The following is a 72,089-nucleotide window of genomic DNA, read 5'->3' as shown; positions in this document are numbered from 1 at the left end:
ACACAGTTGTAGAAATGTTGTATAGTATGGAAAAAAAAACAACTCCACAGAGGACAGCTGGATAGCTCTGAGGTAGGCCGCAGCATATTTTCAGAACTGCCCCCAGGTAGTAGCTGGCTTCTCGGAGCCAATGCTGACGGTGAGTGTTTGAACTGGGGGGAAGACTCAGTCGCGCTCTTGAGTCCTGCCAATGATAGGTCACTGTGTGGCTTACTTCGCTGGGTGGGGCAAGCCGCAGGCTGCCGTCAGCAGAGTGTAAAGATGGTCGGCCAGTTTTCAGTGCTACCTGGTGGCAGGAAGTCTTTGTGCCAGTCTGCCTCAGAGCTCACTTCAAGCTTCCCGTGGGTCTGATGTAGGATGCTGTGGTAAGATACTTGCACCAAACTCCTGTCGTGTAAACCAGTAGCATATCTGACCTGTAACTTTGGATTCAGAATAGACTTTGACTGCTACCACTTTTTGTTATTTGGCTCAGGATGTTTGGTGCCACCAGACTGATTTTAGGATTACCAAATCCCTCCTTGAATATCAAATTGTTCACATTGATTATTAAGTTAGTAGAATAAAAAAGAGCTTAGCTTACAGGAGAGAAAGGGAAATGTAGACATCTTTATTTAAAAAATATAGTGAAATTAAATGTATTATAGTCGTGATTATATACATATGAAATTCAAGCTCTGCATTTAACCAATCCCTAGCATATTGAGAGCAGTGGGCTGGGTTTAGTGTCTTGCTCAGGTATACTTCGGCACAGGACATGTAGCAGCCAAGGATGAAACCGCCGCCCTCGCGGTTACCGGACGACCCCCTCTACCCAATGAGCCACGGTATTTATAATCACACAGTTGTAGAAATGTTGTATAGTATGGAAAAAAAACAACTCCATAGAGGACAGCTGGATAGCTCTGAGGTAGGCCGCAGCATATTTTCAGAACTGCCCCCAGGTAGTAGCTGGCTTCTCGGAGCCAATGCTGACGGTGAGTGTTTGAACTGGGGGGAAGACTCAGTCGCGCTCTTGAGTCCTGCCAATGATAGGTCACTGTGTGGCTTACTTCGCTGGGTGGGGCAAGCCGCAGGCTGCCGTCAGCAGAGTGTAAAGATGGTCGGCCAGTTTTCAGTGCTACCTGGGGGCAGCAAGTCTTTGTGCCAGTCTGCCTCAGAGCTCACTTCAAGCTTCCCGTGGGTCTGATGTAGGATGCTGTGGTAAGATACTTGCACCAAACTCCTGTCGTGTAAACCAGTAGCATATCTGACCTGTAACTTTGGATTCAGAATAGACTTTGACTGCTACCACTTTTTGTTATTTGGCTCAGGATGTTTGGTGCCACCAGACTGATTTTAGGATTACCAAATCCCTCCTTGAATATCAAATTGTTCACATTGATTATTAACTTAGTAGAATAAAAAAGAGCTTAGCTTACAGGAGAGAAAGGGAAATGTAGACATCTTTATTTAAAAAATATAGTGAAATTAAATGTATTATAGTCGTCATTATATACATATGAAATTCAAGCTCTGCATTTAACCAATCCCTAGCATATTGAGAGCAGTGGGCTGGGTTTAGTGTCTTGCTCAGGTATACTTCGGCACAGGACATGTAGCAGCCAAGGATGAAACCGCCGCCCTCGCGGTTACCGGACGACCCCCTCTACCCAATGAGCCACGGTATTTATAATCACACAGTTGTAGAAATGTTGTATAGTATGGAAAAAAAACAACTCCATAGAGGACAGCTGGATAGCTCTGAGGTAGGCCGCAGCATATTTTCAGAACTGCCCCCAGGTAGTAGCTGGCTTCTCGGAGCCAATGCTGACGGTGAGTGTTTGAACTGGGGGCAAGACTCAGTCGCGCTCTTGAGTCCTGCCAATGATAGGTCACTGTGTGGCTTACTTCGCTGGGTGGGGCAAGCCGCAGGCTGCCGTCAGCAGAGTGTAAAGATGGTCGGCCAGTTTTCAGTGCTACCTGGGGGCAGGAAGTCTTTGTGCCAGTCTGCCTCAGAGCTCACTTAAAGCTTCCCGTGGGTCTGATGTAGGATCCTGTGGTAAGATACTTGCACCAAACTCCTGTCGTGTAAACCAGTAGCATATCTGACCTGTAACTTTGGATTCAGAATAGACTTTGACTGCTACCACTTTTTGTTATTTGGCTCAGGATGTTTGGTGCCACCAGACTGATTTTAGGATTACCAATACCCTCCTTGAATATCAAATTGTTCACATTGATTATTAACTTAGTAGAATAAAAAAGAGCTTAGCTTACAGAAGAGAAAGGGAAATGTAGACATCTTTATTTAAAAAATATAGTGAAATTAAATGTATTATAGTCGTCCTTATATACATATGAAATTCAAGCTCTGCATTTAACCAATCCCTAGCATATTGGGAGCAGTGGGCTGGGTTTAGTGTCTTGCTCAGGTATACTTCGGCACAGGACATGTAGCAGCCAAGGATGAAACCGCCGCCCTCGCGGTTACCGGACGACCCCCTCTACCCAATGAGCCACGGTATTTATAATCACACAGTTGTAGAAATGTTGTATAGTATGGAAAAAAAACAACTCCATAGAGGACAGCTGGATAGCTCTGAGGTAGGCCGCAGCATATTTTCAGAACTGCCCCCAGGTAGTAGCTGGCTTCTCGGAGCCAATGCTGACGGTGAGTGTTTGAACTGGGGGGAAGACTCAGTCGCGCTCTTGAGTCCTGCCAATGATAGGTCACTGTGTGGCTTACTTCGCTGGGTGGGGCAAGCCGCAGGCTGCCGTCAGCAGAGTGTAAAGATGGTCGGCCAGTTTTTAGTGCTACCTGGGGGCAGGAAGTCTTTGTGCCAGTCTGCCTCAGAGCTCACTTCAAGCTTCCCGTGGGTCTGATGTAGGATGCTGTGGTAAGATACTTGCACCAAACTCCTGTCGTGTAAACCAGTAGCATATCTGACCTGTAACTTTGGATTCAGAATAGACTTTGACTGCTACCACTTTTTGTTATTTGGCTCAGGATGTTTGGTGCCACCAGACTGATTTTAGGATTACCAAATCCCTCCTTGAATATCAAATTGTTCACATTGATTATTAACTTAGTAGAATAAAAAAGAGCTTAGCTTACAGGAGAGAAAGGGAAATGTAGACATCTTTATTTAAAAAATATAGTGAAATTAAATGTATTATAGTCGTCCTTATATACATATGAAATTCAAGCTCTGCATTTAACCAATCCCTAGCATATTGGGAGCAGTGGGCTGGGTTTAGTGTCTTGCTCAGGTATACTTCGGCACAGGACATGTAGCAGCCAAGGATGAAACCGCCGCCCTTGCGGTTACCGGACGACCCCCTCTACCCAATGAGCCACGGTATTTATAATCACACAGTTGTAGAAATGTTGTATAGTATGGAAAAAAAACAACTCCACAGAGGACAGCTGGATAGCTCTGTGGTAGGCCGCAGCATATTTTCAGAACTGCCCCCAGGTAGTAGCTGGCTTCTCGGAGCCAATGCTGACGGTGAGTGTTTGAACTGGGGGGAAGACTCAGTCGCGCTCTTGAGTCCTGCCAATGATAGGTCACTGTGTGGCTTACTTCGCTGGGTGGGGCAAGCCGCAGGCTGCCGTCAGCAGAGTGTAAAGATGGTCGGCCAGTTTTCAGTGCTACCTGGGGGCAGGAAGTCTTTGTGCCAGTCTGCCTCAGAGCTCACTTAAAGCTTCCCGTGGGTCTGATGTAGGATGCTGTGGTAAGATACTTGCACCAAACTCCTGTCGTGTAAACCAGTAGCATATCTGACCTGTAACTTTGGATTCAGAATAGACTTTGACTGCTACCACTTTTTGTTATTTGGCTCAGGATGTTTGGTGCCACCAGACTGATTTTAGGATTACCAATACCCTCCTTGAATATCAAATTGTTCACATTGATTATTAACTTAGTAGAATAAAAAAGAGCTTAGCTTACAGAAGAGAAAGGGAAATGTAGACATCTTTATTTAAAAAATATAGTGAAATTAAATGTATTATAGTCGTCCTTATATACATATGAAATTCAAGCTCTGCATTTAACCAATCCCTAGCATATTGGGAGCAGTGGGCTGGGTTTAGTGTCTTGCTCAGGTATACTTCGGCACAGGACATGTAGCAGCCAAGGATGAAACCGCCGCCCTTGCGGTTACCGGACGACCCCCTCTACCCAATGAGCCACGGTATTTATAATCACACAGTTGTAGAAATGTTGTATAGTATGGAAAAAAAAACAACTCCACAGAGGACAGCTGGATAGCTCTGAGGTAGGCCGCAGCATATTTTCAGAACTGCCCCCAGGTAGTAGCTGGCTTCTCGGAGCCAATGCTGACGGTGAGTGTTTGAACTGGGGGGAAGACTCAGTCGCGCTCTTGAGTCCTGCCAATGATAGGTCACTGTGTGGCTTACTTCGCTGGGTGGGGCAAGCCGCAGGCTGCCGTCAGCAGAGTGTAAAGATGGTCGGCCAGTTTTCAGTGCTACCTGGTGGCAGGAAGTCTTTGTGCCAGTCTGCCTCAGAGCTCACTTCAAGCTTCCCGTGGGTCTGATGTAGGATGCTGTGGTAAGATACTTGCACCAAACTCCTGTCGTGTAAACCAGTAGCATATCTGACCTGTAACTTTGGATTCAGAATAGACTTTGACTGCTACCACTTTTTGTTATTTGGCTCAGGATGTTTGGTGCCACCAGACTGATTTTAGGATTACCAAATCCCTCCTTGAATATCAAATTGTTCACATTGATTATTAAGTTAGTAGAATAAAAAAGAGCTTAGCTTACAGGAGAGAAAGGGAAATGTAGACATCTTTATTTAAAAAATATAGTGAAATTAAATGTATTATAGTCGTCATTATATACATATGAAATTCAAGCTCTGCATTTAACCAATCCCTAGCATATTGAGAGCAGTGGGCTGGGTTTAGTGTCTTGCTCAGGTATACTTCGGCACAGGACATGTAGCAGCCAAGGATGAAACCGCCGCCCTCGCGGTTACCGGACGACCCCCTCTACCCAATGAGCCACGGTATTTATAATCACACAGTTGTAGAAATGTTGTATAGTATGGAAAAAAAACAACTCCATAGAGGACAGCTGGATAGCTCTGAGGTAGGCCGCAGCATATTTTCAGAACTGCCCCCAGGTAGTAGCTGGCTTCTCGGAGCCAATGCTGACGGTGAGTGTTTGAACTGGGGGGAAGACTCAGTCGCGCTCTTGAGTCCTGCCAATGATAGGTCACTGTGTGGCTTACTTCGCTGGGTGGGGCAAGCCGCAGGCTGCCGTCAGCAGAGTGTAAAGATGGTCGGCCAGTTTTCAGTGCTACCTGGGGGCAGCAAGTCTTTGTGCCAGTCTGCCTCAGAGCTCACTTCAAGCTTCCCGTGGGTCTGATGTAGGATGCTGTGGTAAGATACTTGCACCAAACTCCTGTCGTGTAAACCAGTAGCATATCTGACCTGTAACTTTGGATTCAGAATAGACTTTGACTGCTACCACTTTTTGTTATTTGGCTCAGGATGTTTGGTGCCACCAGACTGATTTTAGGATTACCAAATCCCTCCTTGAATATCAAATTGTTCACATTGATTATTAACTTAGTAGAATAAAAAAGAGCTTAGCTTACAGGAGAGAAAGGGAAATGTAGACATCTTTATTTAAAAAATATAGTGAAATTAAATGTATTATAGTCGTCATTATATACATATGAAATTCAAGCTCTGCATTTAACCAATCCCTAGCATATTGAGAGCAGTGGGCTGGGTTTAGTGTCTTGCTCAGGTATACTTCGGCACAGGACATGTAGCAGCCAAGGATGAAACCGCCGCCCTCGCGGTTACCGGACGACCCCCTCTACCCAATGAGCCACGGTATTTATAATCACACAGTTGTAGAAATGTTGTATAGTATGGAAAAAAAACAACTCCATAGAGGACAGCTGGATAGCTCTGAGGTAGGCCGCAGCATATTTTCAGAACTGCCCCCAGGTAGTAGCTGGCTTCTCGGAGCCAATGCTGACGGTGAGTGTTTGAACTGGGGGCAAGACTCAGTCGCGCTCTTGAGTCCTGCCAATGATAGGTCACTGTGTGGCTTACTTCGCTGGGTGGGGCAAGCCGCAGGCTGCCGTCAGCAGAGTGTAAAGATGGTCGGCCAGTTTTCAGTGCTACCTGGGGGCAGGAAGTCTTTGTGCCAGTCTGCCTCAGAGCTCACTTAAAGCTTCCCGTGGGTCTGATGTAGGATCCTGTGGTAAGATACTTGCACCAAACTCCTGTCGTGTAAACCAGTAGCATATCTGACCTGTAACTTTGGATTCAGAATAGACTTTGACTGCTACCACTTTTTGTTATTTGGCTCAGGATGTTTGGTGCCACCAGACTGATTTTAGGATTACCAATACCCTCCTTGAATATCAAATTGTTCACATTGATTATTAACTTAGTAGAATAAAAAAGAGCTTAGCTTACAGAAGAGAAAGGGAAATGTAGACATCTTTATTTAAAAAATATAGTGAAATTAAATGTATTATAGTCGTCCTTATATACATATGAAATTCAAGCTCTGCATTTAACCAATCCCTAGCATATTGGGAGCAGTGGGCTGGGTTTAGTGTCTTGCTCAGGTATACTTCGGCACAGGACATGTAGCAGCCAAGGATGAAACCGCCGCCCTCGCGGTTACCGGACGACCCCCTCTACCCAATGAGCCACGGTATTTATAATCACACAGTTGTAGAAATGTTGTATAGTATGGAAAAAAAACAACTCCATAGAGGACAGCTGGATAGCTCTGAGGTAGGCCGCAGCATATTTTCAGAACTGCCCCCAGGTAGTAGCTGGCTTCTCGGAGCCAATGCTGACGGTGAGTGTTTGAACTGGGGGGAAGACTCAGTCGCGCTCTTGAGTCCTGCCAATGATAGGTCACTGTGTGGCTTACTTCGCTGGGTGGGGCAAGCCGCAGGCTGCCGTCAGCAGAGTGTAAAGATGGTCGGCCAGTTTTCAGTGCTACCTGGGGGCAGCAAGTCTTTGTGCCAGTCTGCCTCAGAGCTCACTTCAAGCTTCCCGTGGGTCTGATGTAGGATGCTGTGGTAAGATACTTGCACCAAACTCCTGTCGTGTAAACCAGTAGCATATCTGACCTGTAACTTTGGATTCAGAATAGACTTTGACTGCTACCACTTTTTGTTATTTGGCTCAGGATGTTTGGTGCCACCAGACTGATTTTAGGATTACCAATACCCTCCTTGAATATCAAATTGTTCACATTGATTATTAACTTAGTAGAATAAAAAAGAGCTTAGCTTACAGAAGAGAAAGGGAAATGTAGACATCTTTATTTAAAAAATATAGTGAAATTAAATGTATTATAGTCGTCCTTATATACATATGAAATTCAAGCTCTGCATTTAACCAATCCCTAGCATATTGGGAGCAGTGGGCTGGGTTTAGTGTCTTGCTCAGGTATACTTCGGCACAGGACATGTAGCAGCCAAGGATGAAACCGCCGCCCTTGCGGTTACCGGACGACCCCCTCTACCCAATGAGCCACGGTATTTATAATCACACAGTTGTAGAAATGTTGTATAGTATGGAAAAAAAACAACTCCACAGAGGACAGCTGGATAGCTCTGAGGTAGGCCGCAGCATATTTTCAGAACTGCCCCCAGGTAGTAGCTGGCTTCTCGGAGCCAATGCTGACGGTGAGTGTTTGAACTGGGGGGAAGACTCAATCGCGCTCTTGAGTCCTGCCAATGATAGGTCACTGTGTGGCTTACTTCGCTGGGTGGGGCAAGCCGCAGGCTGCCGTCAGCAGAGTGTAAAGATGGTCGGCCAGTTTTCAGTGCTACCTGGTGGCAGGAAGTCTTTGTGCCAGTCTGCCTCAGAGCTCACTTCAAGCTTCCCGTGGGTCTGATGTAGGATGCTGTGGTAAGATACTTGCACCAAACTCCTGTCGTGTAAACCAGTAGCATATCTGACCTGTAACTTTGGATTCAGAATAGACTTTGACTGCTACCACTTTTTGTTATTTGGCTCAGGATGTTTGGTGCCACCAGACTGATTTTAGGATTACCAAATCCCTCCTTGAATATCAAATTGTTCACATTGATTATTAACTTAGTAGAATAAAAAAGAGCTTAGCTTACAGGAGAGAAAGGGAAATGTAGACATCTTTATTTAAAAAATATAGTGAAATTAAATGTATTATAGTCGTCATTATATACATATGAAATTCAAGCTCTGCATTTAACCAATCCCTAGCATATTGAGAGCAGTGGGCTGGGTTTAGTGTCTTGCTCAGGTATACTTCGGCACAGGACATGTAGCAGCCAAGGATGAAACCGCCGCCCTCGCGGTTACCGGACGACCCCCTCTACCCAATGAGCCACGGTATTTATAATCACACAGTTGTAGAAATGTTGTATAGTATGGAAAAAAAACAACTCCATAGAGGACAGCTGGATAGCTCTGAGGTAGGCCGCAGCATATTTTCAGAACTGCCCCCAGGTAGTAGCTGGCTTCTCGGAGCCAATGCTGACGGTGAGTGTTTGAACTGGGGGGAAGACTCAGTCGCGCTCTTGAGTCCTGCCAATGATAGGTCACTGTGTGGCTTACTTCGCTGGGTGGGGCAAGCCGCAGGCTGCCGTCAGCAGAGTGTAAAGATGGTCGGCCAGTTTTCAGTGCTACCTGGGGGCAGGAAGTCTTTGCGCCAGTCTGCCTCAGAGCTCACTTCAAGCTTCCCGTGGGTCTGATGTAGGATGCTGTGGTAAGATACTTGCACCAAACTCCTGTCGTGCAAACCAGTAGCATATCTGACCTGTAACTTTGGATTCAGAATAGACTTTGACTGCTACCACTTTTTGTTATTTGGCTCAGGATGTTTGGTGCCACCAGACTGATTTTAGGATTACCAATACCCTCCTTGAATATCAAATTGTTCACATTGATTATTAACTTAGTAGAATAAAAAAGAGCTTAGCTTACAGGAGAGAAAGGGAAATGTAGACATCTTTATTTAAAAAATATAATGAAATTAAATGTATTATAGTCGTCATTATATACATATGAAGTTCAAGCTCTAAATTTAACCAATCCCTAGCATATTGGGAGCAGTGGGCTGGGTTTAGTGTCTTGCTCAGGTATACTTCGGCACAGGACATGTAGCAGCCAAGGATGAAACCGCCGCCCTTGCGGTTACCGGACGACCCCCTCTACCCAATGAGCCACGGTATTTATAATCACACAGTTGTAGAAATGTTGTATAGTATGGAAAAAAAACAACTCCACAGAGGACAGCTGGATAGCTCTGTGGTAGGCCGCAGCATATTTTCAGAACTGCCCCCAGGTAGTAGCTGGCTTCTCGGAGCCAATGCTGACAGTGAGTGTTTGAACTGGGGGGAAGACTCAGTCGCGCTCTTGAGTCCTGCCAATGATAGGTCACTGTGTGGCTTACTTCGCTGGGTGGGGCAAGCCGCAGGCTGCTGTCAGCAGAGTGTAAAGATGGTCGGCCAGTTTTCAGTGCTACCTGGGGGCAGGAAGTCTTTGTGCCAGTCTGCCTCAGAGCTCACTTCAAGCTTCCCGTGGGTCTGATGTAGGATGCTGTGGTAAGATACTTGCACCAAACTCCTGTCGTGTAAACCAGTAGCATATCTGACCTGTAACTTTGGATTCAGAATAGACTTTGACTGCTACCACTTTTTGTTATTTGGCTCAGGATGTTTGGTGCCACCAGACTGATTTTAGGATTACCAAATCCCTCCTTGAATATCAAATTGTTCACATTGATTATTAACTTAGTAGAATAAAAAAGAGCTTAGCTTACAGGAGAGAAAGGGAAATGTAGACATCTTTATTTAAAAAATATAGTGAAATTAAATGTATTATAGTCGTCATTATATACATATGAAATTCAAGCTCTGCATTTAACCAATCCCTAGCATATTGAGAGCAGTGGGCTGGGTTTAGTGTCTTGCTCAGGTATACTTCGGCACAGGACATGTAGCAGCCAAGGATGAAACCGCCGCCCTCGCGGTTACCGGACGACCCCCTCTACCCAATGAGCCACGGTATTTATAATCACACAGTTGTAGAAATGTTGTATAGTATGGAAAAAAAACAACTCCATAGAGGACAGCTGGATAGCTCTGAGGTAGGCCGCAGCATATTTTCAGAACTGCCCCCAGGTAGTAGCTGGCTTCTCGGAGCCAATGCTGACGGTGAGTGTTTGAACTGGGGGGAAGACTCAGTCGCGCTCTTGAGTCCTGCCAATGATAGGTCACTGTGTGGCTTACTTCGCTGGGTGGGGCAAGCCGCAGGCTGCCGTCAGCAGAGTGTAAAGATGGTCGGCCAGTTTTCAGTGCTACCTGGGGGCAGGAAGTCTTTGTGCCAGTCTGCCTCAGAGCTCACTTAAAGCTTCCCGTGGGTCTGATGTAGGATGCTGTGGTAAGATACTTGCACCAAACTCCTGTCGTGTAAACCAGTAGCATATCTGACCTGTAACTTTGGATTCAGAATAGACTTTGACTGCTACCACTTTTTGTTATTTGGCTCAGGATGTTTGGTGCCACCAGACTGATTTTAGGATTACCAAATCCCTCCTTGAATATCAAATTGTTCACATTGATTATTAACTTAGTAGAATAAAAAAGAGCTTAGCTTACAGGAGAGAAAGGGAAATGTAGACATCTTTATGTAAAAAATATAGTGAAATTAAATGTATTATAGTCGTCATTATATACATATGAAATTCAAGCTCTGCATTTAACCAATCCCTAGCATATTGAGAGCAGTGGGCTGGGTTTAGTGTCTTGCTCAGGTATACTTCGGCACAGGACATGTAGCAGCCAAGGATGAAACCGCCGCCCTCGCGGTTACCGGACGACCCCCTCTACCCAATGAGCCACGGTATTTATAATCACACAGTTGTAGAAATGTTGTATAGTATGGAAAAAAAACAACTCCATAGAGGACAGCTGGATAGCTCTGAGGTAGGCCGCAGCATATTTTCAGAACTGCCCCCAGGTAGTAGCTGGCTTCTCGGAGCCAATGCTGACGGTGAGTGTTTGAACTGGGGGGAAGACTCAGTCGCGCTCTTGAGTCCTGCCAATGATAGGTCACTGTGTGGCTTACTTCGCTGGGTGGGGCAAGCCGCAGGCTGCCGTCAGCAGAGTGTAAAGATGGTCGGCCAGTTTTCAGTGCTACCTGGGGGCAGGAAGTCTTTGTGCCAGTCTGCCTCAGAGCTCACTTAAAGCTTCCCGTGGGTCTGATGTAGGATGCTGTGGTAAGATACTTGCACCAAACTCCTGTCGTGTAAACCAGTAGCATATCTGACCTGTAACTTTGGATTCAGAATAGACTTTGACTGCTACCACTTTTTGTTATTTGGCTCAGGATGTTTGGTGCCACCAGACTGATTTTAGGATTACCAATACCCTCCTTGAATATCAAATTGTTCACATTGATTATTAACTTAGTAGAATAAAAAAGAGCTTAGCTTACAGAAGAGAAAGGGAAATGTAGACATCTTTATTTAAAAAATATAGTGAAATTAAATGTATTATAGTCGTCCTTATATACATATGAAATTCAAGCTCTGCATTTAACCAATCCCTAGCATATTGGGAGCAGTGGGCTGGGTTTAGTGTCTTGCTCAGGTATACTTCGGCACAGGACATGTAGCAGCCAAGGATGAAACCGCCGCCCTTGCGGTTACCGGACGACCCCCTCTACCCAATGAGCCACGGTATTTATAATCACACAGTTGTAGAAATGTTGTATAGTATGGAAAAAAAACAACTCCACAGAGGACAGCTGGATAGCTCTGAGGTAGGCCGCAGCATATTTTCAGAACTGCCCCCAGGTAGTAGCTGGCTTCTCGGAGCCAATGCTGACGGTGAGTGTTTGAACTGGGGGGAAGACTCAGTCGCGCTCTTGAGTCCTGCCAATGATAGGTCACTGTGTGGCTTACTTCGCTGGGTGGGGCAAGCCGCAGGCTGCCGTCAGCAGAGTGTAAAGATGGTCGGCCAGTTTTCAGTGCTACCTGGTGGCAGGAAGTCTTTGTGCCAGTCTGCCTCAGAGCTCACTTCAAGCTTCCCGTGGGTCTGATGTAGGATGCTGTGGTAAGATACTTGCACCAAACTCCTGTCGTGTAAACCAGTAGCATATCTGACCTGTAACTTTGGATTCAGAATAGACTTTGACTGCTACCACTTTTTGTTATTTGGCTCAGGATGTTTGGTGCCACCAGACTGATTTTAGGATTACCAAATCCCTCCTTGAATATCAAATTGTTCACATTGATTATTAACTTAGTAGAATAAAAAAGAGCTTAGCTTACAGGAGAGAAAGGGAAATGTAGACATCTTTATTTAAAAAATATAGTGAAATTAAATGTATTATAGTCGTCATTATATACATATGAAATTCAAGCTCTGCATTTAACCAATCCCTAGCATATTGAGAGCAGTGGGCTGGGTTTAGTGTCTTGCTCAGGTATACTTCGGCACAGGACATGTAGCAGCCAAGGATGAAACCGCCGCCCTCGCGGTTACCGGACGACCCCCTCTACCCAATGAGCCACGGTATTTATAATCACACAGTTGTAGAAATGTTGTATAGTATGGAAAAAAAACAACTCCATAGAGGACAGCTGGATAGCTCTGAGGTAGGCCGCAGCATATTTTCAGAACTGCCCCCAGGTAGTAGCTGGCTTCTCGGAGCCAATGCTGACGGTGAGTGTTTGAACTGGGGGGAAGACTCAGTCGCGCTCTTGAGTCCTGCCAATGATAGGTCACTGTGTGGCTTACTTCGCTGGGTGGGGCAAGCCGCAGGCTGCCGTCAGCAGAGTGTAAAGATGGTCGGCCAGTTTTCAGTGCTACCTGGGGGCAGGAAATCTTTGTGCCAGTCTGCCTCAGAGCTCACTTAAAGCTTCCCGTGGGTCTGATGTAGGATGCTGTGGTAAGATACTTGCACCAAACTCCTGTCGTGTAAACCAGTAGCATATCTGACCTGTAACTTTGGATTCAGAATAGACTTTGACTGCTACCACTTTTTGTTATTTGGCTCAGGATGTTTGGTGCCACCAGACTGATTTTAGGATTACCAATACCCTCCTTGAATATCAAATTGTTCACATTGATTATTAACTTAGTAGAATAAAAAAGAGCTTAGCTTACAGAAGAGAAAGGGAAATGTAGACATCTTTATTTAAAAAATATAGTGAAATTAAATGTATTATAGTCGTCCTTATATACATATGAAATTCAAGCTCTGCATTTAACCAATCCCTAGCATATTGGGAGCAGTGGGCTGGGTTTAGTGTCTTGCTCAGGTATACTTCGGCACAGGACATGTAGCAGCCAAGGATGAAACCGCCGCCCTCGCGGTTACCGGACGACCCCCTCTACCCAATGAGCCACGGTATTTATAATCACACAGTTGTAGAAATGTTGTATAGTATGGAAAAAAAACAACTCCATAGAGGACAGCTGGATAGCTCTGAGGTAGGCCGCAGCATATTTTCAGAACTGCCCCCAGGTAGTAGCTGGCTTCTCGGAGCCAATGCTGACGGTGAGTGTTTGAACTGGGGGCAAGACTCAGTCGCGCTCTTGAGTCCTGCCAATGATAGGTCACTGTGTGGCTTACTTCGCTGGGTGGGGCAAGCCGCAGGCTGCCGTCAGCAGAGTGTAAAGATGGTCGGCCAGTTTTCAGTGCTACCTGGGGGCAGGAAGTCTTTGTGCCAGTCTGCCTCAGAGCTCACTTAAAGCTTCCCGTGGGTCTGATGTAGGATGCTGTGGTAAGATACTTGCACCAAACTCCTGTCGTGTAAACCAGTAGCATATCTGACCTGTAACTTTGGATTCAGAATAGACTTTGACTGCTACCACTTTTTGTTATTTGGCTCAGGATGTTTGGTGCCACCAGACTGATTTTAGGATTACCAATACCCTCCTTGAATATCAAATTGTTCACATTGATTATTAACTTAGTAGAATAAAAAAGAGCTTAGCTTACAGAAGAGAAAGGGAAATGTAGACATCTTTATTTAAAAAATATAGTGAAATTAAATGTATTATAGTCGTCCTTATATACATATGAAATTCAAGCTCTGCATTTAACCAATCCCTAGCATATTGGGAGCAGTGGGCTGGGTTTAGTGTCTTGCTCAGGTATACTTCGGCACAGGACATGTAGCAGCCAAGGATGAAACCGCCGCCCTTGCGGTTACCGGACGACCCCCTCTACCCAATGAGCCACGGTATTTATAATCACACAGTTGTAGAAATGTTGTATAGTATGGAAAAAAAACAACTCCACAGAGGACAGCTGGATAGCTCTGAGGTAGGCCGCAGCATATTTTCAGAACTGCCCCCAGGTAGTAGCTGGCTTCTCGGAGCCAATGCTGACGGTGAGTGTTTGAACTGGGGGGAAGACTCAGTCGCGCTCTTGAGTCCTGCCAATGATAGGTCACTGTGTGGCTTACTTCGCTGGGTGGGGCAAGCCGCAGGCTGCCGTCAGCAGAGTGTAAAGATGGTCGGCCAGTTTTCAGTGCTACCTGGTGGCAGGAAGTCTTTGTGCCAGTCTGCCTCAGAGCTCACTTCAAGCTTCCCGTGGGTCTGATGTAGGATGCTGTGGTAAGATACTTGCACCAAACTCCTGTCGTGTAAACCAGTAGCATATCTGACCTGTAACTTTGGATTCAGAATAGACTTTGACTGCTACCACTTTTTGTTATTTGGCTCAGGATGTTTGGTGCCACCAGACTGATTTTAGGATTACCAAATCCCTCCTTGAATATCAAATTGTTCACATTGATTATTAACTTAGTAGAATAAAAAAGAGCTTAGCTTACAGGAGAGAAAGGGAAATGTAGACATCTTTATTTAAAAAATATAGTGAAATTAAATGTATTATAGTCGTCATTATATACATATGAAATTCAAGCTCTGCATTTAACCAATCCCTAGCATATTTAGAGCAGTGGGCTGGGTTTAGTGTCTTGCTCAGGTATACTTCGGCACAGGACATGTAGCAGCCAAGGATGAAACCGCCGCCCTCGCGGTTACCGGACGACCCCCTCTACCCAATGAGCCACGGTATTTATAATCACACAGTTGTAGAAATGTTGTATAGTATGGAAAAAAAACAACTCCATAGAGGACAGCTGGATAGCTCTGAGGTAGGCCGCAGCATATTTTCAGAACTGCCCCCAGGTAGTAGCTGGCTTCTCGGAGCCAATGCTGACGGTGAGTGTTTGAACTGGGGGGAAGACTCAGTCGCGCTCTTGAGTCCTGCCAATGATAGGTCACTGTGTGGCTTACTTCGCTGGGTGGGGCAAGCCGCAGGCTGCCGTCAGCAGAGTGTAAAGATGGTCGGCCAGTTTTCAGTGCTACCTGGGGGCAGGAAGTCTTTGTGCCAGTCTGCCTCAGAGCTCACTTCAAGCTTCCCGTGGGTCTGATGTAGGATGCTGTGGTAAGATACTTGCACCAAACTCCTGTCGTGTAAACCAGTAGCATATCTGACCTGTAACTTTGGATTCAGAATAGACTTTGACTGCTACCACTTTTTGTTATTTGGCTCAGGATGTTTGGTGCCACCAGACTGATTTTAGGATTACCAAATCCCTCCTTGAATATCAAATTGTTCACATTGATTATTAACTTAGTAGAATAAAAAAGAGCTTAGCTTACAGGAGAGAAAGGGAAATGTAGACATCTTTATTTAAAAAATATAGTGAAATTAAATGTATTATAGTCGTCCTTATATACATATGAAATTCAAGCTCTGCATTTAACCAATCCCTAGCATATTGGGAGCAGTGGGCTGGGTTTAGTGTCTTGCTCAGGTATACTTCGGCACAGGACATGTAGCAGCCAAGGATGAAACCGCCGCCCTTGCGGTTACCGGACGACCCCCTCTACCCAATGAGCCACGGTATTTATAATCACACAGTTGTAGAAATGTTGTATAGTATGGAAAAAAAACAACTCCACAGAGGACAGCTGGATAGCTCTGTGGTAGGCCGCAGCATATTTTCAGAACTGCCCCCAGGTAGTAGCTGGCTTCTCGGAGCCAATGCTGACAGTGAGTGTTTGAACTGGGGGGAAGACTCAGTCGCGCTCTTGAGTCCTGCCAATGATAGGTCACTGTGTGGCTTACTTCGCTGGGTGGGGCAAGCCGCAGGCTGCTGTCAGCAGAGTGTAAAGATGGTCGGCCAGTTTTCAGTGCTACCTGGGGGCAGGAAGTCTTTGTGCCAGTCTGCCTCAGAGCTCACTTAAAGCTTCCCGTGGGTCTGATGTAGGATGCTGTGGTAAGATACTTGCACCAAACTCCTGTCGTGTAAACCAGTAGCATATCTGACCTGTAACTTTGGATTCAGAATAGACTTTGACTGTTACCACTTTTTGTTATTTGGCTCAGGATGTTTGGTGCCACCAGACTGATTTTAGGATTACCAATACCCTCCTTGAATATCAAATTGTTCACATTGATTATTAACTTAGTAGAATAAAAAAGAGCTTAGCTTACAGGAGAGAAAGGGAAATGTAGACATCTTTATTTAAAAAATATAGTGAAATTAAATGTATTATAGTCGTCCTTATATACATATGAAATTCAAGCTCTGCATTTAACCAATCCCTAGCATATTGGGAGCAGTGGGCTGGGTTTAGTGTCTTGCTCAGGTATACTTCGGCACAGGACATGTAGCAGCCAAGGATGAAACCGCCGCCCTTGCGGTTACCGGACGACCCCCTCTACCCAATGAGCCACGGTATTTATAATCACACAGTTGTAGAAATGTTGTATAGTATGGAAAAAAAACAACTCCACAGAGGACAGCTGGATAGCTCTGTGGTAGGCCGCAGCATATTTTCAGAACTGCCCCCAGGTAGTAGCTGGCTTCTCGGAGCCAATGCTGACAGTGAGTGTTTGAACTGGGGGGAAGACTCAGTCGCGCTCTTGAGTCCTGCCAATGATAGGTCACTGTGTGGCTTACTTCGCTGGGTGGGGCAAGCCGCAGGCTGCTGTCAGCAGAGTGTAAAGATGGTCGGCCAGTTTTCAGTGCTACCTGGGGGCAGGAAGTCTTTGTGCCAGTCTGCCTCAGAGCTCACTTCAAGCTTCCCGTGGGTCTGATGTAGGATGCTGTGGTAAGATACTTGCACCAAACTCCTGTCGTGTAAACCAGTAGCATATCTGACCTGTAACTTTGGATTCAGAATAGACTTTGACTGTTACCACTTTTTGTTATTTGGCTCAGGATGTTTGGTGCCACCAGACTGATTTTAGGATTACCAATACCCTCCTTGAATATCAAATTGTTCACATTGATTATTAACTTAGTAGAATAAAAAAGAGCTTAGCTTACAGGAGAGAAAGGGAAATGTAGACATCTTTATTTAAAAAATATAGTGAAATTAAATGTATTATAGTCGTCCTTATATACATATGAAATTCAAGCTCTGCATTTAACCAATCCCTAGCATATTGGGAGCAGTGGGCTGGGTTTAGTGTCTTGCTCAGGTATACTTCGGCACAGGACATGTAGCAGCCAAGGATGAAACCGCCGCCCTTGCGGTTACCGGACGACCCCCTCTACCCAATGAGCCACGGTATTTATAATCACACAGTTGTAGAAATGTTGTATAGTATGGAAAAAAAACAACTCCACAGAGGACAGCTGGATAGCTCTGTGGTAGGCCGCAGCATATTTTCAGAACTGCCCCCAGGTAGTAGCTGGCTTCTCGGAGCCAATGCTGACAGTGAGTGTTTGAACTGGGGGGAAGACTCAGTCGCGCTCTTGAGTCCTGCCAATGATAGGTCACTGTGTGGCTTACTTCGCTGGGTGGGGCAAGCCGCAGGCTGCTGTCAGCAGAGTGTAAAGATGGTCGGCCAGTTTTCAGTGCTACCTGGGGGCAGGAAGTCTTTGTGCCAGTCTGCCTCAGAGCTCACTTCAAGCTTCCCGTGGGTCTGATGTAGGATGCTGTGGTAAGATACTTGCACCAAACTCCTGTCGTGTAAACCAGTAGCATATCTGACCTGTAACTTTGGATTCAGAATAGACTTTGACTGTTACCACTTTTTGTTATTTGGCTCAGGATGTTTGGTGCCACCAGACTGATTTTAGGATTACCAATACCCTCCTTGAATATCAAATTGTTCACATTGATTATTAACTTAGTAGAATAAAAAAGAGCTTAGCTTACAGGAGAGAAAGGGAAATGTAGACATCTTTATTTAAAAAATATAGTGAAATTAAATGTATTATAGTCGTCCTTATATACATATGAAATTCAAGCTCTGCATTTAACCAATCCCTAGCATATTGGGAGCAGTGGGCTGGGTTTAGTGTCTTGCTCAGGTATACTTCGGCACAGGACATGTAGCAGCCAAGGATGAAACCGCCGCCCTTGCGGTTACCGGACGACCCCCTCTACCCAATGAGCCACGGTATTTATAATCACACAGTTGTAGAAATGTTGTATAGTATGGAAAAAAACAACTCCACAGAGGACAGCTGGATAGCTCTGAGGTAGGCCGCAGCATATTTTCAGAACTGCCCCCAGGTAGTAGCTGGCTTCTCGGAGCCAATGCTGACGGTGAGTGTTTGAACTGGGGGGAAGACTCAGTCGCGCTCTTGAGTCCTGCCAATGATAGGTCACTGTGTGGCTTACTTCGCTGGGTGGGGCAAGCCGCAGGCTGCCGTCAGCAGAGTGTAAAGATGGTCGGCCAGTTTTCAGTGCTACCTGGTGGCAGGAAGTCTTTGTGCCAGTCTGCCTCAGAGCTCACTTCAAGCTTCCCGTGGGTCTGATGTAGGATGCTGTGGTAAGATACTTGCACCAAACTCCTGTCGTGTAAACCAGTAGCATATCTGACCTGTAACTTTGGATTCAGAATAGACTTTGACTGCTACCACTTTTTGTTATTTGGCTCAGGATGTTTGGTGCCACCAGACTGATTTTAGGATTACCAAATCCCTCCTTGAATATCAAATTGTTCACATTGATTATTAACTTAGTAGAATAAAAAAGAGCTTAGCTTACAGGAGAGAAAGGGAAATGTAGACATCTTTATTTAAAAAATATAGTGAAATTAAATGTATTATAGTCGTCATTATATACATATGAAATTCAAGCTCTGCATTTAACCAATCCCTAGCATATTGAGAGCAGTGGGCTGGGTTTAGTGTCTTGCTCAGGTATACTTCGGCACAGGACATGTAGCAGCCAAGGATGAAACCGCCGCCCTCGCGGTTACCGGACGACCCCCTCTACCCAATGAGCCACGGTATTTATAATCACACAGTTGTAGAAATGTTGTATAGTATGGAAAAAAACAACTCCACAGAGGACAGCTGGATAGCTCTGAGGTAGGCCGCAGCATATTTTCAGAACTGCCCCCAGGTAGTAGCTGGCTTCTCGGAGCCAATGCTGACGGTGAGTGTTTGAACTGGGGGGAAGACTCAGTCGCGCTCTTGAGTCCTGCCAATGATAGGTCACTGTGTGGCTTACTTCGCTGGGTGGGGCAAGCCGCAGGCTGCCGTCAGCAGAGTGTAAAGATGGTCGGCCAGTTTTCAGTGCTACCTGGTGGCAGGAAGTCTTTGTGCCAGTCTGCCTCAGAGCTCACTTCAAGCTTCCCGTGGGTCTGATGTAGGATGCTGTGGTAAGATACTTGCACCAAACTCCTGTCGTGTAAACCAGTAGCATATCTGACCTGTAACTTTGGATTCAGAATAGACTTTGACTGCTACCACTTTTTGTTATTTGGCTCAGGATGTTTGGTGCCACCAGACTGATTTTAGGATTACCAAATCCCTCCTTGAATATCAAATTGTTCACATTGATTATTAACTTAGTAGAATAAAAAAGAGCTTAGCTTACAGGAGAGAAAGGGAAATGTAGACATCTTTATTTAAAAAATATAATGAAATTAAATGTATTATAGTCGTCATTATATACATATGAAATTCAAGCTCTGCATTTAACCAATCCCTAGCATATTGAGAGCAGTGGGCTGGGTTTAGTGTCTTGCTCAGGTATACTTCGGCACAGGACATGTAGCAGCCAAGGATGAAACCGCCGCCCTCGCGGTTACCGGACGACCCCCTCTACCCAATGAGCCACGGTATTTATAATCACACAGTGTTAGAAATGTTGTATAGAATGGAAAAAAAACAACTCCATAGAGGACAGCTGGATAGCTCTGTGGTAGGCCGCAGCATATTTTCAGAACTGCCCCCAGGTAGTAGCTGGCTTCTCGGAGCCAATGCTGACGGTGAGTGTTTGAACTGGGGGGAAGACTCAGTCGCGCTCTTGAGTCCTGCCAATGATAGGTCACTGTGTGGCTTACTTCGCTGGGTGGGGCAAGCCGCAGGCTGCCGTCAGCAGAGTGTAAAGATGGTCGGCCAGTTTTCAGTGCTACCTGGGGGCAGGAAGTCTTTGTGCCAGTCTGCCTCAGAGCTCACTTCAAGCTTCCCGTGGGTCTGATGTAGGATGCTGTGGTAAGATACTTGCACCAAACTCCTGTCGTGTAAACCAGTAGCATATCTGACCTGTAACTTTGGATTCAGAAGAGACTTTGACTGCTACCACTTTTTGTTATTTGGCTCAGGATGTTTGGTGCCACCAGACTGATTTTAGGATTACCAAATCCCTCCTTGAATATCAAATTGTTCACATTGATTATTAACTTAGTAGAATAAAAAAGAGCTTAGCTTACAGGAGAGAAAGGGAAATGTAGACATCTTTATTTAAAAAATATTGCGAAATTAAATGTATTATAGTCGTCATTATATACATATGAAATTCAAGCTCTGCATTTAACCAATCCCTAGCATATTGAGAGCAGTGGGCTGGGTTTAGTGTCTTGCTCAGGTATACTTCGGCACAGGACATGTTGCAGCCAAGGATGAAACCGCCGCCCTCGCGGTTACCGGACGACCCCCTCTACCCAATGAGCCACGGTATTTATAATCACACAGTTGTAGAAATGTTGTATAGTATGGAAAAAAAACAACTTCATAGAGGACAGCTGGATAAATCTGAGGTAGGCCGCAGCATATTTTCAGAACTGCCCCCAGGTAGTAGCTGGCTTCTCGGAGCCAATGCTGACGGTGAGTGTTTGAACTGGGGGGAAGACTCAGTCGCGCTCTTGAGTCCTGCCAATGATAGGTCACTGTGTGGCTTACTTCGCTGGGTGGGGCAAGCCGCAGGCTGCCGTCAGCAGAGTGTAAAGATGGTCGGCCAGTTTTCAGTGCTACCTGGGGGCAGGAAGTCTTTGTGCCAGTCTGCCTCAGAGCTCACTTCAAGCTTCCCGTGGGTCTGATGTAGGATGCTGTGGTAAGATACTTGCACCAAACTCCTGTCGTGTAAACCAGTAGCATATCTGACCTGTAACTTTGGATTCAGAATAGACTTTGACTGCTACCACTTTTTGTTATTTGGCTCAGGATGTTTGGTGCCACCAGACTGATTTTAGGATTACCAAATCCCTCCTTGAATATCAAATTGTTCACATTGATTATTAACTTAGTAGAATAAAAAAGAGCTTAGCTTACAGGAGAGAAAGGGAAATGTAGACATCTTTATTTAAAAAATATTGCGAAATTAAATGTATTATAGTCGTCATTATATACATATGAAATTCAAGCTCTGCATTTAACCAATCCCTAGCATATTGAGAGCAGTGGGCTGGGTTTAGTGTCTTGCTCAGGTATACTTCGGCACAGGACATGTAGCAGCCAAGGATGAAACCGCCGCCCTTGCGGTTACCGGACGACCCCCTCTACCCAATGAGCCACGGTATTTATAATCACACAGTTGTAGAAATGTTGTATAGTATGGAAAAAAAACAACTTCATAGAGGACAGCTGGATAAATCTGAGGTAGGCCGCAGCATATTTTCAGAACTGCCCCCAGGTAGTAGCTGGCTTCTCGGAGCCAATGCTGACGGTGAGTGTTTGAACTGGGGGGAAGACTCAGTCGCGCTCTTGAGTCCTGCCAATGATAGGTCACTGTGTGGCTTACTTCGCTGGGTGGGGCAAGCCGCAGGCTGCCGTCAGCAGAGTGTAAAGATGGTCGGCCAGTTTTCAGTGCTACCTGGGGGCAGGAAGTCTTTGTGCCAGTCTGCCTCAGAGCTCACTTCAAGCTTCCCGTGGGTCTGATGTAGGATGCTGTGGTAAGATACTTGCACCAAACTCCTGTCGTGTAAACCAGTAGCATATCTGACCTGTAACTTTGGATTCAGAATAGACTTTGACTGCTACCACTTTTTGTTATTTGGCTCAGGATGTTTGGTGCCACCAGACTGATTTTAGGATTACCAAATCCCTCCTTGAATATCAAATTGTTCACATTGATTATTAACTTAGTAGAATAAAAAAGAGCTTAGCTTACAGGAGAGAAAGGGAAATGTAGACATCTTTATTTAAAAAATATAATGAAATTAAATGTATTATAGTCGTCATTATTATTATTATATATATATATATTGAATTGCCTGTGAGGGTGACAAAAATAAGATGTTATTTACTGCTTTTTCTCGTGATGGAATAATGTTAAATATTTAACTGCAAGGTAGTAATGCGTGTTTGATACCTTAATTTGTTTGCATTAAATCATACTGGGAAGTTTGCTGAAATTGATTGGATGGCCCTACCTAGAACAGACGGCGGAGCGGAGCCTTGAGCCTTGACTGCGAAGCCTTGTGCCTTGACGCTGGAGCCTGAGTGTAGACGGCGAAGCCTTGAGCCTAGACGGCGGCCGCTTGAGCCTTGACGCCGGGAGCTTTGCCTTCATGGCTCCGCCGAGCCTGCTCGGCGGAGCAGCTCCACCAATCCGACAGGTTCCGCCGAGCATCAGGCTCGGCGGAGCGGCACCGCCGATCCGACAGTATCCGCGAGCGTCCGACGAGCGGCTCTGCTGATCCGACAGGTTCTGCCGAGCGTTAGCCTCGGCGGAGCTTGTCGGCATTGGCGGAGCCTGTCGGCATCGGAGGAGCCTGTCGGCATCGGCGGAGTTTGTCGGATTCGGCGGAGTTTGTTGGCATTGGCAGAGGCCTGTCGGTTCAGTGGAGCTTGTGTGCCAGGCGGAGCTTGTGGCTCGGCGGAGCTTGTCGGCATGCCTGTCGGCCTAGACGGCGGAGCGGAGCCCGTCGAGCCTGTCTGCACTTGACGGCGGAGCGGGGCAGGGTGGGGTGGAGCGGGATGGGGCGGGGCGGAGCCTGTCGGCAGTTGACGGCGGAGCGAGCCTTGACTTGACGGCGAATGGTTTACACATTTGCTGTGTTGTGCTTTTTAGAGTGTATATTGCTCTTCTAATTGTGATATGTAGAAGTGCTTGACGTGTTAAAACCTGGCCACAGCTCACAAATATATATATATATATATATATATGTAGCCAGGCGAAGTGGGGGTAGGAAGGTTTTTGTACTGTCACTTTAAGAACCGTGAAGCGTGAGCTACGCGAGAGGACTGAGTTCACGCGACATGTGTAAATAAAGAGCGGGAATCAGAGGCTGCTGAGGACTGAGCTGATTAGAAATACCTGAACTACGGGTCAGTGTAAGTTACGAATAAATGCAGAATCACCTTGAAATTGGGGTTAACTGTTTGTTGTTAACTGGTGTTAAGTTGTACGCATCTGGTGTTGAGTTGTGTACATCTGCCTCGTTTAGAGGGGAGACGGAAGCTGCCGTCAGTTCCATGGGTGTGGATCAGAGCGCACAGGTCGATTGCTGATGAGGGAGTGAGGGAGTGATAAATTGTGTTCCTGTGTAAATGAATGTTATCTGCATATCTTGGAGAGTTGAACAGCATGGCCCAGATGCCGAGGTTCTTTGTTTCTGTTTGGCAGGAGGAAGCCACTACTGTTGTGTTTTATATGTAGCTATATGTATATCGTAATATATAATATATTCAGTAAAAAGCAATGGTTTAGGTTTGCTGTAAATTGTAAAGTGCCTTAAAATCTGACTAATTAACGCTGTACTCTGTGAGTGCAGTCGGGGGGAAATAAAAGACCTGTTATGTAAATACACTTAATCAGAGCGTTATGTGCTAATTAGCGGAGTTGCGAGTTACAGGTTATGAAGGGTTTAAAACTCCAGGCGGGGCGCTCTAGCACTCGCCTGTACAAAGGAATGAGAAAACTGTAACTCTGAAGGACACGCTTGGGCAACTATACACTGATATCAAATCTTGGAGTAAACTGCCAGCTGAGAACAGTACGTACCACAGCTTGAGATAGCAAAACGTAGACGTCACACTTTGGAGCCTGTTAGGCTAGGCTTTCACAACATACACACACACTGAAGACGCATCGAAGGAGGATCCCGGACGAGAGCCAGTGTGAGCGGATATGCTCAGTGCTCCAACCAGGCCGTCGCTCTGCTAAAATCGATCCCGCCTGCACCTTGACTTTGACCAATAGGCTCCTCTAAGGAGAACCTACAAAACTGTCCAAGCGCCTTTTCACGTTGCTCTCACTCGGAGAGGAACTGTTAGGACCGTGCACGTTTAACTGCTCGGCTAATATCTCTGTGATAAATAAAACTATTGCTTGAATCTAAGTAAACGCCTCGAACTCAATTCGTTAACTTGTCTACACGACAGACCCACATAAAATCTAAATGTATCTGAGTGTTTGGTCTCATCCTTTTAATTAGGCCACATATATACAGAGGGGACGAGTCAGGGTGCAGGACCCTGGTAAATAACATTCTTGTCTACGGAGAAGAGAACAACCTCATCCTCAACACAGACAAAACCAAAGAAATAATAATAGACTTCAGGAAGAATCCTCCCCCTCTACAGCCTCTTATCATCAAGGGGACCGAGGTGGAGAGGACCGACGGCTACAGATTCTTGGGAATGCAGGTTACTTCGGACCTGAGCTGGACTCCTAACACCACAGCCACAGTAAAGAAAGCCCAGAAAAGGCTTTATTTCATCAGGCTGCTCAGGAAAGCTGGTCTGAGCCGTCGCCCTCTCACCCAGGCCTACAGAGGACTGGTAGAGAGCACCATCACCACAGGCATCACTGTCTAGTATGGCAACACCACACAGGCAGAGAGGAAGGCTCTGCAAAGAGTCATAAAGACAGCGGCGAGAATCACAGGGACAACACTTCCTTCCATGGACTCAATGTATGGGCAGCGCTGCTGGAAAAGAGCAGAGGGAATCATCAGAGAGATCACTCCACCCAGCTCACTCTCTGCTCAGACACAAACACTGCACCTATAACTTGAGGCACAGCAGAGCGGACAGCATCATCACCCACAGAACACGTTTTTTCAACAGCTTCTTCCCTGCCACAGTCAGAATGATGGCAAAATAAAAAGGCTGAAACATGTGTAAAACAATAATCCACTTTACTTCACCTCACCTAACATGTGCAATATTATTATCTATGAAAAGGTGCAATATTCTTATCTGTGCAATATCCCCACCATAACCTTCTTCCACCTCTCAAAATGTGCAATATTCCCATACACAGGTACTCATTCTCCATATTATGTTATTTATTATGTATAGTGTTTTTATCCTTACTTTTATCTTCACTATCTTCTAATGTTGACCCAGAGAGCTCTGCACAAATAATTCCAATGTTGGTCTATGTGCAAATGGCAAATAAAGAACCTTGGACCTTGAGATATATATATATATATATATATATATATATATATAGTAACAAATATGAGATTTTTAAATAAAAACAGAGTCTCTGTTGCTATGGGGTGTATGACAATGGACGCGCCTCAGTAAATGTCATGGAAACGACACCACCACGGCGCTATAAAAGGTCAGCGGACCTCAGATTGTCACTTTGCATCTGAACTTGGAGACTCGGCGGAGCGGAGCTTGTCGGCTCTGCATTTCATGTCATAATTTACAATAATGTAAACATTTCAACATTAAAATAGATGAGCATACTTTACTATACACGTCGTTTCCATGACATTTGCTGACGGCGGAGTGGTGCCCGCGGTATTATGATGTGAAATGCTGAATGTACTTGTTCATTTTCTAACATATTGTTACATGTTATGTTGAACTGTATTACATTGTAAATAAAATTCCTTTTAACTTTAAGTTGTTATTGTTGGTTTTATTATGGTCCATCCACCTGTATTTTCAGTCATTCTTTTTACATCAGTTAGAATTAGAACAAAGGTTTAAAAATAACTTAATTACAACCTGCTAACATAACTAACTACACTATTACATTTCAGAGCTATTCACATAACTGTTTTAAAACAACCGACTCCAGATTTGATACATTATAAAGGAAAATGTTGTTTACTGGTGGTGCATTGTAAATGTTATTTAATCTTGATCATTTTAAATGAACCAAACTAAATCCTGAAGAAAACACAAACTGACCCCTTCACCCCTTAATATACTTCATTTATTAGAAGATTATAATAAATTAACATATCTATACATATCCACCCCAATAACAATCAATAACAATCCAATAACAATAATCTCTGAATATCACTTTAAAATTTTAAAGGTGCACTTGACAGCAACTCATATTTGTGGGATGATAATTTTCAAACATTTTTAAATATAGGAATCAAACATGCATTATAATATTTCCATGGATTCAGTGATTCAACTCTGATCTGACCTGGAAAGCATATTTTGGATGCTGTAAAATACATGTGATGTGCTTTGTATTCATATTTGGGGTGATGTAAACTAAAATCTGGGGAAATGTATATATGGGGAAGAATGTGACCCATACAGGATGTAGTCACATTGTTGTTCACGTATTTATTTCATTTTGACATGAAATTAACTTTGTTATTAATGTTAAGAGGATCAGTGTGGGATCCTGTCCTGGGCCCGGTTCCTCGTACGTGGCTAACTGAGTTAGCAGGATCATTTTCAGGATGAGATTACATAAATCAGGCTTTTCGGTTCCTCGAAGCAAGTTTGGCAAAATCACCATAGCAACACATCCATATGCTTGAACCTGCTCCAGTGCAGGCTTGAGCTGGATAAGCTGCCACTCCCCCGGAAAAAAGTGTCAGCTCCCTTCCTCAGAGATCCCATCGAAGAGGAAGCGATATTAGTTAGATTAGCGTTTTATAGGGAGAGAGTTCTTCGAGATCGCCAAGATCCGTTATCACATCATGATGACTTCCTGTACGAGCGCTATCGATTCTGCCGACACGGAATCATTTATTTACAAGACCTTCTCAAGCCATACATTTAACACCACACGCAGCATATGAAGGCAAATCACTGTCAAAATCCGAGAGCGCAAATGAGATCCATGCGCGCGCGAAAATCAAACAGCCGCGAGCGTATTTTACTTTGACGAGCACTTTTATATCACTCCGCGAGCAAAAGTCTGTCTCGCGCGAGCAAAATTCACTCTTGTGCGAGTGAAAGTCGCTCGCAAAGTTTAAACCTGTTCGCTCGCGAAACTTTAATCTGCTTGCTCGCGAGTCTTTTTCTTGCTCGCTCGTGAGTAGTTTTTCTTTTTGACAGTAAGTGGGCGGACCCAGTCTCACTTCTTTCTCTACATATAATTGGTTAAAATCCTCGTCTTTGGATAAACCGGATATCACTCTGACGCAGATGCTAGGTCTGATAGAGGTGGTTTTCAATTCAATTTAATAGCGTTATTAAATACAATAATACAAAATGTGTTAAAGTCAAGTTGCTCAGATTGGTTTAAATTCACTCCATCATTCTATTACAGACAATGTGTGTTTGATAGTCAAACCTCTTGTGACACTTTTTGATCTTAATTGATTAAAACATGATGATCATATTTAATCATACTGTTGTGTTTACAGAAGTTAAGAGATATAATATGAGCAACAATTTGGACCCGCTCAAGGATCTGGAGCCGAGATTAGGGACCACTATTTGTATATTAACTGTTTGCCCAACTTAAATCACTGACAAGTAATTAGTGGATGAAAAAGTATTCAGATCCTCACTGCACTAAACGTACTAATAACATACTGATGAAACAATAATCCACTACGAGTAAAATACCTGCAATCAAAACCTTAGTCAAGTATGTTATTATCAGCAAAATGTACTTTATGTGCAGAAAGTAAAAGTACCCGTGCAGTAAAATGTACATTATTTGCCCCTGACCTGTAGTGCAATCTGAAAATCTGAAAAGTCAGAGTGATATCCGGTTTATCCAAAGACGAGGTTTGTAACCAATTATATGTAGAGATACAAGGGAGACTGGGTCCGCCCACTTATTGTCAAAAAGAAAAACTACTCGCGAGCGAGCAGGAAAAAGACTCACGAGCGAGCAGGTTTAAACTTCGCGAGCGACTTTCGCTCGCTGAGTGATATAAAAGCGCTCATCAAAGTAACAGCGCGGCTGTTTGATTTTCGCTCGCGCATGGATCTCATTTGCGCTCTCGGATTTTGACAGTGATTTGCCTTCATATTGACTCACCATTCTGAATAATGTTTTAGTGCTTAGTTTTTACTTGCTCCCATGTCCTCTTGATAGCTGGGTTGCAACTACATGATGGTTGAAAGCACTCATAATTATATGACAGTATTATTAGTACACCATAGCATATCATTATTGTAGAAAATGATTAAGGTGGACTCATGATAAGAATAGAGAGAATCACACATAATTTATTTTCACTGCTTCAATTGATTGAATTACTGATTATGAATAATACATATACTGATATGCCCATACACAGATTCGCACACGCATATTCAAACTCCTAGTTGTATATGGTAAACTACACATACATGTATATACACATATATATAGTACATGATACATAAGCGCATACAGTACATATATCCTCATAAGTATCTATTAATTCGTATCAGTTAGATACTCTTTGGGCTTGTTTTTATCTACTTATTCTGAAAGAGTTGAGATAATAATTTTCACTATAAGATCTCATTGGATGATGCGTTCCATTAAGCCTACTGCCAGCAGCACATTTAAAGAAATATCATCTGATTGATTGGGGTGATGAGGCACTTAAAATTAACCTATACATTTTCCCAACACTTACGCATTTAACTCCCTCATATGCGTTCATGATCATCTCCTGCTCATCAGCGGACAAAAAAGAGGCTCTTTCTTTGAGTTTATTGGCCGTTGTACTGTTAGAAAATCATGGTTTCTGGTTCGAATTAACGAGATTGTTTGAGCGCGGATCAGCCTTTGAGGACCCGAGATAGCCTGACATCAATCATCGGGTTAATTTAAGCTGGATGATAGGACATTTGATTGACTTAGTTGAACCACGTACGAGGAACGGGGCCCAAGCCAGAAGGGGGCGATAGCGGAGCAGCTGATGTCACCCACTCTGACCTCCAGCTGTTCTGCTTTAGGCAAACATTTCACACTTAAGTCCTTATAAGCCTCACAAATGTGCCTTCTGATACAAAATTGATAACTTAAAACAGATATTTAGTCCTTTTGCACGTTTAGGAAATACAACTTAGCTCCAAACACTAAGCGAGCCCTAAAGCTCTCTCATTCATTGTAATGTTATTTAGTTATTTCACATCTGAAAGTCTGTGACACATTCCCCTGCACCTCAGACAACAGTATGTTGGTTGATATATCTTCTCCTAAAGACATCTAACCAACATGTTTCATTACAACGGCTTACTGACACTATACTCATCTCTACATTTCAGGTTCTTTGGACTTTAGTTGGTGTTAATGAAAGAGGACACAGACAAGACTGAACTCAAAATACTTAAAATCGAACAAAGTGTTTATTCATAACAGGAGTATTCTGACGCAGCAGATCAATACGAGCTCGGACCTCATCAAAACTATCTGTGACAGCAAAGAAAAAGGCGCTCCCCAAGGGGGAGTCACAATGATTTATTTGTTCTTAAGGGCATTTTGTGATTGGTTGACTATTGGTGGAGGCGGCTCTTGGTTTAAACTTTCTGAGGGCCTCATTGGTGCACAGGACGTCCGTCCCCACCGGCACACGGATAGCCAGCCGCTCCAGCGATGAGTCAGATCAGTGTGTGTGTGTGTGTGTGTGTGTGTTTGAGAGTTCATTCTAAAGCCAAGGTCGCTTAACTACTTCTTAGTCGAAACTGTTATTTTGTACCAGGAAGTGGCAAGACCGGGGAGTACCTGGTTCCTGTTTTGTATTAGATAATGAGGGGGCCCTGCACAGGTGGAATACACTGCCTCACTCTGTGACTTTACACTTAGAGACATATTATGATTACTGCACATAGCATATGGTTTAAGCTTCACTAAATGTGTTTACGAATATATAGCAGTGTTTACAAATATATAGCGGTGTGTGTTTACAAATATATAACATATTTGTTTAAGCTTATTCTTAATGTTTACATTGGCCAAGACTAATATTTAAAGGTAGTTTAAGATTTTATTGTCATGAACACTTGTATACTAAAAGAAGAAAAGTTCTAAACAAGTTAACAAAAAGAAACATGTTTAATAAAAATAATTTGATGTAGATTAGTTCAGTAGACACATCATATGTTCTACAATAAGAACATTTCATATCATTATGCCTTCAACACAGAAGCAGATCCACTCTGCTCAGTTTCTGGAGATTCTCCACGTGAAGTTGCTTTGCTTAAATAGCTAGCTACTCGACTGATAAGTTAACTTGCTAAACACTGGCTATGCACTAGCCTAGACAGCATGCTAGCGTCATTAGCATATTAGCATCGATCGCTCGCATGTTAGCATCGATCGCTAGCTTGATATTATAACCATCACCATGTTTATACAATAGGCTATGTAGCCAGACCCAGACAAAAATTATACATCAAGCTAGTTGACATCTGTCACACTCAGATACAATATTTAACTTGACAGACAATCAGCTGAACTTGAAGATCTGAAGACTGAACTCGTGAACTGTTTTTTGTTTCGTGGAGAAAGTATTTTGAGTATTTTAAATACAAAATTACTCCAATCTAAAGTATTTTGTTACAAATTACGTTAGATTTTTAATCGGCCCTATCAAATACAAATTACAAAATACTCAAAAGTAATTGAAATACGTATTTCAATTACAAGTAATAGAAATACTGCCCATCTCTGAATACAATGCATTCCAACCACGTCTTCACACTGCTGCTGAAGCGGTTTCACCTTGACAAAAGTAAGTTTGCAGAGGCAAGCGCTGTTCTTTGTGTTTCTGATGGTGATCTCCCCGTAGTGTTCGATCCACCGCTGTCCACTGAGGATGTTGTGCACACAGGTGGTGACTTTGTTCCATTCATATTGATCTCCAAACCTATGAATATACAATAACAGCCTTGATTGTAGAGATGAAATGTGTGGATTTGGTTTTAAACATTGGTACAGTAAAAATGTCTGATTTTCAGCATAGTTGTTGTCAAAGATATCTTGAACACATATGCATCAGTCATTGTTTGGAATTAATGAGAAACATATTTTTATAGCACCTCAAATATTCAGTTATTAGACGTTTTCTTGGTTCAAATGTATGACTTTTACTATGAAATATCTCTTAATTGGTACAGTAAAATTGTCTGATTTTCAGTATGGATGGAGTCAACAATGTCCTCAACACATATACATCACTCATTGTTTGGAATTATTGAGGAAATACTTTTTATAACACTTCAAATATTCAGTTATTAGATATTGTGTCCGTAGAAATGTATGACATTTACTTTGACATATTTCCTAATTGGTACAGTAAAAATATCAGATTTTCAGTATGGGTGGAGTCAACAATGTCCTCAACACACATATATATATATATATATATATATATATATATATATATATATATATATATATCAGTCATTGTCTGGAATTATTGAGAAACATTTTTATATTACCTCAAATATTTGGTTATTAGATATTTTGTCGGTAGAAATGTATGACTTTTACTTTGAAATATCTCCTAATTGGTACAGTAAAATTGTTTGATTTGCAGTATGGGTGGAGTCAACCATGCCTTGATTACATATACATCAGTCAATGTATGGAATTATTGAGAAAATTATTTTGTAGCACCTCAAATATTGTGATATTAGCTTTTTTAGTCCTGAATATATGCATTAGTCATTGTGGGGAATTATTGAGAAAAACAATTTTATAGCACCTTAAAAAGTTCAGAAATTTGCCATTTGAAGATACAAATTCAGTTCAGAGTTTTTGCTTAGTAAAATATCTTAATTGATTGTCAGTCAGGTATTATCAATTTGAATATCTTTCCAGCAACCCGCAAATCAAAGAATAAAGACACTTTACTTACAATTTAGGTGTATTTGCCCTTTAACTCACGAGATGCAGGAAGCATGTTTTATACTTAATGTGAATATAATTAATTTGATCTCATTTCCATTATGCAATATGCATACTTTGTTGGCATCTTATTCTGAAAGCCGGATGTTCATCTGAAGAAACCGGATGTTTTCTCACGTTAATCTTTCCGCTAACTTTGCAAAGTCCTTCGCTCGCTCCCGATCTGTGCCGTTTGAATGCGTTTACCGTGTATTTCAGTGTATAGGTGCACTAAGCTGCCGAGTTGACCATGGAGATCTGAGTGTCTGCCTACTTCACCGCAGTCTCTTCCCCTGGATGAGATGTCTCTGCTCCAGAAAGGTAACTTATGGAAATAAATCATATCCGGTGACGACCACAACAAGTAGTTTGCTGTTCTTATATGTGCTAGCTAACATTCACCGTATTCTTGGACCGCTAACGTAGAAGCCAGCAGGGGAGCCGCGCTTCCTACTGTTTTGATTTGTGCCCAGCTAGCTAGCATAGCACAATGTTAGCTAACATAAGCATACAACCACAACTAGCGTTAGTCAATGTTTCCGTGTTTAGCGATATTATCAAACCGTTTACGTCATATGTCGTTAAACGAAGGCGTTATCATTAAGTAGAATATCCTGATACTGAAACAGACGGCTCATTTGAAAGGCCTGGCCAACAATGCACATGAAAAGGTGGGCAAACTAAAACCTACTCCGGACTGCATCATCAGCAAAAGACCAATTAACACGGTGTAATCACAATGCTACTTTTGTTTCCAGAGGCATATTTTCTGCTCTCGCTAATGCCAACAATAGATGCTAAAAATGTATCCCGCTGTGCAGTTTTCTCTGGATTTCTGCACTGAAGTGTGATCAGGGGACTAAAAATGATCTTTACGATTGAATGCCTTTTTAAGATACAGAAATGTGAGCTTTCAATTCAAACTCCTGCCTCTCATGTTGGTGTAAAAGCTGCATGGACTCCCTCACAGCTCCTCTGTTATCTACATGAAAACAGCTGCTCCACAGTTAGAGCCTTGGTTCTCTGGTTACCGAATAATGGAGGTTTTGTTCCTCTTGATGAAAAGTGACTCAGCTGTTTATTGCCATCTTCAATATAGTGTTTTTTTCTGTTCTCCCGTAAATTCCCTCCTCTGTTATCTGTCTCTGTGTATTTCCCTCAGGCTGATGAGTCTCTAAAACCAATTTCCAGCATGAATAGTGCACCTGAGCCGGTCTGAACCACTTGAACTGTCCGTCTTTTTTACACTACTCTCGCACTGGATGACAGGAGATGAGACACTGCGGCCCTGTACCACACCATGAGTGTCCAGAGTCTGGGAGGAGCCATCGGGGATTCCCTGGGCTCTAGCCTCACAGTGCGTGGAGCAGGCGCAGGGTGGAGTGCTCTCTCTCTGAAACCTGTTTCCTCTGGGCGGATCGCCTCTCTATTCCAGACCATGGTTCCCACCGGTTACACCAAACTGCAGGATGAGCGGCTAGCCATGGTGGACCTCGGAGCCAAACCCGAGTGCGCTTCGCTCCAGAACGGCTACAGACAGGAGACGTCGCATGTAGAAGGCCGGCGGCTCCTGGACCGGGCCTCTCGCTCCTCCGTGACTTTATCTGACTGTGGAGATGGAGGCTACTCCGAAACAGAGCCCATGCTGGCTGAGAGGAGGCTCTCCGCGGAGGAGGCAGATGAAGAGAAGGAGGATGAGGACGAGGAGGAAGGGCCGAGATCGGCTGTGCAGAACATGCCCAAGGAGTCGCCGCTGGCCATGGCGCTGCAGATCTTGCTGCCTTTCTTGCTGGCTGGATTTGGAACTGTATCAGCTGGAATGGTGCTGGATATTGTGCAGGTAAGCTGAACCACAATGCAACTATTATTCAAAGCACAACCGGCATGGTTGAGAGCTCGAGAATGGGTGGCATTAAAGGCTAATTCCAGTTTATCACATACTGGATCTTTATTGTCATAGTTGGGGCCATTGTTTCCATCAGTTCTGATAACACTGTACTCAGCGAAGTAATCAGTGAGATGTGGAAGCAAGGTGTCACCACCCGAACAAAGTCTGAAGGGCCAAAAAAACATGATCGCTCAGACAATCAGAGAGGTTATAAACAAGCAAACGGTTGTAAATTCTCTTCACTTTTTACTGCAGAAGGAGGTAAAGAACCTCTGGCCCAATGATGACAGTATTGCAATATATATGTATTTGCAGCATTACAATGTGGCAACATTCCCATTTCTGTATTGCAGTTTAATTATGCACACAATTCTGAAAACTTGAAGCTCATGTAGCAACAAGAATACTTCAGACTGCTTAACTCTGAGAACAATTCCCATTGTTTTCCCTCAAATAGAAAGTTTAAATCAACCTGGACTGAAATCTTAAGGATTGCCACATTAAAGTACAGCTGGTCACAAGCTACTGGCTAAAAAAGAAACAAAATGATAATCAATTGGCTGTTTTTAAAGCTGCCCTGTGGTGTTCAACAAAAGCTCTGTTTACATTCAGTGCGTCTTACAGACGGGCTCTACAAACATGTTGAATGCATCCAATGTTTTTAGACACCTATAAGAAGGTCTACCTAAAAGGGAAAGGGCTGCAAGTTAAGAGGGGCAAATATTTTCAATATAGCGTACACTTGTGATTCTTTTAACTGTCTAAAATACGTCCACAGCATTACATTGCTGTAGGTAATACACTGACTATGGAGAAGTAGCTCATACAAACTTTAAACTATTCCTTTAAGTTCCACTTAGTAGCTTTTGAAAGCTCTTGGAAAAGCTAGTATATGGATTTACAATTACGATTATTTTTATTTTGTCCATCAGATTTTCATCTTACAGAAGCTATTTTGACTTCATCAATGTTTTCTTGTTTTGGAGGACATTAACGTTTAAAACAATTAGTTTAATGGGTTTCTGTCTCGATTGACAGATGTGTCCATTTGGTGCTGCATTCTAACCCCACCAAGAAAATCCAGATTTCAGCCAACAACATGGCAGCGACATGTTTTTAACATTTGACACCTTTTTATTGATTTTCTGCCATGATTCTCTACCACTCTTCTGACTCTGTTGCATTTAGTCGACAGGTTCATAGGCCCACATGCAAATGATGAACTTCCCCCTTATCTAAAGGATAGCGTAGTGTTTGAATTTGAATGTGAAACGTGGCTGAGTGAGGGTAATTAGAAGGTCGGACATGTCCTCCAGTTTTACCTCCCTGTGTCTCCCGCAGCACTGGGAGGCGTTCCAGTACATCACGGAAATCTTCATCCTGGTACCCGCTCTGCTCGGCCTCAAGGGAAACCTGGAGATGACCCTGGCCTCCAGGCTGTCCACAGCGGTGAGACACACACACACACACACACACACACACCTACACACCTACACACACACACACACACACACACCTACACACCTACACACCTACACACACACACACACACACACACACACACACACACACACACACACACACACACACACACACCTACACACACACACCTACACACACACACCTACACACACACACCTACACACACACACACACACACACACACACACACACACACACACACACACACACACACACACACACACAGTGACAGCTGAGGACCATGGTTTAAAATAAACTATACTGTCACTGTGGAGAAGCAGGATCACGTCTGTAGGACTACAAAAAACACGTATTTATGTGCACACACACGGTCACGGTCACACGGTCACACGGTCACAGTCAGAATGACAACAAACTAATTCAAGGTTGGTTTTGATGTTCGGTTGGAATGGATTCAGCTCTGTCACTAAAAGGTTTAGGCTGTAAATGTGCCATGGCCAATAGCGAATGCATTTATTGTGATGTGGCAAACAGTAAGCCTGCATGAGTGAAGAACACCCATATATTCTGCTGAGGCAGTGTTTCCTGGCTCCAGCTGATTTGAATGAGCTACACACACGACAACCTCTGACGCGTGGCCGTCCAGTTTTCTCTCTGTAGCTGACATGTTCAATTTGTTTTAATTAGATGGCTGGAGTCCAGCGTCAGGCTGCATTGGCTCTGTTCGCCTGCTTTTTTTTTACCCCACAGCCTAGTCGACAGAAAGTTTATAGTGCTTTTATACGTTATTGTGTTTTAGCCAGACGGCCACCTCCGCTTCTGACGAGTAAAGCCAATGCTAAAGTGTCTTAAACTTGCATTCTCTCTACTGACCAGCAGGGGGTGACTCCTCTGGTTGCAAAAAGAAGTCTGGTTGTATAGAAGTCTATGAGAAAATGACTCTACTTCTCTCTTGATTTATTACCTCAGTAAACATTGTAAACATGAGTTTATGGTCTCAATCTCTAGTTTCAAGTCTTCTTCAACACAGCATGAAGTTCAGTTAGTAAATGATGGTCCATTTAGAGTCAAACAGACCATAAAGCAGGGGATGCTTTAGGGCGGGGCTACCTTGTGATTGACAGGTCGCTACCAGAGATCCAAGATGTCGACGGCCAAATCACTGAACTCGAAACCAATGGGTGACGTCACGATGACTACGTCCACTTCTCATATACAGTCTGTGGTTCCAGCCAGCCTCACAACATGTCCTCTTAGTGGATGAAGTGTGATGTCATTGTGTGTTTGTTTGTGTGGCGTTGCATCATTTCTTCTGGTGGTGTCTCACCTCCACAGACTAAGCCTCTGTCTCTCTGCCTGTAGTTGTTATCGGTCGCCTCTGTAACATCGTCTACTCTGTCAGGTGAAATGGAGAAGGAAACAGGCTTAAGGCCTGCAGTGGGATACTGTCCCCTTCTCAGCTCAACTTATAATTACTTTTTTTTTTTTTTGCAACATCTTGAAAGTCTTTTGGTGTGAGAGCTTTGCGGATTAGGAGTTGGTGGAGGAATCTGCTGATGTAGCAGAGTGAAGTGGTGGTTTCCTGTAGAGGGAGGGGTGGGACGGGCTGCTGCAACCAGGATAACCGAACAGTCAAGATGGCCAAACTGTTGCTCCACTCGAAGCCCTCCCAGAGCAAACAGAGGACGAGCAGTGAGGGGAGGGAACAGGTTCGCCTGGTAGAGAATCATGTTTGTAGTGCGGGATGTCCCGTAAAAAACTGCGTCATAAACCTGTGTGATTACAGTCCTGTGAACGAAGTGCTTATTCAGCCAGTAGTTTTCTGTGTATCCATGATGTCTTGAAGAAGTGACGGAACCAAAATTCTCTCTTTGTTTAGTTTTGTCTTGCTTCTTCCCGTTGGCCTCCGGCTCTCAGCACACAGGCTCCACATTGACACAGTGCTGTGTCAACACGGACAGCGGAGCTCTGCGTGAGCTGATAATTCCTCAGTGGTGTCCCAAAGAAACAGTTTGTCTTTGTGTTCCTGTTTCCCTTAAGGCTCAGCCATGAAACAGGCCGTGATTCACATACAGAAGATCTTTGTAAAAAGAATGAAACCTGTACAGTCTCAGGACATGTGTGTGCATCTTAAAAAACATGGCTCGTTTTCATTTCTGTGGTAAAGCTGCCAAAGAGACACTACAGCAATTTAGTATTGCCCTTCCATAAGGAGACTTTATGACTCCAAAGGCCTTAACACTTTTTATCGTGGGGTTGTTATGCAGGTCAAAATATGTTTTTTTCATCAATACTTTCACACAAAACGCAAATATTACATAGTGGAAAAAGAGACTTTTTAGATTTTTCTGAGCTTTCGAATAAAGGAATCAACCAATGACGTTGTGCGGAACGTGTCACGTGGTGCCTATATTTATAAAATAACACAGAGGCTCCGTAGTCCGAACCAAGACCGCACACTTTACTACACCTCTCCACCTTGACAAAGGCAGCGAAGACCAGATCCACGCCTTCCATTCTTACCTTTCACAATAAAAGCCTTCAACATTTAATATTCACAGTCCAGCGTTCTGCGTTTTCGTGTTGCTTATTCGTCACTTCTCCGCTGTGTAAAGGCCTTATGTCCCAAGTATGGTCACTTTATAAAAACATTGCATCCTACATTTCCCATAATGCAACTCAATAGTGTCTTGTTAGACCTTCCCTGACTGTTACACCCTCGCCTTTCAAACTCGATGACCTCCGTTTGCATCGCAGTGTTTCTCTTATAATATTGTAGTCTTTATTACCCCAAGCTGAAATTTCAGTCAATTTCAGACTTAACACAGCTTCACCAGAGCCACAGAAGACATACATCTGAATAAACTACCTACTAACCACGACTACTACCATACTGAGCTTCACCTGTAAAATGGGTTTGGTCCTTAGTCTATATTTGATATGCTTTTCTGTATTCTGTCCTATTTCCCAACACAGGTGAATGTGGGCAAGATGGATTCTCCCATAGAGAAGTGGAATCTAATCATAGGCAACCTGGCACTGAAGCAGGTAATCACTCCCAGTTAAGCCTTCAACCATCCACATGCACGTACAGCCATTAGAATGAAACAATGCTCAGCTGTGTAAAGTGATAGTTTGACACTGTGATCAGCTTCTAAGCATGTTCCTTATCAAACTGAATGCAGTTCTTATAGACGCCTCTCCTGATTTGTCTTCCATATTTGGCTCTGAAAAAAAATCATCTGAAAATTTCACCCACATACTATCATATTTATGTAACGCTATGGATGTTATATGTGATTCTCTTGATAAACATCACCACTAGCAGTGGTGGTAATTGGTTGGATCCAGGTTAGCGTTGACTCAGACTGTTTTATTGATGTCTCTGTGTGTGTAGTGAGAGTACGTTCTCTGTTAATCATCTACACACACACTGATAAACACACACCGCTGGTTTTACGCAATAACACCCACGTCAGCAGGAAGTGTTATATAATGGATTGAAAAAAACCTACCTGGACATGACGTTAATTACAGTATTTCACATTCATGTTTATGTGCCACATGACCTACCTATAAGTAAACCTTCTGCTGATCCTGGAAGCACTGTTTGCGTGTTTTTCACACACGTAGTCATGCTTGTTTTTCACCACTCAATAAAAGAGCACAATAGTAACTCCCCCTCTCTCCTCCAGGTCCAGGCCACGGTGGTGGGTTTCCTGGCTGCCGTAGCAGCCGTGGTTCTCGGCTGGATCCCGGAAGGAAAGTTCCAGATGAGCCACGCTGTGCTGCTCTGCTCCAGCAGCGTGGCCACGGCCTTTATAGCCTCCCTGCTGCAGGGTACACACACACACGCACGCACGCACGCACGCACGCACGCACGCACGCACGCACGCACGCACGCACGCACGCACGCACGCACGCACGCACACACACACACACACACACACACACACACACACACACACACACACACACACACACACACACACACACACACACACACACACACACACACACACACACACACACACACACACACACACACACACACACACACACACACACACACACACACACACACACACACACACACACACACACACACACACACACCACACACACACACACACCCACCACACACACACACACTCTTATACAGTGACAGCTGAGGACCATGGTTTAAAATAAACTATACTGTCACTGTGGAGAAGCAGGATCACGTCTGTAGGACTACAAAAAACACGTATTTATCTCTGACACACTGGTTGTTTAATGATGGCTGAAAGTCACCAGTAATGTGAGGACCGTCAGTCAAGTGCTCCACTCTTTTTTTGTGTCAGGTTTCATCATGGTGGGTGTAATTGTGGGTTCGAAGAAGACGGGCATCAACCCAGACAACGTAGCCACACCCATCGCCGCCAGTTTTGGTGACCTCATAACCCTGGCGATCCTGGCCTGGATAAGCCAGGGCCTCTACAAGTGCCTGGGTAGGTGACCAGCTACTGCCTTTAGAAGTAGATTCATTCCGATCCCATTGTCTTTATATATATCTTTAGCTGCATACTACTAACAATGTATTGATGATATGATTTCTATCATTGTTGTATGGCCTGGCTCAGGTCAAACACTTTATAATACATGAACCTATACATAGAAAGAAGGAACACTGCACCACTTTCTTTTATTATCTAGTGCAGCATGTGAGCCACCAGGTGGGTCCATGTAGAGCTGAGGATGCAGGAGGACTGTTGCCAAAACTGTCCAATCAATGAGCTACCTTCTCAGTCTACATGACCTCACGTTTACAGCTCTTGGTTCTTTTGTAGAGAGTCACTGACTTCATTAACATGCTCACTAATATGCCACTATTATTGTGAATATGTCTGAATATGACTGAATATTCCGTCTTTGGCGTGGGCCATGTGAACAGAATATTCCATTTGTATATTCAGAACCAGGCCTGAGCAGTGTCCGATTTAAGACATGTGAAGTATGCTGATATTACTCTGGTTTTAAGAGTTTTTACGTCAGCTTGCGACACACAGCAAAAAAACTAAATATGTTGTGCAGGACCAACACAGCCGATGTGAACATGGACCGGACCAGAGCCGAAAAGCATCAATGTGTGAAAAGTCTACAGTGTGAACGCAACCTCAGAGAGTAACATGACAGATTCTTCTAGTTGTAATTTTCCATACATTGCACATGCATACATGAGATGATGTGTTGATGCTGAAATGGTAAATCCTATCGTCCGAGTCTCCAGTTATGATAAGCTTTGGATTGAAGTAACACAAAACACATTGACAATCACTGAATGTGGTCCATCTCCTCTCCGTTAGAAACGGTTGTAACCCCTCGGTCGGCCAGCAGGGGTCCCTCCTGCCTCGCTCTGCAGCAGCGCTGCCCTCCACTCACAGAACACACGTCCCTTTTTCCTCCCACCACACATTCCACGTGTTTAACTCAAACCGAGACCTGCGTCGCACCACCATGTGTCACTCAATACTGCGAACTCTGGGACTCGTTTCCTCTGGAAAGACTCTGTCTGGTCTAATTGTATGACACAGATGTTCACCACAATGAAGGAGCAGGTTAGCGCCGTGAGCTAAATGTGTTCAACACACTTCAGATTTCATATTTCCATGGCAGGGCGTCTGGCTGTGTCACTTTCAGGACAGTGGCTCTGTTGTTCAGCCACGCCGACACTTTCCTGCTGAATTGAAACTCATGGTCAGTTCACGCTCAACTAAACAGAATTCAAATCACGTGATTATCTACACAGATATGAACTTAATGCTTCTAATTTTGAGGCAAACCAGCTGAGCAGAAATGATGAAACACAGTCGATGCTGGAGCCCAGTCAGGTTTATTTATAATGTGCTTTCAGCCAACATGCTACTCACAGAGCGCTGTAGCTGTGAGAGGGCTCAGCAATAGATAAAAGCAGGGATGATTAGAGCATGAGACGCAGCGCGGACACTGACAAAATGGGGACAGAGCCTTTTGAGCGTTCTCGGTATATGTTCGTGTGGATGTGGCATCGCAGGGCGAGAGAATCAAATCCGTGATTTAGGCAAAACGGGGAAGATAGGGATGGTGTTAAGTTAAATAAATAAATCGGGTTCGGTCTAGACTCGAATACTGACAAACCGGCTGCATTTCATATACAAGTCACATATCCAGCTGTTATGACAGACTGCCCACAATAACAAAAAGAGAGAACATTATCCTCTATGTTTTTTTTATTCACCACATCATTACGTGGAGCCATGAACTGGCAGAAGTCTGCCGAAAAGCAGAACAGCTCCAGGGCTAAATGTCTGGATTAAAGCTTGTGTGCTAATCCATTTAACTGTGAACTTAAAGTAGCAATTTTTCACATAAATAGCATAGATTTGCAAAGTGGGAGTGGTTTCTGGTAGTTTTCATTCAATGATACGTTCAATTTTTCTCAACATAGAAACACAGGAGTCTCGTGGATAATTTAAGGATATTACAGATGTCATTTAAGGCCATCAGTTTGAATACATTCAGCGTTGTCTTTGAGAAATCATGAGGTTTCAATACCCATGAACCTCAGCCACAATGGCCCGAATCGGAGCTCGTCGGAGCTTTTTCACTGAAAAACAGCTGCAGGTGAAAAATAGCATTGAGAGCCATGAGACTGAACCAAACCAAAGAGCTGAAAGATGCTAAAAAGCCCTGCAGCGCTGAGGGGAACTGCAGAGTTCGTGATCATTCTGACAGTTGGTGTTTTTGTTCTGAACAAAATGTAAGTTGAGAATCGTAGTTGACATTTCAGCATACGTCTCTATGGACACAGGCTTTGCCTTTCGCCAGTTCCAAATCATTGGAACTGATCATTCAACCAGCAAGTATAATAAATAAACATATTTCAAAACAGTTACAAAGTGCTTCACAAGAAAAGAATTTAAGCAAATAAAACCCAGAGCCCAAGGGGTAAAACAAGACAGAGCCAAATTGTACATGTGCAACAATTCAAATCAGTTACATGTAGCACTAAGCCATGCGGTGAGTTTTTAGAAGGAAAAAAAGAGGATACTGAATTTGTAGGTAGGGTTTTATGTCCTTTTAAAGTTCTCCAGACTCATCTTACATTGTCTATGTAGTTTGGAAATAACTCTAATTTGTTAGTTCCGCATCCCGGACGAATGTAATTTAAATGTTCTGCCCCTACCTGATCAAGTCACATTGTCAACCCATACAGTTAGAAAGTTCAAATAATCCCGCTTCAGATTTGTGGCTAACCCCCATAATGCATCTTGCCATTTCTCAGCTAAAGGAGAGATTCAGACTGCTCTTTGTCCCGGCGAAGCGAAGTTAGCTAAATATTTTCCACCACAGACGGACAGGAATATCAATGGTTTGATCATTGGTTTTATTCGCGGCAGAAAGGATACTCAATGGCAGGGTGTCAGAGGTTCATGTAAACAGTTTAACCTGGAGAAGACCTTAATTGGAGCGCGGCTGATAGCCAGCTGACTCTGTGAATGTTAACGCCGTGTCAGATTCCCCGTCAATGCGGGTCGATTTGGGTACAAGTCTCCGCTCTTTGTATATCTTTCTCAGCTCTGCATTTAAGGACCGAAGGCCTGCAAGAGCCCATTACAACCTGAACACCGGGACATTTCTGTTTACAAGTTACGAGACCACAGGGATGATAAATCTGGGACTGTTTCCTAATGATGGTTATTTAGTGCTTGGAACAGGATCCTGCTGCAAACATCTGGTGGTGGCTCTAAGCAGGTGCTTTACCCTAATTGATTTTTTTTTTTAAACTAGTTGTGCTATTTTGTAGTTTGAACAAAGAGGGGGCAGTTGTAGAGAGAAAGTGAGAGGAACCTTCCCTGTGTGGTGTGCACTTCCTCTCGATGCTCCGCATTCCTAACATATGCCGCTCAGGTGGATTGGAGACTGAACTCTCCAATCCATAGTGAACTATAGGCCGAAGCCATGCGGGAAGATTTAAAAATAACATTGACCGGCTGTCAGAGTTCCAGCAGTTTGGTTAAACTTTGTGTATTCTTGCCCTGCTGTTAGTACATTTTGTATTTACTTAAATATTCAATCAATTGAACTATTAATTAGCAAGTTCATTAATTTTTTTCAACAATAATCACTGATGCATTGCATGTGTTTGTTTTTCTCAAACTTAAGTTTCTGAAAAAAAGTAGCATTCTGGACCGTACCCAGCTGGTTTTCCGTACCGTTTCCCCAGTGCATGCTGGGAAAAGCTCCAAACCGCCACCCAGAGAGGAAAAATGACCGCCGTCTCTTCTTCCTCCCTAGATACCTACCCGTACGTGTCGTCACTGGTCTGCGCATTCTTCATGTGTCTGACTCCTCTGTGGATCATCGTCTCCTCCAAGCACCCGGCCAGCCGCACCCTGCTCTACTCCGGATGGGAGCCAGTCATCACTGCCATGGTCATCAGCAGGTGTGTGTGTGTGTGCCTGTCTAGTCTTCAAAGGAGGAAAGAACTTCTATTCTGCGTCTGAAACTCCCGGTGTCTGGATGACTCATCCCCCTAAACAAATTTGCAGCACCCGAGCACACACTAATATGGCCAGTAGGAAGGGAATACTCAGTGCAGCAGATCCCACATTTCTCAGGCTTTTTGTAGAAGAAAATAGAAGAACGCATTTGCTAACCATGAGCTAAAAAATAAACTATTGAAACTCTTGCACTGTCGTCCACTCTCTCTTAGTCTTCACCACTCGGCAGCTGATGAAGCTTTTTAGTGCCATTTATAGATAAGCACACAAATTCACTGTGGACATAATTTAGATGAAGAATGCTCTTCCTCCTTCCATGCCCTCTTTTCTCTATCTCTCTCACACACACACACACACGCACGCGCGCAGGAACACCAGTTAATCATCTAATTATGTTGTGCTCTGCAGCATCGGAGGGCTCATCCTGGACAAAACAGTGTCTGACCCAAATCTGGCTGGCATCGTAGTGTACACGCCGGTTATCAACGGTGAGTCACAGTGTTGGCACCGCTCCTTTCTTTGTGCTGTGAATGGCTTCAAGGTGTCACTGTTTGAATTGCAGTTGCTCGACTGCCCGGGGCTCCAACAGGCGAGGAGAATCTGGACCAAAGGTTTTAATATAATAGCTTCCTAAATCCTGGGGGGATTTAGAGAAGAGTTATACATATGTAATGAAAAGCTTGTGTAGTCAGGTTGCTCTAATCCCATACGGGTAAAGCTAGAAAGGATCCTCTCCTGAGAGTTTATGTTCATGTGTTTACATTGTGGAGGTCGGGCAGTCTGTGAGCAATCCTGTATCTCTACACTTGTAGAAAGGTTACATTTGCAGTTCTGTGTGACATGTTTGCCTGCTAATTTGAACTTTTGAATGTTGAGTGTGTCATTTTCTTTTGATTAAGGTTCTAGCGATGTAATGAAGTCATGAATCGAGTTCAGGTTAAGATTATTTAAATGATCTTAAAGCTACCATGAGGAACTTTCCTCTTGTGTTGATTCTGGCGGTTCCTGTGGACAAAGGCGGTAGTGTTTCCGAGTCCCTTCAGAAAACCTCATTTTACTGCAGCAGGGTCTGACAGTCTGCCTCGCTCAGTCCTGGTTCTGGTTCCCCCCTGTGCCTCCCTTACCTCCTGCAGGTCCAGCAATACGGCCTGGGACACCTGAAGCATGTTGTCAAGGCGAAGCTCTGCTCCTGGCCAGATGAGACGCTGCTGCCGGGAGCGGAGCTCTCCTCCTCCCGCCGGAGCTCCCACTGCAGTCGAAGGTGGCAGCGAAGCCTGATCTGGTCGCTGCCGGAGGCCCTCTTTCCCTTGTGAAGGGCTTTGCGATCCCTTTTGATTACAACGAGAACGTTATTTTATATTTACACAAGACGGATCAATGCATATTAGTTTTTTTTAACACACTGGTATCGGTACTCAGTCTCAGCCAATATGCAAGTTTAGGTATCGGTATCGAGAAGGAAAACATGGTATGGAAACATCTCTCCTTATGGGTAATTTAAGACGTGATATCCCAGAAAGAAAAAGAAAATATTCAGCATAACTATGTAGTTCAATGAAAGATTCTTCATCTGTGTTGTGAAACATCTGTTCCTAAAAATACTGGTGGGAAGTGAAACATGTTAAGTACAGTGGTCAGTTGAAAGGTTTCTTAAGGACATTCTGTCCACGAGGCAGCAGCCAAACACCAACAAGCTGTTTACCGTGGAAGTTTTGGGTACGGAGAAACGGCTGCTGTTTGTCTCATTTGTCCCTCTCAGATTTTAATTAATGCAGTGTTTGACCCTTGGGAGCCGAGATTCAGACAAAGTGTTTACACACAAGATGGACGACGCGCCGCAGAGTCTATTTGTCTTGTGCTGTGCAGCTCAAAGGTGTGAATTAATGTGAAAACCGAAGCAGTGCCTTTGCTCAGTCAACAGTCCCCTGATTAATGAAAGTTACTAAATAAAGACTCCAAATGCTCATCAGCATAAATGAGTGACCTAATGAGACAGCAGCAGTCTGTCTGTCTGGACTCCATAAACCCGGTCCTGTTCCATTTCCTCCTGCTTCCACCTCCCACCGCTAAGTGGCTCAGCCACGGCTGCCAGGGCCCTGGCACCTCCACAGCAAGAGATACGTTTTTAATTAAGTGCCATTAATGACATTTAACGAGATGGAGTACAATTCCGAGATGTATCCCGGACACGAAACAGCTGAGGAATCTGCGCCCGTTTGTGAGGGCGGAGACGTATTTGTTTCGTGTGTGTGTGCAGATGTTTTATCCGTCTTGGATTTACAGCATTTTATTCAGCGAGTGAGGAAACGGTGAGGCGGGGGCAGCTCATGACGTTGATGATTAAAATGCACCGAGGGTCCTGTTCTAATAAAAGAATGAAAAGAAGATAGAACAGAAAGCGTGAAAGGACGGTGTGTGGATGTTTGATTAGAGAGGAGATTTGTAGAGCGCGATAAGAAAAGACAGGTTAAACGAAAGGTAGAGGGAAGAGCCTCCTTCTTTTACCAACACTGGCCTTCATTAATTCTTTTCAATACATTATTTTATGCAATTTCCCCTGAGATAGAAAGTGTCTGTTTCAAGTTAATAATGGTATGTTTAATCCAGGTATTGAGGAAGTGTCTGCCAGTTCATTTCCTGTTGTACTTCATATTGAACCAGGCTCTGTGGCTACAGTGCATCACACCAGAAACGTCTGTTCTTGCCTTTATTTTGATTTTAAATTCAGTTTCAGGTGTCATCAAAAAGGCTTTGATCCGTCTCTCTGAACCTGGAGATATCATATTATGTTCTGCATCTTGTTCTGCAGCTTTCCACCAGACATCACTCTGATACAGCAGTCTTTAATCTCGGCTTGTCATCTTTTCATGTTTGTTTTTAAGATAAGGTGTCTGCCTGCTTTACGTCTAACTTCCACCTCCTAAGACATTTGTTTTTTCCCCACTCCTCTGTTCATATTTTCCTTCCATCATATTTTATCTGCGTTTGTTTCGTCACGTCACATGCCGCTAATGGAGCTGCTCAAATACACAAACTGAAATCAAACCCGGAGGTGAGGAGGTGAGCGGGGCAACACAGCTTTCTGTGTCCGCTCCCTCGGGGCTGAGAGGAGCACAGAACCCCCGCAGTACCCTCGTGTAGCCTCGCTGAAGCCCAAAATCTCCTCATTCCTCCTGTCAGACCATGTGACCCCCCCCCCCCCCCCCCCCCCCCCCCTGCGTGTGTGTCATTGAAGAAATTAGCCAACTAGATGATACAATAAGAACAACCAATGTGCCCTTTTCACAGAAGACATTTGGAAATGTCACAGTAGGAAAGGCACAGGTGAAAATAAAAAATATTTACAAAATCTATTTAGCTGTTTCAGTTTCTGGGTCCTGGTATTGTTCATGCTGGCTGACAAGGTCATGTCTTACTGGGATACTTGAAAAGAACAAGAGTCAGCACCTTTTTTTTCCACACATAGTTCCAGTATATTACTGTGATAACCTTTCAGGCACTGCTAATGATTTTCACTATTTACACCTTCGCATTGCATTAAGGAACATTTCGGTGTTGATCCTCTGCACACGTACTATAGCAATATTGGAATAGATAGGACAAGGGACCGGCTGATGGCTGTAATGCAACTGTCATGGATACAATCCACCATAAAACTCAACAAAAGAATAAGAAAGATGGGTCCAATATTCCCGGTGATGTAATGTATTTATTTAGTTATCATAAAACTGGCTGACAAATGTCTGCTGTGGAAAAGGCCTTTAGCCCGTCAAAATATAGTATTCTGTACATATGGAATCATCAAAAACAGTTACAATGGTACAAATACATTTCCAATTGTAAAAAGAAAAACAAACTCCTAGGTGTAACTAATGCAGCCCAAATACAACAGTTCTGCACTAAACACCACCTTGATGAAGGTTCTAATGTTCCGTTTAATGGCTGTTGAGACGGTTCTGTTTGTTGTTGTTTTGGTGGCAAATTTACCATCTGGCCCAGAGACAACAGTTTGACTGTTTAATTAGCCGTTTGACTAACATGCGCTAACACAATGACACCACACCAAATACATTTCTCCATTTCATCACTTTAAAGTTTCTCTGTGGTATATTTCTCAGTAATGGCATAAATTAGATCCACCGCGCAGCACTTATTTCAAGAGAAAATATGTCATTTTTAAAGCTGGTTCTCTCATTACTTTTTATGTCCTTCTTCCAAATCAGTGGTGAAAAGCACCAGGAGTAAATGCCAGGAGTAAATGCCAGGAGTTGAGTTTGCCTGTGTGTTAACTGCTTGCCAAATTAGTCAGTGTACACAAGAACAAAGTGCCTCCTAAACTACCATATCGGCCGCTAAAAAATACAAGCATTTTAAATGGAGACTGCTCACTCCACATTAAACATACCGGGGCGACATTACATCACTTCAGCTAAAAACTCAAAAACACTGAATTCGTTGCACGTTAGCAAGAGAGCCTGTTTGTAACCAGTAGGCCACCGTGCTTCGGTTCACGGGAGTGCGCCACTGCAGAATATTACACTGGAGCGGATATTTGGCGTTATTTTCGGCAGGTACAATTATAGAGGAAACGCTGTATTGTCCTTGAACTGACAATGACAGAGTATAGATTAACACAAATATAATGTATATACAAAAATAAGGAATCAAATACGAAAAGAAGCTAAACAGGATTCTTAGCATAGAATAAGACACATTTAGGTAATCGATGTGTAAACCATCCTATAAAGGGTAAGAAAGTCACGTTCTTGAACATAGAGGATCATCAAAAATGTTAGTAATACGAAAAAGTTTGGTTCGTCTGTTCACAGCGGCATAAGAATGCATCTCCACGTACGTCTCGAGTGAACCGCTTCACATCTCACTTCGCCCCGCTCTTAATGCAAATAAACACAAAATAAATACATTGTTATCACAGCAGGTGTTGCGGCATTAATGTCTGTAGTAATATCCTACACATTCGTGAACTCTGGTACATTTAATCAACCTAAAAATATAAGGTTATTGTCGACCGGGGACCTCCGTACCACCGACTCCGCACAGAGCTTCAGACAGCCGGGGAAGAGAGCAGGGGGGGGCAGAGAGCTGCTCATCGTGCAGTTATGTCAGTTTACAGGCCCCGCGGCAGTGCTGGTAATGCTCCAATAAGATGTCACCAGGCCGACAAAGAGACACAATAGATTGAATTAAGTGGACATCACCCCGAGGTGGTGGCAGGGTCTGATTCAATATACTCGTTACCACAATAACAGGTCTGGGTTGTTTGTTGGGGGGGGGCTGAGACATCCTTCTTCTTGTGTATAAAGTTTATAGTACACAACCACTTGAGTGACTGAAAGCAGCCTCGTATTGAGGATCTGTTTCCCCGCTGCACTGCGGGCATTCCAATGATACATTTCTTATGATTCTGAATAAAGAGACGTCTCTCTTTTCTGGCAGTTTTTACAGACATAAAGGGAAAATAAAGGTTTTCTTCTTCTCTTCGGAGCTTAAACGGCTCTCACCTTGTCAGCTACTTTGTGGCTGATATCTGTATGTATGTGCGCTCTCCTGCAGGGCTTAGTCACCAGAGTGTGTTTGTGTGTTTGTGTGTGTGTGTGTGGGTGTGTGTCTTGCTAAAGGGAAGGTGTGATAGCTGCAGTATGTGAATGTAAAGTGGCCCTGTGTTTCGTCAGCACAGATGGTGATCCACGTTCTCTTGACGGTTCATCTGCTCGACAAGGAACATGACTGTGATCCCTTTCACTCTCTTCTAACGTGAGAGAGAGAGAACATTATTTGGCAGATTTCCTTGTTTTCCAGCATGGTATTTATCTTTCAAACTAGATTTATAGTTGTGTTGAGGTAATTCAGCCTCCTCTAAGCCACGCCCCCTGCTGCTACTCTGTCAATATATTGTCTTTTATTTTTCATAGAGAGACAGACAGAAGGGTCTATATGCGTTTCCCACTCACAGACTTGGAATAAGAAAACCTAAACAGAATGCAGTTGTTCTAAATGGTATTCGTTCCACCTCTACAATGACATGTCAACATGTCTAGAAGGCATATTAATATCCAAAGTAAATTTCACTTCAGTCTCTCAATGGAGTTTTTTAACCATTCATTCATTTGATTTGTTGTAAAAAAATAATAATTGGCAGATATATTTATTGTTCTTTACTGAAACTTAAATATCGATTTGCAGCGGCCTGAAAAACCTGAGTTGAAAAATCTACCTGAACTGTACCTTTTTAGGTACGTATAGTTCAGTCTAGATTTGTCTGTAGGCACAGTTGTAGGCTATTTATGTCATTCAGTTATTTGTTTTCAGACGGCAATGGTTAATATAATTCCTAGGAAAAAAAGGGATTCATTAGTGCACAGCGCGATGCCTGCCTGTCATGGTTACATCATCACTGAAAATGTCTCCGAAAAGTCTGATCTTTAGAAAAGAGTGGGAACCCGGATGAATACTGAATGCAGTATCGGTTGGTAGTCGTTCTCTATTTACCCAATGAGTGATGATAATTAATAGCCATATTTACCTGCCTTGACTTTGTCTCTTCACTGGCCTCACCTGACACTGAATGCTCTCCTATCTCGTGCAGGGATCGGGGGTAACCTGGTGGCTATTCAAGCCAGCCGCTTCTCCACTTACCTGCATTTCCACTGTGCTCCTGGGGAGGTTCCCGAGCAGGCCAAGGGCTGCTACTACCCCTGCCGCACATTCTGGGGTACAGGTTAGTACAACGCAGGCAACACTACTGACCAGTTATTAAAGTCACACGTTGGCTACGGTGGCGAGGCATAGCCGTCCAGCTCCTTAGGCCTTTCTTAATACTATGTTTTTTAAATTATTTTTTTACCCCCAGATTCAATCATACACATAAACACTTGTTCCCTTTGAACTCTGGGTCATTTTAATAATTTAAGTCACAGTAATATTAATGATATGTTATTATTAGAATTGTAACACATTGTAATTAGCTGTCGCAGAGGTACACAAGTAGACTTTGATATGGAGGTCCATGGAATCAGGCTTTAAATTGTGTGTCAGCGTCACAGTTTGAGACTGTGGGTTTTCTGCTGTGTGCCCGGTGAGCCACACTACTGCTGGTCTCCGTCCCACCACGTCCTGCTGTCCCAGGTGTGAATGAATTCCTTGTTAGAGGTCCAGAGTGAAAACCAGCAGGACGGTGAATCCTGTGGACAGTAGGTGGGCTGATTCACCAAACTATTCAGGGATGTCTTTTTTTTAGAGAGTACATGCACTCTTTACTCCTGCAAAGAAACGATTCCCTGACATTAGGGCTCCATAAAGACATTATTTTAGTAATTGAATATCCCTCTGATTATTCCATCGATTTATGGAGTTGTCGGATAAAAGTTACTTTTGCTTTATTAAGGAGCAGTAGTAAATATACAATAGAGAAAAATAAGACGAACAACCAGTTGCTTTCCTTTTAAGAAGAATCATCTTTAGTTGTCATCTACAGTGGTTACTAGAATTCACGTTGTTTGGAGGTAAATGGTTGTATTTTTGAACAGTCTTGGCATTAGTAGTTTTAGTTATGTACTCTAAGGTGTTAATTCTTTCTCTTATATCTATTTATATTATGCCATAAAAATATCTTCAAACAACAACTGTATTTATACAAGTTTTTGTCAGGAACAACATTTTACAAGGTTATATTTGAACACGACATGATAGCATGATTTGTCTTTGCCCAATAGTAATTAATTACTGAATAGAGCTTAAACTAAGGCAGCCAAAAATGACGATCAAATATTCTTTCTTAAAAAACATAGGTTCAAACTATTTATTATCTATTTTTTACGCACTATGTCCACCGTGCCATACTTGGCCTCGCCCGGTGCAGGGCGACGTGCCGTATTGAGCTGAACTTTCCTTCGGACGCCCTTTTTTATTTATTCCTGTCGCTGTCTTTGAAAGCACTGCAATAGACGCGTAACTCGAGTAACCATACGATACCTCCTCGTCTCACTACAAACACCTAAACAAGGTGGCAGCTGGCTGGAAGGAGCTGAACGTTTCCTACTTCTTGAATGATTCTTTCCAGCTTGACCAATCCCCACCAAAAGCATTTTTAGAAGCGTTATGCTGAGTGTACCAATCCACACTGGCTCTGTGAGATGCGCTTCTGACAGAGAATTCTCCCTTTTTTTCACACTTGCATACACAAGACCATGCTTAGACAGCTGTTCAAATATCCAACTGTAGATGTGTTTTTGAATTGAAAACGTAAAATTGTACCTATATTGATTGATCAAGTTGGTCTGTGAGCTTGATTGTTTCACGACAGACAGATTGCCCTCTCTAGCTACGTTTGGAAATATCAATGAATTAATGCAAACTGTTGATTTCCTCCCATGGAGCTAACATGAAAACTAGTTTTGGTTCAGTGAAGGGGCGGTAAAGAATCTGCACTGCTGATTTTTAGTTATCGAGCTACTCGAGTTTCTCGAGTGTTCGTCTCACATCCACCTTTAACCTCCGTTTCGTGTTTTCTCAGGAGCCAATCATCGCTCTGCTCAGGTGCTTCTCCTTTTGGTGATCCCCGGTCACCTGATCTTCCTCTACACCATCCACTTGATGAAGAGCGGACACACCACCCTGACCCCCATCTTTATGTCCGTCTACTTGGCTGCTGCCATGCTGCAGGTGAGTGCGTGATGATGTGTGCTGGAATATGCGAGAGGCTTTTTGCACTCTAAAAATGTTTTACATGTATTGCTCATTATTCAAGATAAAAGTATTGAAGCTCAAGGGACCCAGAGTCTTAATATAGCAGACGTTAATGCTGCTTTAAAGAGAGTTTCTTTTTCAAGAAGATTTTCACCCCAAAAACAAAAAGCTCCGTCTCACGGGATTTACCGGAACCCAAAGTGTTCATTTAGGCTTCAAGTCTATTATTTTTACATTACGCGTCTAGATGTGAGGTTGATGGCAAATAAAAAAGCCCAGAATAACAGTGTCTCTAGCAGCAGAGCAGCGGCAGCGATGCACTCAGCTGTGTGATCATTTGTCCCACCATCCTTGAGCCGGTTAAGAGAAGTGAGTGAGGAGTCACCAGTCAATCAATGGCATTATCAAATAAATCATAACAATGGTTTGTGAACGTACGAGTCACTGCAACCACGATTTTTGCCATGTTCTACAAGCTCTTTAAGCATTTGTTAGTCTAATAAATAAACAAAATAAACCCTCAGAAAGTCAAGGAAGTAAATGTTCTTACACCTTTTCTACATCTTAAATTAATTCACCCGCACACCTTCTGAATTCAAGTTTCTCTCTTTGAGAGAAGCCCGGCTTAGTTGACTCGACAGAAACGAAATACAACTCACCGAAACCATCTTGGTTAGTATTACCACTGTTTCAACAATCACCAACTGTGGTTAGGTTGAAATACACTGTTGATATCCAAAGTTCTTCAGAGGCAAACCATTAAATAAGCAAAGTGAAATGACAAAAAACATCCAACTCAACGATGTACTCAGCCGATCGCTTTGCACTGTTGCAAGCCTCCATCTCCAGCATTTTAACATGAGAGAAGAGAGTGATTTATGATTTACGACACAGTTCTGAATGGTGTTTGTGCATATGATTACCACACACACAATAATCTGTGACTACGCAACACCAGTTTGCATTATAACCTTCAACAAGCTCATTTTACCTGCACTGTTAATTTCCATTCATATGCAAGAGGAAATTTTTCTCGTCTATGAAAGATTAATGTGAGGACGTGTGTTTCATTCCCAACACATACCCAACATACTGAAGTAGGAGAATCACGTGTGTGTGTGTGTCGGTGTCGTGAATTCCTTGAGCGTTGTGGTTTTGAGCGACTGACTTCTGTACGTTTGGTTTTGGCAGCAGTTAAGATAATTATGAAGGAACAACTTGTGGGTTGTGATGAATTAACCTTTTTAGCTGCTCCAGGATCTGTGTCGAGGTCTGGAATTTTAAGAATTCGGTTAGCGTGTTTTTGTGTATGCTCGAAAGGCTTTTGAAGGCTCCCTTAAATCTTTAATGCACACATTGAACATTAGGATGTAATCCTGGCCGCTGAGGTGCTGGAAACTTTCCAAATGAATTAAGTCCATAGCAGGACGAGCTGCTATAAGGGTGCTTCAGTCCCAGATGGATTATCAAATGGCAGAGACAGGCCCATGGAGTTCTTTCACATCTTGATATTCACAACCACTAAAGAGAGCATACTGTATTGATTGTATTTAAGAACCTTAAACACCACTTTGCTTTTTGGTTTTTTAAATGTTCGACGTGGTTTACAAGCTGGGTCAGAGAAAGACGAAGACGCTGCATGTCAGAATAGTTCATGAACTTCTTTGTCTATCTTTATCTGCTTTGTCATCAGTTCAGACAGACAGAATAGCAGACGTTAATTATTAGGCTGAGTGTTGCACAAAATATGGAAGTGTAATACTAACTGAATGTTTTCCCATGGACTGTATATAAGACGTGGACGTAGTCGTCTTGTGGACTTCCGTTTTGAAGCCTTGAGTTTGCCATTTTGGCCGTCGCCATCTAGATTTCTTTGCTATCGCCATTTTGTTTTTTGCACCAAGTGAATGGAAGTGACCATATTTGAACACGGAGGAGTGACGTAGAGACGCTGTATACGTCTCTGGTAATGACCTGTCAATCACTGTGTAGCCCCGCCCTAAAGCATCCCCTGCTTTATGGTCTGTTTGACTCTAAATGGACCATCATTTACCAAATGAACATCATGCTGTATTGAAGAAGACTTGAAACTAGAGATTGAGACCATAAACTCATGTTTACAATGTTTACTGAGGTAATAAATCAAGAGAGAAGTAGAGTCATTTTCTCATAGACTTCTATACAACCAGAGGAGTCGCCCCCTGCTGGTCAGTAGAGAGAATGCAGGTTTTTAAAGCACTTCCGCATTAGATTCACTTTCCAGAACCGTAAGATGCCGCCTGCGGCTCATTTTTAATACAAATGCTAGACTCTGTATTAATCTAAGAAAAAACTCTAAAAACATTTTTTCTTAAGATGAAAATCCAGCGCAATACAGAATCCATGTGTTTCAGTGTTTAGCAATAACCATAGCCAGAGGTTTTATGGATGCCTGGAGGCTTGGACTGATTATAGTTTGATGGACAAAGGTCACTGTGACCTCACGTCAGTCCCATCCTCGTGAAAGCAATATCTCAAGAACACCTTGAGAGAATTTCTTCAAACTTGGCATAAACGTCCATCTGGAACTCAAGGTTGAACTGGTTTGATTTTGGAGGTCAAAGCTCAAGGTCACTCTGAACTCACAAAACACATTTTTTGGGCAGAACTTAAGAATTCATATGTTAATTGAGACAATTTCACACAAATATCTAATAGGATAAGATGATGAGGTGATGATATTTTGGACAGACATGGATGTAAACTGTAACTTGACTTGTTGACATGTAGTCTTTATTGTCCCAGAAGGGAAATTTGTTTTCAAAGCCAATACAGAAATCGCCTGATGGCAGAGAAGAGAGTATGGAGCAGTTATCATTTAAAGATATGGACAGATTAAGAGACGAGGAGTACACTTGTACATCTAGTAGGAATGTCACGATTCTCGATACTACTTTGATACCATGGCAAAAAACAAAAGTAAAACAATAAATCCCATGTTCTTCAACATCCATCCATCCATCCATTTTCCTCTGCTTATCCGGGGTCGGGTCGCGGTGGCAGCAGGCCAAGCAGGCTGACCCAGACTTCCCGCTCGCCCGCAACATTTTCCAGCTCATACTGGGGGATCCCGAGGTGTTCCCAGGCCAGCTGGGAGATATAATCCCTCCAGCGTGTTCTGGGTCTTCCCCGGGGTCTCCTCCCACTTGGACGTGCCCGGAAAACCTCCAGTGGGAGGCGTCCAGGAGGCATCCTAATTAGATGCCCGAACCACCTCAGCTGACTCCTTTCGACGCGAAGGAGTAGCGGCTCGACTCCAAGTTCCCTCCTGATGTCCGAGCTCCTTACCCTATCTCTAAGGCTGAGCCCGGCCACCCTACGGAGGAAACTCATTTCACCAATATGGTCCAGTGCAGCGCCTGCTTTACTGCTGCAGCTGCACCGATCCGCCTGTCGATCTCCCGCTCCATCTTACCCTCACTCGTGAACAAGACCCCGAGATACTTGAACTCCTCCGCTTGAGGTAGGCACTCCGTCCCCACCTGGAGGGAGCAATCCACCGGTTTCCGGCAGAGCACCATGGCCTCAGATTTGGAGGTGCTAACTCTCATCCCCGCCGCTTCACACTCGGCTGCAAACCGCCCCAGTGAATGCTGGAGGTCACGATCCGAGGAGGCCAACAGGACCACATCATCTGTTTTTTGTTAGAAAGTTAAACAGTTCATAATTCCCTCTCTATTATATATTTTATGTCACTATGAAAACATCTCATGCAAACAACTTTATTTAATGAGGTTTCTAGGCAAAAACTACATTTTCTAAGATTATATTTGAACACATCATGATACCAGTAGAAATTTTTACTGCAAAAAAACCTGAAAGCATCTTAATGTGCATCAGTGTCACCTCCGGTTAACGTTAGCTGTTAGCTCTGTGCAGGACTGCGCTGCTTTCCGCTCAGTAGCTTAGCATCATTTACACTGACTTAGTAAGGTTAGCCTGTGTTGTCAGAATCAGAAACAGTCTATTGAGTATGTTAACACATACAAGGAATTTGACTTGGTGATTGGTGTAAAACATTAAACGTAGTTCTGTTCATACCTTGTTTCCACTGCCCCCTAGTGGCCAATAGGACCTGCTATTGCACATTTAGCAGAAGGGACGGAACTTCTGCCAAAGCAGGCCCTCTTCCAAAAAATGTTCTGAGAAACCTTTCAAACCGCATATCAATGAGGTGAGCGAGCCAGTCTCTCACCAGGAAGGAGAATGTAGAGAACTATTGCACTCAGTGGTGAAGGAATGGGCCTGATGTCTTTATCTTTCTGAGAACAAATGTGTGGCCGTTTGAGGGTTATGAGCAGGGTGTACCTGCACAGTGGCTGAGCCTCTCCACCTATACTCCAACCCAGGCACTAATGATGTTAATAAACATTCTGCCACTCTCATCATATTGCCCGACTGTAAACTCAAATGAGCTCGACGGTAATTTATAATCCCTGACCTGCACGGGAAACATTCATTTGAATGATTTCCACATTTGGATTGTTTGGAGAAATTGAAAGGGCCAGTTTAGACACTTGAATGAGGCGGACAGCAGCATTAGTTATGGCTCTCAGTCGTCCCAGCCAGTGCCCTGGTGTGGCGTATTACTGCATAAGTAAAATCGCCGTACCCATGCCGATGTATTTCATCTAATGTCCCGCTATAGCAAATAAATACATGTTTAATTCACACATGACCTGCATTTCAAATATCCAATTGCCTGAAACTGCCATCCATTTGGGATTCAATATATGCAGACCGTACATTGTAGTTTCTCTGCCCTACATGGGGTCAGACACAATTTGGCAAAGATGTCTGTAGCAGCGGCGGAATTTGATAATGTCACAGAATGTATTGTAACCATCTGTTTCTTTAATAGCAAGTGATAAGGGGAAATTGCACATGCTGCCGGTTGATAATGTTCCATTTAAAGAGAAAGCCGCAGAAAATTAGGAGAGAAATTGAAACATTTCTGCAGCTCGAGTGGCCGTGATATCTGTGCGAGAATCACGGCACAGTCCCCGAGTGGGGAAGAAGACTCAAGATCTGCATTTTACTCAAATCAATAGTTAATAAAAAAAACTGAGGACTTACCAAACAAGAGTAGAAAGCACAGCCTAAACAATACACAAGACAACATGGTTTACCAATGCTGTATTAGCCCACAGTATATTTAGAAAAAGAATGAGGCAATGCAAAACAAACCAAGGCAACTTAGTGCAATAAGCCTCGGAGGTGTCAACGCAAAAGAGAGAATAGCAGTTCCACTGTTTGGAAGTCAAGAAACTCTGAAAAGGGTACGCAAAGTTTACCCCTGATAAATATGCATTACTATGGTAATGTTGCGTTCCTGGAACATTTAATAATACTGAGGTCAGAAGTCTTTAGGTCGGTACACATTAAGATACAAACCAGTAATAGCTGTGTTAAAGGCACTTTAGCAACGGGTGACCATCTCTTGCCCTGAAGACCAAACCTCATTACTTGAGTGGAGGCTGGGTATCAGCTGCTATCAGCGTCATCTCCACCCATCAGGAGTTCTGCACATCTAATCTGTCGCTTGATCTCTCGACTGTCAGCTGAGCTTCTTGGTCCTCGAACCGCTCAGTAACGCACACAAAAACACGATATAACAGGGCTCCAATAGAATCTATTCTAAAGATGTGACCACACTACTTTCTCTACAGTACTATGCTGAATCGCTGTCGGGTGCTCAATCCACATTTTCAGTGGATATGCATTTACCTGCATTTACATCTACCTGCATTTCACTGTTGTGATTCTCTGACGAACTAAAACGTTAAAAAGCACGAACAAAATCTCAAGTTTTAACTTGGTAAAATCCCAGAGCATTTAAAAAAAAAAAAAAAAATCAAAAAACATCAGGACTTGTAGCCCCACAGCGCATATATTTAATTATTAGGCCAATGAATTTAAAAGACTTGATGTGAAAGACATGATGTATTCACACTGACTTTTAAAAAGTGGTTAAAAATGGTTGCCATTTTTGGTCACCTTATATTTTGAGTAATTAAGATACTACGTAGTTATACTTAATGTTTAAACTTAATAATAAAAATGTGACATTAAAATAGAAATCGCCATATTACCTTAACTGAGCAAAAAACCCACAGTCAAAACGACTTCATTTACATCTGACTGTAACAGCAGTATTTCAATTTCAACTAATGCAACAAATCTAAAAAACCTGTTTGTGGGTATGAGGTCCTGCTTTTGTACAGTTACAGTTATGACAAGACACCAGTTGACTTTGTATAGAACCTTGTAGACCAGATACACGTGCAGCAGGATAGACCACTTGAGTGAAGTGAGATTGATCGATTGTCCCTTCTTCTTTTTTCTCCACACTGTGATGTAACAAATCCCCGTCTTTTCCTCTGTAAAGAAAGTGTGAAGTGAGCAAAGTATAGCTTACAGACAAATATTTAGATTTAGGTGATCCAGGAGTGACAACAGATGGTGCGGGGGATGAAATGCATGTAAATCTCAACAGGTTGGCTTGAGTAGAACAGCAGGAAGGAGCTGTTGACGACTAACCAGAGGGCCAGTGCAAGAATTCAGAGTCTCAAAACAGGATGTCTGCCTCAGAATGGACAGTACGGCTCTCTGATGATGTTTGATGTGCAGGCACCAGGAACGAGAAAGGTCTTATAAATGTCCCCCAAAGTCTTGAGACACTGGAACAATCTGCATCATTTTGGGTGGTTTACTTAAAAGAGAAAACAAAGCAAATGCCATGATAGATTGGTGATGTATTTAGCAGCAGACCATCGGTATTGGTGTCCGTATTCATTCACTTCAACGGCGATGTCCTGCCGCCACTAGTCCAGTAGTTTCAATTGCAGATGGATAAATACATAACAATCTAAAAATGCTTAAATGGGTTGCCAAATATACGGGAATCTGTTCACATATCTGGGCGGCCTGCTCAAGTAAAGGGAAACATGGCTTATGTCACTAATCACTTTTACACTTACATTTTATTTATGTTTCACAAACACATATTTTTGTTGGGCTAAGTCAGTCCTAAGACATTCTTCTCATTGAGTAAGTAGTTGTATAGCAGCTGAAAAAGACTTTTAAAGGTTATGTATGTTATAGGCTGTTTCATGAATTTGTAACATTGAATTTGTGCTCATTAAAAAATGCTGAATGACTTAAAAACACTTCAGTTGTTTGAAGAAGTCTTTGTTTTTCCGGGCACAAATGGGGAATTATTAACAACAAAAACTTCTTCATCTGCTATATATATATATATGTATATATATATATATATGTATATATATATGTATATATATATATATATATATATATATATATATATATATATATATATATACATACACATACACACATACACAGTGGATATAAAAGTCTACACACCACTGTTAAAATGCCAGGTTTTTGTGATGTAAAAAAATCATGTCAGAACTTTTAGGGGGAAAAATAAAAAACGTACAATAACCTGGTTGCATAAATATGCACACCCTTAAACTAATACTTTGTTGAAGCACCTTTTGATTTGATTCCAGCACTCAGTCTTTTTGGAGAGGAGTCTATTAGCATGGCACATCTTGACTTGGCAGTATTTGCCCACTCTTCTTTGCAAAAGCGCTCCAAATGTGTGCGATTGGCATCTCCTGTGCACAGCCCTCTTCAGATCACCCCACAGATGTTCTGTTGGATTCAGGTCTGGGCTCTGGCTGGGCCATTCCAAAACTGTAATCTTCTTCTGGTGAAGCCATGCTTTTGTTGATTTGGATGTATGCTTTGGGTGAAATTCCTCTTCATCTTCAGCTTTCTAACAGAAGCCTGCAGGTTTTGTGCCAAAATTGACTGGTATTTGGAGCTGTTCATAATTCCCTCCACCTTGACTAAGGCCAAGTTCCAGCTGAAGAAAAGCAGCCCCAAAGCATGCTGCTGCCACCACCATGCTTCACTGTGTGTATGGTGTTCTTTGGGTGATGTGCAGTGTTGTTTTTGCGCCAAACATACGTTTTAGAATTATGGCCAAAAAGTTCAACCTTGGTTTCATCAGACCATAACACATTTTCCCACATGCTTTTGGGAGACTTCATGTATGTTTTTGCTAAATTTAGCCGGGCGTGGATGTTTTTCTTCATAAGAAAAGGTTCCGTCTTGCCACCCTACCCCAGCAGTGGAAGAATACGGGAGATTGTTGTCACATGTAGTACACAGCCAGTACTTGCCAGAAATTCCTGCAGCTCCTTTTAATGTTGCTGTAGGCCTCTTGGAAGCCTCCCTGACCAGTTTTCTTCTCGTCTTTTCATACATTTTGGAGGGACGTCCTGTTCTTGGTAATATTTTCTCTACTTGATGATGACTGTCTTCACTGTGTTCCACGGTACATCTAATGCCTTGGGAATTCTTTTGTACCCACCTCCTGACAACAATGAGATCCCTCTGATGCTTTGGAAGCTCTCTGCGGGCCATGCTGTAAGATGCAACTAAGAAAATGTCAGGAAAATCCTACTAGAACAGCTGAGCTTTATTTGGGATTAATCAGAGTCACTTTAAATGATGTCAGGTGTGTACTGACTACTATTTAACATGAGTTTGAATGTGATTGGTTAATTCTGAACACAGCCACATCCCCAGTTATAAGAGGGTGTGCATATTTATGCAACCAGGTTATTGTAAGTTTTTTTTTTTTTATTCTTCCCCCTAAAAGATTTCAGTTTATTTTTCAATTGAATTGTTCACGTTATAGGTCACATTAATGGTGGGAAAAGTTGTGACATGATTTCTCTTTGTCTCATTTTCTTTACAAATGGTGTGTAGACTTTTTATATCCACTGTGTGTGTGTGTGTGTATATATATATATATATATATATATATATATATATATATATATATATATATATATATATATATATATCATCTTGAATAATAAAATACCTGAATCTGTGTATTTTCAAATTGTCCCTGAGCATAATTGCATTCAAGTCATGAACTGGAATATGTTATTAAACAGTATTGGATCAGAAATGTGAAACGGCTTGTAAGGGTCTGATAATCGAGCATTTCAGTAAGCAGTTGTTTTTGAAGAGTGCCGAGAAATCCAATTGCGTTTGTCCGGATGATAAAAACCAGCACTGTTCTACAGCAGCCAATAGAGGGACATTAAGCGATTGTGTTCATTCAGGCAGGATTTAGGTTTGTGTATACGTACGCATTGACGTGATGCACAGAGAAGTCAATCTGAACAAACAAGAGGGAACTTTATGTCGGCGAGAGCAGCTTGAAATAGGGATTTATTTGAGTCAATGCACACATCTATAAGATTACGTATAATTCCATATTAATCAACTGAGGCCTTGCTTAAACACTCATGCGGACATTTCTGCTAGGTGCTTTTTAAATTCAACCGACTACTGTTTACATCAATCATTGAGACGGGAATGAACGTGGCTGCGATGACTTCAAAGAGGCTCACACTATTCTAAACCGCTGTGCTGTGTCTTGGTGTGTGCTAAGCCTTCAAACTCCTGGATTCATTGAAGCAGCCTTTCATCATCTCACAAGAACCTGAAGCAACACTCCAGTGCAGCCTCTTGTGTATTTTTTTTTAAACGAGATTCCATTTTTTATTCTTAACGTGTGCTAATAAGCGATGTCCAATTAGTTACAGGATTTACAGGAACGACAATTTTTTGGTCCCAATGCCGATAATATAATATTGAATATCCGCAGATACCGAGTCCAATGCGGTGCTCATGAAGTTACTGTAATCAGTCCAATTTACTGTACTAATAGTTGGATAAGAATTTAATTTGGGTTTTCACATACAAGCAATTTCATCGGCCGCACGCTGCAGAGTGTTCAATAACCACAGGTGTCTCGTACTACACCCATCAACAGCAAGTTTAACTTTGGTCATCAGGTTACTCGTTGGTAAGCGCCGGCAAGACAATTTATAAGTTCTTGATGATTGATTTAGTTCACTGAGGGACGAATTCCCAACGAATGAATTGTGGCTGCTGATGGCAGCGTTTGTGACAGCTATCCGCTCCCTTCTGAAGGTCATTCTCACAAATCACACGTAGAGAATGAAGCAAAACGTGCAAGTTTTCCTTTTTTGCATCTGATTGCCGTTATCCATGTGACAAAGTAAAAATGCAGTTGAGGCTGATGTGTCGGTTGTGTGAGGGGGGAGAGTCAGCAGAGTAACTTCATTGATTATTTAAATCTCGGTTTTTTTTCTCATGTATTTTCCAAAATGAAATGTAGGCGAGCTTTGCTTATTTACTTTTCATGACTGTCACTGCGTCGCAAAATAAATGAGTTTAAGCGGACATCCGTTTTAAATGTGATTCAAATACCAGCAACTCGCTAAAGACGCTTCACATTTCACTGTTACTGCGTGAGGCTAGTTCATTTGCATAGAAAGGAGCCAATTTTGTGCTAAATGTCTGCAAATTACCCCATTTTAATTTGAATCCGTGCAAATAGGATTGGAGCACTGAGACGCTATTTGCTTGGCAGTACTAAAGTACTGTGTATACTTGGACAGTAAAATGGTTTCTTTTTGTCTCGTTTGTGCATGTTTAGCACCCGCAAAAGCTGCACCCTGGTGTCAGAACTCAAGGTCCACCTTTGCACTCTGTAGAGCCTGGCTGGCTGTCATGTAGGAGAGCAGCTTTACAACACTGATCAGCTTTATTTCGCCAAATACCGATCCCTTGAAATATGCTTGGATCACTCCGCCATCATTCCGGTCACATAATATTTAAGAGCAGGTCGAATTTTCCTGGGGGCAGGACCTGCAGCAACACAACCACACTATGCAGTGCTTTCTTCACGTGTTTTTTGTGCAATTGTTTGCTCTAAACACCTGCCAAGTACGGTCCAATCAGTCTACAGGAATTACAACCAGAGACCCTAGCAGTGTCTAAACATGAACCCATTCTCAGGGTGTCGGCCTCCAAATATCTTTAAATATAATCCAGCCACTCGCACACCAATACAATGGAACAAGTCGACTTATATAGCCATTTTAGAGCGTAAATTATACCAATGATCAAATCTCACAAACAGCAGCTCTCATCAATTCACAAGTTTATCAATCTGACTTGGAACGCTGGTACGAGCAACTTTACGGAAAGAAAAGCAAGATAGATTTAGGTTAATAATAAAAACCATGTTTTTGCCCATTGCAGGGCCAACAGGTTTGTATACACACAAATGAGTCTTTTTGAAGTTGCTACAAGAAAGAATATTTCCAAAACACTGCATGACGTCGGAGCACGAAACTTTGTCAGTACTAATTTTGCCACGGCTTCTGTCCAACTCTGTTCGTTAGAGAGCTGGAGAAATTGCATCCAACCCATTGTGCTCCCAGCATCCACGCCAAACTCAGCAACGGTCCGACTCTCATTTTCAGCTGTGCATTTCTGCCACCTGTGTAAGTGGTTTGTAATTTGAGAAATTGACACGAAGGCAGTAGCAGCGAGCGTGGGCATCTCAGGAGATCAAACAGCTTCATCTAGCAGACACTCTTGATTAAGGCACTGAACACAGAGACGGAAAGAGACACTGCCTGATGGATTGCCACTGTGTTATATTTGTCTTTCATTTTTCATTTGTTTTTGCCAAAATGTGGGAATTAGATGCATCTTAATCCTTGAAAAGCTGAGTGCCTGAAACTTCTCCCAAGATCCTCTCTGTCTTTGCCTCCCTTTCTTTGTTTGTCTGAGGACAACGCTGAACTAATATTGTCAACGGGAAGCTCTGCACTGCAAATAAGGGAATGTAGTTGACAGTTTGAACTGAGCTTCATCGGTCTGACGACGGCTGAAGCTCAGTTGATACCCACCGTAGTGTGGCCAGCGCAGGGTGCAATGTTGGAGTTTAAATCACAACTATCAAATACATTCAATGTTTTAAGCACACATCTATGAAATCAACCCTGGTGTCAGGAAAACATGCCTGAGCAGAAACGTCCCCCGAGACTCCCCGAGACCTCATTAGAAATATGAAACTTGAGCGTGACCATAAGAATATTACTCCATTATTTCCAGGGCAATAAAGGAGCAGTTTAAAATAAAGCTGGAGCATTGGCCCCAGACGGGGGAAGTATATGAGGCTGTGTTCAGCGGGGCAAATGCTCGGATTTACTTCTTGCTCAAAGAATAAACTCTATTGCATCGAACTCTGACTGCTTACGGTGATTTCTTCGAACATTTTTTGGGACTTTAATAGGAGCAAAAAAACAGAATAGACCAAGTGTTGGAGCAGTCGTTTTAGACTTCATTGACTGGCCCAGTCTGAGCTCCTGTTTTTGGTCGTGCAATTTTGTGCAATGTGCCCGATCAGAATTTCTCAGACTTGACTGTCCCAAATGTTCACTGATAAAAGCACTATTAATGTGCCTGAGGATTTCTCAAAGAAGGCAGATTCGCTTTTAGAGGCTTTAGAGCCGGGGTGTCAAACTCATCTTCACTCTGGACCACATCAGCATCACGGTCGCCCTCAAAGGGCCGGTTGTAAATGTAACTACTCTTAACATATTGCTAAATAACTGTCTCTGCATTTGATTATTGTTTATTCAAGTGTTAAAATATTGTACATGCAGTTATATAAATGTAAAAATATATTTAAGCACATTTCTGTTATAACTTAAATCCTTTTAATTTAGGGTTAAGAAACCCACATTACTCTATCAAACCTTTAAAGAAAATAGCAAAGACAAATATCAAACACAAGTTATTACAATAACTTTGTTCAAAGCTTAAAATCCTTTCAAGGGTGCGTTTGCACAATCCCACGTGAAGTATTTAATGTGTTGTAGCCACGTTTAAAGTCGTCTTCAACGTACTCACAATACATTTCATGTCAAATGTAGAGTAACCTGCCAAAGAGCTGCTTATGACTGTGTTTAAGTATCTCATCATTATGACTTTCTATCTCGTCATTATGACTTTCTATCTCATAATTTCGACTATGGGGATATTTTTATTATCAAGTCTAAACTTTTTTTAAAAATGTAAAACATGTTGCTGGTGGATGTGTGTTATGTGCTGGGCCACATAGGATGACGTGGTGGGCCGGATTCGGCCCGCGGGCTTTGAGTTTGACACCCCTGCTTTAGAAACAGGAGGTCTTGAAAATCTACATTTGAGTACAAATTTTGACAGCCAAACAAATAGTTTACAGGATAGTCAACCTTTGTTTCTTTATAATACATGTAATACTTGCCTTCGGTCTTTACAGGTTTATAAGTTTATAGTTTATAGAGATTATGCTACAAAAGCAACAATTGCTACAACTGAGAGGATGTCATCATGAATAACAGACTGACTGTGGATAGTCAGGTTTAAAAGCTTATTGTGCGCCCGTGAGGCGCTTCATCGTGTCATGACTGCACATTATTGGACAGGAAAGCAGGAGGCCATGTTACACATTCCATCACAGGAACTCCCCCGCATCCAACGACTAGTGGGGCTGTCAGCAGGCTATCGGAGCTCATACATTAGTGTATTTTTCTAATGAAATGATATATTGTCATAATCAATTATCCCCGCTACCTCTTGATACCATCGTTGCTGCTTGTATTCCCCAGCATGTTAATATCTTCCGATGACTGCTATCCTTTTTTGTTTTTGGAATGTTTGCACACAACTCTGGACAGCTCATTTCCCCTAAATTATAGACTCGTCCTTATCTTTTAATAGACTTCTCTTTTACTCTCAACACGGTTGCCTCCATGCGTGGAAACTTGAATTATGAATAACTCTCTTAACTGGTCTCTCGGTCTGCTGCTCTGTCCATTACTCCTTCTCATCTCTGTCCCCACTACAGTTTAAGTGTTTATGCCATTCTGCACAGAATTTCAAGGCACTTATTCATCCCAGCCTTGACAACACAAGCATTTTCTTTTCACCATATTGCTCTTCTTTCTATTTTTTGGTTAAGGATTACACTCAGACTGCCTCTCCTTATCCTCTTTTCTTTTGCCTTGTTATTCTTTGGGATTGCCATGATAAAGCCCTGCTAAGCAAGTCAAAAGCTAGATTCATGCCCATCGCTACAACATATTAGTAAAATGGGTAAGCTGACAACAACAACAACCATTATTTTTTTAAATTTGTATCCGCATTATCATCATTAAGAAGAGTGTATAGCCAAGCTAGTGGCTTTGTAAGGCTGTATGCAGCATGGTGCTTTGAGCTAAATGCTAACAGCATGCTAGCATGCTCGCAGTTACAATGTTAGCATTGGGATATTTAGAAGGTATAACGTTTACCATGTTCGCCCTCATAGTCCAGCCCATGAACTGCACGGCTAGTACAAAAAGAAATGGAGGTAACCACCTTGACGTCACCCATTGGTTTCCATCTTGTCCTTTTGGATCCAGCTGTGACCATATGTGGACGAGAGGGGGAAGCTAGGGAGGGATACACATTGCTAGGCCTCTATCCTGATTGACAGGTCAGTGTGCTAGTGACCTGTCAATCCCAAGGTAGTCCCGCCCTAAAGCATACCCTGCTTTATGGTCTGTTTGACTCTAAATGAACGTCATGCTGTATTGAAGAGTTATAACTCATATTTACATTGTTTACTGAGGGAATAAATCAAGAGCGAAGTAGTCATTTCCTCACAAGCTTTTTGATGACTGTCATGGTTGGCAAGACTGTACGAAGGCAGTTACTAATGGTTGATCAGATTTACTGATCCCCTTGTGTGAAATAGAGCTTACTGCTTATACAATGTGGCCCCTTATGCGTATTGCAACATATGTGTCTCCATTCCGTAGATATTTATATCTGTGCATCTCTCTTCAGCTTTTTGGGGACGACCATTTTAGTTTATAGGTTTGACCAGTTCATCTTATCAAAAGTTTTTAATTTCTTATTTATACTAGTATTATTTGTGCAGTGGTATAATATGATTTCTAAATGAAAAGTTTGACACTTTGGGAAATACGCTTATTTGTCATCTTAGCTTAGCATGAAAGGTAGAAACAAATCAGCCAACCAGTACCTCTGAAGCTCACTAATGAAATGATTAAATATCTGTTGTATATCATTTGTTCCTACCAAACCCAAGCATCAAAATGACCAGCTTAGCTTAGCACTGTTTGTGCTCATTGTCACTCATTAATTAAACTCTCAGCAAAAACGTTGAACCATTCATTTGAAATGATTACTTCTGACTTAATTAATCGATAGTTTTAAATGGATCGATTCCTGCTCCACGTCGTCCCGTCTTTTCTGCCGGTTCTTTCCAAGAGAAGTGACAACGTAGGCCTCCCGCATTATCCTCACATTAATGAGCCGCAGACAAATCCTCCTGTGTTTGTCTTCCAGGTGTTGCTGTTGTTGTGCATAGCAGACTGGATGGTGCACTCCATGTGGCGGAGCGGCAAAGATCCGGACAGTTTTTCCATCCCTTACCTGACGGCTCTGGGCGACCTGCTGGGCACCGCCCTGCTGGCACTCAGCTTCCACTTCCTGTGGGTCATAGGAGACCAGGACAGCGATGTGGGTGACTGAGGCGGCCTTTGACAACAAGGCATTGGCAGTGGCGAACCCCCCCAATGGCCACCCCCCCCCCCCCCCCTTCCCCGCCTCCCACTCGACTTCTCACTCACTTCAGCCTTTTGGGAACGTGGGCGCTCTCCTTCGCTGGCCAGCACATTAAACCACATGGTGGATGGTTTTTAGAACTGTTTTCTGCTCTTGGCATTTCTTTCTTTTTTTATTACACACAAAATACATATCACATACATTTAGACTGTTCTCAGCACAGATTTGAATCTGCATAGTTTGCACCGAAGCACTTGCATATTTTATTGCTGGTCTTGCTAAGAGGAGCAGGAAAAGATCCCCCACAGCGCCGAGGAAACATCGCTGCTGCTGCTGGCAAGGTGGTTTACCAGCCAAGCATCAGTCGGAGGTCTTCTACTTCAAATTATCTCTTTTGTTGGTGTATATTTTGGGGATTTACCACCCACCGTGTCACAAACTTCATTACCTGCCTTGTGGCTTTGCAACATCAAGTCAGTGGAGGGACACGGAGACGACCACGGTGAAGGTTTATCCGAGATCAACTGAACAAACGCTTTGAACTGCCACGTTAGCAGGTCTACCAGCACCAGGGCTGGGAGGGCATAAGGTGGAATTGTATTAGTGGTAGCAGAAGTTGATGTTTCTTCACCTTTTTATGTGTCTGCTCTTTCCAGTATCCAAATGTGCTCTTTCCAAACAGAACATTTCTAATTTTCCCTTTTTTTTTGTATGTTTTGTTCTCCCACACTGTTCTCTGCAAGGCTAAGGCTGGAACAAGTAAGCGAACATTTCTGCGGCTGTTTTTTTCTTTTATTCGTACAGATGGAAACTTTTTTTTCCCTCATTTGTGTTTTCAAACCTGTCCCAACCCTTTTGGGAGACCAGCAAGTGGATCAATTCCAGTCTCACAGATCGTTCCTATCGCTCTGTTCTGAATTTCAGTGATTTCTTACAAAAAGTGTCAAAATGTAATAAATTGATAATGTTAAAGGTCCTTTAGTTCAAGTTCACAAGTAATTTCATGGCCCGACATCTAACACTGCATGGTACCCAGTTGTTGAAAATTGACCCTTCAGTCAAGTGGTGTGCACGGGGCTGTAGCTCACTTGGTCGACAAAAAGTTTGGATGAAGGTCTTCCATTCCGAAACAAAACCCACAAGAGCGTAAAGAATGGATTCAACATTGTTTTTATTAGCTAACACAAGCTGCAATTGTTAGCATACCTGTCTAACTAGCTTACTACCTACAGTAATAACCGGGTTACTTCCAGGGCTCAGTCGGGGTTTTTATAGCCTACAGTCGTATATTACTCTGTGGGGTGAAAGGTAACATAAAACGATTAGCACATCCACTTTGTAGTTGATATTTACTGTATTGGATGAAGTTTAGATGAGAAACCCCGGCAGCGGTACCACAGACACCGTTACACGTGGCTTAGTCCTCATCCTAAAAGCTTCAAAGTAAATAACATACAGGTTGAAAATTCAAACGGAGTTCTGTTAGAATGAAATGGTACTAATCTTCTTTTATCATACAAACCAACTAGCTCTACACTGCAATACAAGGACAATGTATTTCTTTATTTAGTGTTGCATGTCTTGTCTTGTGCTAATCGTAGCTAGCTACATGTCACCAGGTTGTGACCGCCATGAAGCACCTAGTGTGAACATAGCATCAGTCTTTTAGCAAATCATGATCATCGTTTGATCAGCTAAAGACCAACTCATCAATTTGTCGTTAACTTAATTGGCGAGCTAGCTAGCTAACTAGAGCCCAGCAGCAGTTGTCAGTCAGCAAAATCAGCAACAGGAACTAAGAGGAGCGAGGCGTAGTGAATGGTCAACTCATCCACAGACAAACTTACTTTATGTATCTTTGCATCTTTTCAGCCTCAGCCTCCTGATATTGTGTAAATGTTAACACTTCTCTGAATCTCATGCAAAACAAACTGTATATTATGTCAACCTCCTGTGCTCCCTTTGTTTGTTTGCCCTGTCTGTTAGCCGGTACGGCAGCAAAAAACTAAACATTCCACGGCGGATGTAACGCTAATCACATGCTGTTTACAGTATGCAGAGTATCTACATGCATGCACACAGCTAATCAGCTGTTTCCATGTCAGCGTAGGCTGATTTTCTTCTTCTTTCAGACAAATATAATCGGTGTTAACATAACCGGATTAAACACTAGATTTCGATCACTTTTTCAGAATTCTGTTTAAAATGTAAGGGTTGGTCCTGATGAAGCTGCCTGATCATTACATTTCTCTCTCTGACTCCAGGAGGAATTACATCTATCTTACTTCAAAAATGAGCTCCCTAAATGAAACCTCCCTCTTAATCTCAGCAGCATATTGTGTGCACGTAGAAGTTCTGATCAACTCCAGTATGTGCCTCTTGAGATTCACTGGTTAACAAGGTATTTCTCTCTGTCACGCCATTGATGCAATTTTCTTTCTACAGCATTTTAATACTGTGCAATGAATTCCTTTTGTACTCACTTTTAGTTCTACGACGACGACTATTGTATTTTTGAGGAGTTTCATTACAAAGTGATATCATTTGAATTGCTGGCATGAAACTACTTCAAGAGATCAAAGTTGTCAGAATCTAGAGGGTGACGTAAATGTGCTATGAAACCCTTTATTTGCGTTTGTGGCTCATGTGGGCCCAAACCGTCTCAATAAATGTCTTTCCATTGAAAAGCATCTCGTTTGTGGTTATTTTTGTGAAAGGGTTTAGCTGTCGAGTGGCCGTCCTCGTATCCACTCGGGCACACAGCGGTAGTCATTACTGCACTGAAAGGGAAAGACAGCCGTCACACGAGCTCCGAATGCAGCAGATGAAAGCTCACACATTGAAGCAGGAGTTAGGATGGAAATGAACGGTAAAATATTCCCCCTTCGTTTGCCTGAAGCCCTAGATATTATCTACGTGCTCCGACAGTCTCCATGACAACACGACCAGGCAGTGCTCAAACCTCTTCTCTTGGCCTCAATGTTTGGGGAAAACATGCATTTCTGCACAGATGTCACACATACGCCCACTTCCAACACATAAAGCAGCTCATGTTTCCTGTGTTCGGTGGAAATGAACAGAACCTAGCTTCTCTCTGCTCTCACAAAGTAATTGAGATTGTTTGGACAAAAGCATTCTTCTTACAAGAGACCATTTTTAATAAATAATATTGGGATTGATGAGGTTGGTATGCATTGAGGACAAAGTTTAGCCAGATTAAAAAATGTTTGACCCTGCGTTTTGTTTGCAGGAGGGAGTATCACAAGTTTGAAAAGCTGTCCTTTTTTTAATCAAATGCGCACAAAACACACAATATAATTAAAGATATTGTCCTAAATAAATATTGTCTTTCGTGACGTCAAAGCAGTAGCTTGTATGGTAGGTTATTTAAATAATAGTGATTAAATTGTATATTAAAGCTACCAGGAGGAACCTTCATTTTGTGTTGTTTTGTGTCCCTGTGGCCAAAAGTGGTAATGTTTCCCTCACCAGAGTCCCTTTAGAAAACCTCTCCTTTTAGTCTGCCCCGCTTTAGTCCTGGTTCTGGTTCTCCATTGCCTCCCTTCCCTACATCTGGCCCAGCAATACGGTCCGGGCCTCCAGCAGCGTGGTGTTGGTGTTGGCCCCTAGCAGGGCCCAGCAAGGCAGCCCAGTGGGGCCACTGCTACCTGGGGCAGAGCT

At 43.0% G+C, this 72,089-nt stretch overlaps 1 protein-coding gene across 2 annotated transcripts; it reads left to right on the top strand.

Moving 5' to 3' along the window:
• Positions 1-32,446: 32,446 nt before the first annotated feature.
• Positions 32,447-71,095, top strand: slc41a2b (solute carrier family 41 member 2b). 2 transcript variants are annotated; one of them, XM_079183730.1, is made up of 11 exons: positions 32,447-32,579; positions 33,421-34,098; positions 35,488-35,595; positions 38,566-38,637; positions 39,285-39,429; positions 39,933-40,079; positions 43,906-44,053; positions 44,520-44,599; positions 50,719-50,850; positions 52,645-52,793; positions 68,190-71,095. In XM_079183730.1, the coding sequence occupies exons 2-11, from the start codon at positions 33,559-33,561 to the stop codon at positions 68,373-68,375; spliced, it is 1,707 nt and encodes a 568-aa protein (XP_079039856.1). In that variant the 5' UTR covers positions 32,447-32,579; positions 33,421-33,558; the 3' UTR covers positions 68,376-71,095. The 2 variants fall into 2 exon arrangements, with proteins under 2 accessions (XP_079039856.1, XP_079039857.1); XM_079183731.1 differs by having other exon boundaries at positions 32,503-32,579; positions 33,694-34,098.
• The last annotated feature ends 994 nt before the right edge of the window (positions 71,096-72,089 follow it).

The sequence above is a fragment of the Pholis gunnellus genome (genome assembly GCF_910591455.1).
Source record: "Pholis gunnellus genome assembly, chromosome: 22".
NCBI lineage: Eukaryota > Metazoa > Chordata > Actinopteri > Perciformes > Pholidae > Pholis > Pholis gunnellus.
Note: the sequence above shows the minus strand (reverse complement) of the source record. Positions and strands in the feature narration are given on the sequence as shown.

What these genes read in the sequence shown, in the direction of transcription:
- slc41a2b (XM_079183730.1), top strand. Translation starts at nt 33,559, where the DNA reads ATGAGTGTCCAGAGTCTGGGAGGAGCCATCGGGGATTCCCTGGGCTCT. An exon ending in GTACACGCCGGTTATCAACG is followed by an intron (nt 44,600 to 50,718) that starts GTGAGTCACAGT and finishes TATCTCGTGCAG; the next exon opens with GGATCGGGGGTAACCTGGTG. An exon ending in TGGCTGCTGCCATGCTGCAG is followed by an intron (nt 52,794 to 68,189) that starts GTGAGTGCGTGA and finishes TTTGTCTTCCAG; the next exon opens with GTGTTGCTGTTGTTGTGCAT.